Below are 60,948 nucleotides of genomic sequence, written 5' to 3' on the forward strand. Positions count from 1 at the left end.
ATTAGTGTGACATATTATATAAATTGAGAATACTTCTGTTACAAAGATATGATAGATGTTTCAACTTATATAACATGTCACAAGATGAAATCCATTTGTTCTTTAACCCCCAGATCAATTCAGAAAATGATAATTATTGACAAACCTAACATTAAAGTCCAATAATTCATTTTATATGGACATTCCAAATTATGTTCAATTGAACCAAGAATTCAGTTTATTTTATTTTTAGTTTGTTTTTACATAAATAGTCTGGAGCAATTATAATGTATTATCTGTTCAGAATTTTTCTTAGTTTGTGATAACACAAAACCTATATACCGCAGCTGCTTGAATCTGGACCGTTTACAGAGAACATTCCCTTTTATTTGTGGGTCATTAAAACAAATAGATGTGATGGCTAAAAAATATTTTTATAGTTTTAAAAATATATTATGAATTTTCATATATTTTCTTAAAATAAATTTATTTTTTATTTTTTAATTTGAAACTATGGATTAGAAATACTTAAAACAATACTAAAATAAAAATGTTAGTTACAAATAAAAGGTGAAATGAGATATTTTTCATTAATTTAATATGTCACGTCAATTTTTTAATGACAATTACTTGCGATATGTAATAAAATATAAAGTTTATTGTCAATTATGTAATTTTTGAAAGTTTAGTGTTTAAAAATTTTATTTTAATATAATTTGATGATCATTTTGTGAATTTTATCCTATAAAATTGGTGGTACATGTTAATATACGACACTCATTTTATATTTTTTTAATATAGAAATATAAAATACTTTAACATGGATTATAACTAAATAAAATATATGAATACAATATTAATTCATGAATTATGAGAGTATCTAAATTTGATGTTCATACAATTAAGATACGGTGGGATTCTTTACTCCTTGGAGGGGGAAACAATATATAAACATGATGCTACACACTTGCGCTGATTTATTTAGTTATTTAATTAAAGGAATTAAAAATTTATTTAACTTGAGCAATATGATCATGCATGTCACATTAAGCACACAATCTACTCATAACAATGTCAACATTTGATAATGATGATGTTACATTTTGAACATCATACGCTTGTTTTGCCTTATCCCATTTCCCTAACGAAAGTCATAGATTCTTTGTCTAGATAGCCTTCGGGGTTTCTTGATTTTTAAATCCTTCGAGCCATCAGTAAGTCTTTCGAGCATGATGCTTAAACCCTTCGAGTCATCTGTAAGCCTTTTGAGCAAGATGATAAGTCCTTCGGGCCATTTTAAGCCTCTCTGAAGGGAATAGGGAGCAAACCCGCTGATCGATGATTGATCGAGTCCTATACTCTCAAAAAGAATAGGGAGCAGACATGTTTTCCGAAGGTTTTTCAAGTCTCACTTACCCCGGAGGAGGAGTGGAGCAGATCTTTTATCAAATTTTAAAGCAAGAAGATAGAACTGGACAGAAACACTCAAGTATGATAAGTCATCCAGACCATTTTAAACCTTCTCAGAAGAGTGTTAGAGCAAACTTTCAGATCATCAGATGTGGAGGGAAATCGAAGATTCTTGGGGTACGAAGAAGCAAAGCAATCGATTAAAAGGGTTTTGTGCACGTAAGATGGAGGCGAAAGTCAAGAAGAAGACAGAAGAAGGGAAAAAGACGCTGCGGTCAAACAAAATTAGGTTATTTTTTGTCTTTGCTACATTCTTGTGATCACAACAACGAGCAAAGAGGGGCAGCTGTAATACCCTAATTTTGTCCGGATGATTTAATTTCATATGGAGATCGGGAATTAATTTGAAGAAATTGGTGCTTGATGAAGACTTAATTCGAATGACATAAGGGTGTTGATGAAAAATGAATGGAAGTTTGCATTTGGGTTAATATGAAATCGAGAAGCTTTAGGTTTTGAATTGGATTGTAATCATATTTATTTCAGTTTGGAATTCAAGAGATAAATTGGAACAAAAGCAATCGATAAAACAAAGCGATAGAAATACGAAGACTCTTGAGGTACACTCAAAGCAGTCCAGTGGACAGTATTTCCAACGCACTTTGAATTGCATCAATCCGGTATCGGTAGCTCGAGATATGCTCAGATAAATGAAGACTGTACAAACTGGAAAATTAATACGGGATTTACGAATTTTCAACAGACCTTTGTTCACTTGCACAATAGACGTTGGAACAACACTTGGGAGTGTCTAAACCAGCTGAAATTGGACATAAAACAACTCATACTTGTTGACCAGCCACCACTCACCCTCAAAATGCTGCCAACAAGTATAACCACGTATAAGCATGGGTTTGTGCAAACCACTCATGCTCCACTCACCCTCAAATGCTGCCCATGCGTGTAGTTTGCACAAACCCATGCTTATGCCATCTATTTTTTATTTCCACGTGAAGAGAATATTACTCCACTACCTATATTTAATAAGCCCATAATGAACAAACAACAAGATATCACGACGTTGGAGAAAGCATTATGAAGATATAAAACAGCTCCTTGGGTCATCAAACACGTTGAAGACATGAACAAATAAGTGGAGCACAATGTAGCATTTTCAGATTCCATAGGATACTCATAATTCTGCACATGGACAGCACTCACCATTTGGAACAAAGATGCACTACACGGTTATCTACCCCACCATTATTCGTGCAAAAAAAAAAAAAAAACAAGTCATGTGTAAGACTTGTGTGTTTCCACTCAAGCATCAGATTAAAGAAACACAAGTGCTAATCCAACCATGTTTCATGATCAAGACGTGCACTAACTTGAAAGGAAACAAAAACAGATCATCATCAACTAAAACGATGAGGGGCATATATTAACCATCTGGAATCAAGGAGGAGGGGAGGATTGGAGTCTCGACAGTGAGAGGAGGACGAGCCCTTGTTTCGTGAAGGATCTACCTATTCACTCGAGCTGGAATGAGGAGGGTACACGCCTAGTTGCTGCAGCAGATCCTACACAGAATTGGAACTGGAAGCTCTTGGTTTTCAACAGAAAAAAACAGTGTGCAAAAGGATTTTCATCTCCCATTTTTTATCATTCGAAAGAAGTAATTTCCGGGTGTCCATTCCCGATTTTGTTGAGTATTCATGAGCGATGTAATCAAGTGTAATTCGGGAATGAAAGAAAGTAATAGAAAAGGCAAATGATAATTTCATGAGGTATATATTATTATTTGTTTTCGATTTCCATGCTATGCTATTAGTGATTGATAATTCCAGCTTTTGAATGATGCTGCCGTTTTTATGCTAATATAAGACAAGGGTAGAATTCTTTTAATTACTTGGCTTATTCAATAAGGGCCCCGTTGGTTTTACTTTCAATACAAAATTAGTCTTTGATTTGAGACTTTTACAGTAGTTGGTAGTTCCTTTATTTTTTTTTATGATCTAGTTCATTCTATTTTTGAGTATACATTTATGTTCTTCTTGTTAATGCGCATAGGGTTGTAATTACATTAAAATATGTATTTAGTGTGTTACGTGATATGTTTGTATATTAAATTTAATATTAGATTTTTATATCTTATATGTAGTATGATGTTGATTGTCTGATTATTCAAGTTGTTTAATATATATATACATAAGTTATTTCATGTCATGGTCGCTTCATTTTACTTGTTTTGTAATGACTGCTACTTAGGTATCTAATGTTATTTATGAATGTTAATCGTATGTGAGATTGCTTCATCATGTTTTGATATTTATTTACTTATAATCTACGTGCATATATAATCCTTAAAAGTTGGTGCAATGTTTACACTTCATAAATTGTGCATGTTCTTTTATATATATATATATATATAATTTAAATTTACTTGATTTTGTTATAAGCATGAAAAGTAATTTCAATTATATTCATGTTATTATGTGGATTGATTGATTTATTTTAAAAACAATCTTATATATTCATACATATATATTTTACTATTCAAATTTTTAGCAAACACTATTTTATTAGTTTTAATGTTATTTATTTAAATATATTTCAAATCAAGAACACTTTTAAATAATCAACTCGAAGCAAATTAATTAAATTTCAATAAATAGATCATAGTTTAACTTTATATTTGATTCTTAATTTCCACATTTACGACAACGTGTAAACGACACAGTACTAATTTTGGGCACTGTGGGGGTGCTAATCCTTTCCCACGTGTAACCGACTCCCGAACCCATTTTAATCGAATCTTTGGTAAACGCAGACTAGTCTTTTGTCTCTTTAAAAATGATTTTTCTTAAAATTATTTTTAAAAGACATTTTTAAGTATTCGACATACCTAACCCAAAGGTTGATGGCAACTCTATCCAAATTAATCCAATATCATTGAATTTTCCGAAATTAAAAATCGTAACTGTTTTTAAAACAATTAAACGATTGTCCCCTCCGAAAATCGGTTACGACACCTTTGAAGACATAAAATCATGTCTGCATCAAGAAGAGCTCGTGCAGACGTTTGAAAAGATTGTGTCTTCTAAAAAATAAATGGTCTGCGAAGCCTAATATTTGTGTGTAGTTTATGCAGCATAGACATAAAAAGTTTAAAGAGGTTAAACGGTAAAAACAAACTAAACCTAAAAGTAAAAAGTTGGAACAGAGGCATGGCAACGCATGATTGGGTGGGACAGTTCACAGAGCAGAACAACAACTCACTCATGTACAGTAAAGCAAACTTTGACTGTACGGCAAAGTAAGGGTAAACAAAACTCGACCCGTCTTATAAATTTTGAAGGACTTCAATTACATCTATTAGAGATGACTGGTTACTGACTTTTTACATTTTTTAAATAAACATTTTGATAGAGTTATAATTAGAGATAGAGTCAGAATTAAATATTAATAGATATCAGAATATTAAATTATTTAAGAAAAATAAAATAATTTATTATGTATTCATATTTAAAATTCAGTACGAACCAAGTAACCTTAATTATATTAAGGGATATTCTTATCCTTGAGGTTTTGAGTTTGAGTATTGCGTATGTAAGAGTATGAGGGCAAAAGGGCGAGTATAATCCATTTGATCCTATATAAATAGAAAGTAGGGAATATGATTTTGTAATGTAACAAATTTTGTACTGTTTGACATAGTAAAATTTCATATTCCTCTTATTGTAGTTTTTTTCTTTTGAGTTTTCCGTGTATATCTTAATTTTTTATTTGATCATATTTATTTACCGTTAATTGTTCCAATAATTATAACACATTTAACCAAAACAATATGATCAGAACATGAAAGCTCGTGCTCCACCTACAAATTGCAATGTCTTCAAACATTTGATCATGCTAACCATATGTAATGAAAACTGAATGACAAGAGACCAATATCGTAATACTGTTATATGCTGCTTTGGATGATTTGGGGGTATTGGCAAGGGAAATATTGTCATGGAATACCCCAAAACTGGCCACAACAATATTCAATGAAAAAAATCATATCTTATATTCATAATCAAACATATGATAAACACGTATTGAATACGAATGTCTAGTGGGCACCTAACTTACCAATAATACATTGGAAGAAATGGTGGGGCTTTCCTACCGTTTTAACCAATATTTGTGCGCATGCTACAGTGTTACTAAAAAATAGTTATCAAGTTTTAGGTAGCATTTGAAGTGCATTGCCGTATGTGCGAGAATTGGTGCGCTTGCAAGCAATATATGGCGGCTAAAGGCAACTCGTTGCATGCCAAGAAAAATGCAAATGTCGACCAAACCAAGGGACCATGTGGAGACTGTTTATCTAAGCAAATAAAATTTTCTCAAGGGTATATCAAAGGTGGACCACTATTTGCCTAGATGTTGAGGCACGCATTATATGATGTGTAGTTGCAATGGGGCCAAGCAACGGTGGTTTTGGGGGCCACATTGAACTGACGATTGGACCTGACATGGGGCATTGGGGCTTAGCTTAGACTTCATTATTTTGGTTGAAGAGAGATTAAAAAAAGTTCAAAAGCTACTCTAATTAATATTAATTAGGGGTATTTAATGAGTTGAGCAGTTCACCAATTGTTTGTACTTGATTCGGTCAAAATTTGGTCAACATTCGATTTGGGTTGACCCAATTCGTACTTGAGCTAAACTCGAGTCCTTAATGAGTTAAGTCGAACAAAGTTCAATTCGGCCTAATAAGTTCGCGAGAAGTTTATTAATTGCACAAACCAAGCAATCTCAGTGGTTAAAATGATGCTTGTTATCCTTAGAGGACCCTGGTTCGAGCACAACGACTGTTGATGTAACCCCCTAGACCCGGCCTATGCGTTTTGACTAAGTCTAGTGGATCACATTATGATTCTTTAAGACATTTTTCCGAAACCGTTATTCAAACAATGTAAAATCACATTATAAATGACATGAAATTATAATAAATCATACTATCAAAACCTAACTTGTAAATATAATACCAATAAGTAATAAATTAATTTAAAACATATCTTAAAAATCAAATCACGATAAACCGAATAGTAATAGTAAAAATGTCATCATATTAAAATCCCATACTTTAAAATAAGGTCCATGTCAACAAAATAAAGTCAACTTGCAAGGTAAAAACGTTATAATCAGATATACTTCAAGAGATATGTTGATCCTCCAAGTGCTCAATCCAGGGTATCTAACCAACAGTATCTGAAAGGGGAAAAACATTTCGAAAAGTGAGCTAGGCTCAGTGTGTCCCAATATTACCATAAAATCACTATAGGTACACTAAACATATCATAGTCCAAAAAGTCTCATAAATTATACTGCAGTAATCTCTTTAAAAAGCGTTACCCTAAGGGAACATCTTAGGGCCTGAGAGCCTACCCAAGATAGATTCGGGGCCGTGAGGCCTACCTAAGAACACATCTTAGGGCCGCAAGGCCTACCCGAGAATGATCTCAGGGCCGCAGAGCCTACCTAAGAGTCACATTAGGTCCGTAAAATTTTCCAGCTTGATCAGAGCTGTACTTTATAAATTCATATTCCAAAAATTCAATTGCACCGTGTTATAAATTCCATAAAACCATAAACATGGTAATTCTATACCATTTCAAAACAAATATCAGATAACAGTCATAATCCATAAATCATCACATTAAATCGGTGCATCAACAATACGGTAACCAAAGAATTCAGTGTACCACATATTAAAACAATTAAAACAGTTCAATAATAAATAGGGAACACACCTCGATAATAGGTTCAAATCGTGGATCTACTGATTGCTGGTTTCACCACGCTCTGCTACAGTTTTCGAACCTAATTTATAATATCACTATATTACTAATGGGTAACATAAATAAATCTATAAAATCATAAAATTTACGAGTCTTACGAGTGAATACTGGTATACGTGGTTTAACTGATCTAGAAGAGCTGGGTCGAGCTATCGAACGATCCGGTGAGTCTCGTGCACCTTCAAATAACAATAATTTATCAGCCCCAAATCTTACTTAATTGTTCAAAGCTAAAATTCTTAAGTATCTAAGCATTTTCCGAGTTTGACTATCAATTTGGGGTATTTCGAGTCTGAATTTGGCCAAACGGATTGCGGAATCGGAATCAGGACGTCGAAAAATATAAAGTATGACTTTTCGAAAATCCAAATTCTTGGTCAAAGTCAAAGTCAACCACTTTGACCGTCGATTTGGAGACCTTCGGGCTTGAATTTGGTGAAACGGACTGCGGAAATGGATTTGGCACGTCGAAAACTATCAGGATAGGTATACTCGGAAAATATTTACGGTCGTTTAAGGGTCGGTCAAAGCCATCTTAAGTTTTAGTCAAAGAAAGTCAACGGTCACAGTCAACGGTCGGGTCGGGTCAACGGTCGGGTCGGGTCAACAGTCGGGTCGGGTCAACCCGGTTCAGACCGGTCAAACCGGTTCAGACCGGTCAAACCGGTTCGAACCGGTCAAACCGGTTCAAAACTGGTCAAACCGGTTTTCCAGCAGCTCACTCTCCCTGCGGCGGCGCGTGCGGCGCGTGAACAGTGCCACGGTGTCGGAAAATTCCCGGAAAAATTTCTAAAAATTATTTTGAGCGATTTCGAGATACTTACAACGATCGGTTCAAATTTTTGAACGGCGGAGAGCTCGTATTTCAACTCGGCCGAATCTTTGACTGCTCCACCTCCTCACGCGCCGCCGTCGACGGCGAACAAGGTTAACACCGGCGGACTCGCAACGACACAAGGAACACGATGATGTAGGAGGTGTCGTAAACGGAACAACGATCGGCGGTGAATTTAAGTTTTTCCCGGTGATAGAGCTAAAAAAAACGACGATGCTTTGACTGAAAATTCCCGACGTTTGGCAGCGTTTCACTTCAATTAATTTGAAGGGTTTGTTCCTCGCTTGATGATGAACACAAAGGTGGTTTCAATTTTACGATTGGAAGTCGAACGGCGTCGGAATCGGGCTTGGAAGTAAGGGTACGTGAGGAGAAAAACTTAAGCAATTTAACATTTGTGGTTTCTGATTTGAAACCAGAAACACGCTTAAATGACCAAAGCTGCCGACACTTTTAGGATAAATTTAGGGCTTGGTCCCTGAATTTCCTTTAACTCTAAAACAAGCTCCAAGTTTTAAAATATTTCAATTTAGTCCCAAAAATTTTACCAATTTTCACAATTAACCTCCAATTTCAATTTAATATTATTCTAAATTTTTCCGGGTTGTTACAATTCTCCCCCTCTACAAGAAATTTCGTCCTCGAAATTTACCTTATGAAAATAGATGAGGAAATTGAGTCTCCATTGACTCCAATGTCTCCCAAGTAGCTTCTGAGGGGCTACGATTACTCCACTGAACTTTGACCATTGGAATACGCCTATTCCGAAGAACTCGCTCATCTCTTTCTAAGATCTGAATGGGCTCCTCTTCATATGACAAATCAGGTCTCAGCTCTACTTCTTCAACCTGAATAATGTGACTTGGATCTGGATAGTATCTCCTCAACATTGATACATGAAAGACATCATGAATACGACTTAGCTCAGAAGGCAACTCAAGCTGATATGCAACAGGTCCTACCCTCTTCAAGATACGAAATGGTCCAATAAATCTTGGACTCAATTTACCCTTACGCCCAAATCTCAATACTTTCTTCCAGGGTGAAACTTTCAAAAAGACCTGATCTCCAACCTCAAATTGTATATCTTTCCTTCTCTGATCTGCATAAGACTTCTGCCTATCAAATGCCTCTTTCAAACGGTCACGTATCAATCTGATTGTGTCCTCCGTCTCTCGCACTAACTCAGGTCCCAACGTTTTCCTATCACGCAACTCAGTCCAACAGATCGGAGTGCGACATTTACGCCCATAGAGTGCTTCATAAGGTGCCATACGAATGCTGGTCTGATAACTGTTGTTGTAAGCAAATTCAGCCAAAGGCAAAAAGTTCTCCCAGCTACCATGAAAATCAAGTACGCAACCCCGCAGCATATCCTCCAGAATCTGAATCACTCTCTCAGATTGACCATCAGTTTGTGGATGAAAGGATGTGCTATAATCCAATCTTGTTCCCAAAGCCGTATGTAGCGCCTTCCAAAATCTCGAAGTAAATCTCGGATCTCGATCAGAAATAATAGACAATGGAACACCATGCAATCGGACAATCTCTGAAATATACAATCTCGCCAGCTTGTCCAAAGTATAATTTACCCGCACAGGAATGAAGTGAGCTGACTTTGTAAGTCTGTCAACAATTACCCAAACTGAATCTTTTTTCGAAGGAGTCATAGGTAAACCGGTAACAAAATCCATAGTAATACGCTCCCATTTCCATTCAGGAATCTTGATAAGCTGTAACAAACCTGATGGATGTTGATGTTCTGCCTTAACTTACTGACAAGTCAAACACCTAGCCACAAAATTAGATATGTCTTTCTTCATCCCAATCCAATGATACCTCTCTCTCAAATTCCGGTACATCTTATCTCCTCCGGGGTGCATAGCATATGGACTACTATGAGCCTCAATAAGGATAGTCTGCCTCAACTCAGCATCATCAGGCACACAATATCTACTTTTAAAACATAAAACTTCATCCTGATCAATTGCGTAATCCAAGTTTGTCCCCTGCTCTACTTGCTCAAAGATGGAAAGCAAGGAGCTATCAAGGGGCTGTTTAGCCTTGATCTCATCAACCAAGGTCGGCTTAACTTGCAATTCTGCTAATAAAGTGCCATCGTCATATAAATTCATCCTGGCCATTAAAGATCTCAACTCCGATACTGCCTTTCGACTCAAAGCATCCGCTACAATGTTAGCTTTACCAGGGTGATAATCAATCACACAATCATAATCCTTCAGAAGCTCTAGCCAGCGCCGTTGTCTCAAATTAAGCTCCTTCTGGGTCAGGAGATACTTTAAGCTCTTATGATCCGTGAAAATATAACACTTTTCTCCATAAAGATAGTGTCTCCAAATCTTCAAGGCAAAAATCACTGCTGCTAACTCCAAATCGTGAGTAGGATAATTACACTCATGCGGTCGCAGCTGACGGGATGCATAAGCCACCACCTTACTTTCCTGCATTAAAACACAACCAAGTCCTGAATGTGAAGCATCACTATACACTGTAAAATCCTTCCCGGACTGTGGTTGAATCAACACCGGTGCTTGAGTCAAAACCACCTTTAATTTCTCAAAGCTCTCCTGTTGTGCCTCGCCCCAATCAAATGGCACATTCTTCCTTAACAACTTTGTCAAAGGAGAAGCAATGATCGAGAAGCCCTCAACAAAACGTCGATAATAACCAGCCAAGCCCAAGAAACTGCGGATCTCAGAGATGTTCTTGGGTCGTTTCCAATTTATAATAGCCTCTATCTTGCTGGGATCGACCTGAACACCTCGCGCAGAAATAATATGCCCCAAAAACGACACTTCTTGAAGCCAAAACTCACACTTGCTTAGTTTGGCATATAGACGATGCTCTCTCAAAGTCCGTAGAATGATTTTCAAATGCTCGTCATGCTCTGCCTCAGTACGAGAATAGATCAGAATATCGTCAATGAAGACCACCACAAATTGATCCAAATATGGTCGGAACACCCGATTCATCAAATCCATGAAAGCTGCAGGAGCGTTCGTCAAACCAAAAGGCATCACTAAAAATTCATAATGACCATATCTAGTGCGAATGGCCGTTTTTTGCAACATCAGATCCTTTAACTTTCAATTAATAATACCCCGAACGAAGATCAATCTTAGAGAATACAATAGCTCCTTGCAGTTGATCAAATAAGTCATCAATCCTAGGTAGTGGGTATTTATTCTTGACCGTCATCTTGTTCAACTTCCGATAATCAATGCATAGCCTTAAAGACCCATCCTTCTTTTTCACGAACAAAACTGGAGCTCCCCATGGTGAAGTACTATGTCGGATAAATCCTCGATCGAATAATTCTTGCAATTGGACCTTCAACTCCTTAAGTTCCTTTGGAGCCATGCGATAAGGTGCCATAGAAATAGGTGAAGATCCCGGATAAGTCTCAATCTCGAACTCTACCTCTCTATCAGGAGGTAACCCAGGCAACTCCTCAGGAAAAACATCAGGAAACTCGCTAACTGTACGAATCTCCTCGATTGTGGACAATGCACCTTTAGTGTTCAAAATACAGGCAATGAACGTCTCATATCCCTTTCGGATCATACGATCAATTTCCATCGCTGAAACTATATTGGAGAGATAGCCACGCCGTTCACCAATTAACACAACAGTCCGACCATCTGAAGTCTTCAGGGTAGCTCGCTTGTACTCGCAATCCAGATTTACCTTGTGTTTATTCAACCAATCCATCCCAAGAATTAGATCAAACTCCTCTAGAGGAAGCTCCATAAGATCAGCGAGAAAAATTTCTCCCTGCACCTCCAAAGGACAACGCCGAAATACCTTATTCACTAATACCACTTGTCCTACTGGACTTGTAACTGTAACAGTATTTTTAGTGTTCTCGATCGGAATCTGAAGGTTTCGAGATACTGAGCTCGATACATAGGAGTGGGTGGAGCCATTGTCCAATAGTGCAAAGTATGGAATGGAATAAATAGTAAATGTACCTGCAATAACCTCAGGCTCATCTCTGTCATCACGTCGTCTAGTGGCATAAACCAAAGCTGGCTGTCTAGCCTCAGAAACTGTTGGCCCTCTATTTTGCTGAGGTCGAGCTCTACTGTCTGTCCTGGACGTTGAACCACGAGCCTTTACTTGGCTACGATCTCTAATTGGAGTCTGTATTGTAGTCTGAGAACGCACAGGAGTCTGGGTAGCGATCCGCTCAGACGAAGCTAGCTGAGGACAATCCCTCCGAAAATGTCCACTAGATCCACAATAAAAACATGCTCCGGTCTTCCTATAACACTCTCCCGTGTGTCGTTTCCCACAAAAGTCACACTTAGGCACTAGAACCGGAACCGAAGAACCACCTCTACTAACAGTTGAAGGTGATGATACAATAGGCCTGAAGCGTGTATTGCTCCTCTGAGGGGCTGAAGTATGAGTCCTCTTACCAGACTGTGCGGACGATTCAGTAGGGCCAAAAGATTTCCTAGATCGCTCCTGATCAACACGCTCTCTACCAGAAGCTAACGCCTCCATCTCCTTAACATCCTTGGCTCTGCTTACCAGCACATCAAAAATCTCATCTTGAAGGGCTACCACCTGCCTACGTAGCTCGTATCTGAGTCCGAGGGCAAATTTACGGCATCGATCTCTCTCGGTAGGCACCAGACTGATTCCATACTTTAACAATTTCAAGAACTCTATCTCATACTCTGAAACAGTCATGTCACCCTGAACCAAGTCCTGAAACTGCTGTCGTCTCTGGACTAAGTAGCGCTCACCCAAGAATCGGCTCTGAAAACGCTCCTTGAAGAAATCCCATGTCAAACGATCGGTAGGAACACTACCGGTCACTGACTCCCACCATGTGTGGGCATTGCCATCTAACATCGCTACTGCCCCCAAATATCTCTTAGTTGAGTCCAAACCCAACTGATCCATGCGTCTTTCTGTATCCTGTAGCCAATCTTCTGCTTCAGTAGGAATTCCTCCAAGCTGTCCTCCAAAAGTCCTGACCCCATTAGCAATTAGAGTTTGCGAAATAGGAACCTCAGATACAACACCAGCAGCTCTGACTGCTCCCTGTATCAACTGCAGAAACTGTCTACCAAAAGTCTCATCCAAAGCAACTCCGGTAGATTCTGGCTCAATATCGGTCGCTCCTATGATCGGTGTAGTCATGCCAATACCATCGGTAGGAGGCAGATTCGTTGGGGTCGAAGGAGCAGGATCACCTATCGGAGGTGGGGGATCTACTCGTATCTCATCGATCGGATCTGCAAATCTAGCCACTCGACCTCGTCCACGGCTAGTTCGACGACCATGTCTAGCACTCATTTTTGGTGGATCTCAAGTTTGCTATAGAAGATAAAACTTAGGGTTAGATAAGCACTTGGAGTCTCGAACACAGTTAAAAATTTAATAACTTTGTGACATGACCTTAGTAACTCGTTTTGTAAATATTTCAAAATCGTATTTTCAATTTGGACTCATACACAGTCCGAGGTTTAAAAACCAAAAGCTCTGATACCAATAAATATAACCCCCTAGACCCGGCCTATGCGTTTTGACTAAGTCTAGTGGATCACATTATGATTCTTTAAGACATTTTTCCGAAACCGTTATTCAAACAATGTAAAATCACATTATAAATGACATGAAATTATAATAAATCATACTATCAAAACCTAACTTGTAAATATAATACCAATAAGTAATAAATTAATTTAAAACATATCTTAAAAATCAAATCACGATAAACCGAATAGTAATAGTAAAAATGTCATCATATTAAAATCCCATACTTTAAAATAAGGTCCATGTCAACAAAATAAAGTCAACTTGCAAGGTAAAAACGTTACAATCAGATATACTTCAAGAGATATGTTGATCCTCCAAGTGCTCAATCCAGGGTATCTAACCAACAGTATCTGAAAGGGGAAAAAACATTTTCGAAAAGTGAGCTAGGCTCAGTGTGTCCCAATATTACCATAAAATCACTATAGGTACACTAAACATATCATAGTCCAAAAAGTCTCATAAAATTATACTGCAGTAAATCTCTTTAAAAAGCGTTACCCTAAGGGAACATCTTAGGGCCTGAGAGCCTACCCAAGATAGATTTCGGGGCCGTGAGGCCTACCTAAGAACACATCTTAGGGCCGCAAGGCCTACCCGAGAATGATCTCAGGGCCGCAGAGCCTACCTAAGAGTCACATTAGGTCCGTAAAATTTTCCAGCTTGATCAGAGCTGTACTTTATAAATTCATATTCCAAAAATTCAATTGCACCGTGTTATAAATTCCATAAAACCATAAACATGGTAATTCTATACCATTTCAAAACAAATATCAGATAACAGTCATAATCCATAAATCATCACATTAAATCGGTGCATCAACAATACGGTAACCAAAGAATTCAGTGTACCACATATTAAAACAATTAAAACAGTTCAATAATAAATAGGGAACACACCTCGATAATAGGTTCAAATCGTGGATCTACTGATTGCTGGTTTCACCACGCTCTGCTACAGTTTTCGAACCTAATTTATAATATCACTATATTACTAATGGGTAACATAAATAAATCTATAAAATCATAAAATTTACGAGTCTTACGAGTGAATACTGGTATACGTGGTTTAACTGATCTAGAAGAGCTGGGTCGAGCTATCGAACGATCCGGTGAGTCTCGTGCACCTTCAAATAACAATAATTTATCAGCCCCAAATCTTACTTAATTGTTCAAAGCTAAAATTCTTAAGTATCTAAGCATTTTCCGAGTTTGACTATCAATTTGGGGTATTTCGAGTCTGAATTTAGCCAAAAGGATTGCGGAATCGGAATCAGGACGTCGAAAAATATAAAGTATGACTTTTCGAAAATCCAAATTCTTGGTCAAAGTCAAAGTCAACCACTTTGACCGTCGATTTGGAGACCTTCGGGTTTGAATTTGGTGAAACAGACTGCGGAAATGGATTTTGCACGTCGAAAACTATCAGGATAGGTATACTCGGAAAAGATTTACGGTCGTTTAAGGGTCGGTCAAAGCCATCTTAAGTTTTAGTCAAAGAAAGTCAACGGTCACAGTCAACGGTCACGGTCAACGGTCGGGTCGGGTCAACGGTCGGGTCGGGTCAACCCGGTTCAGACCGGTCAAACCGGTTCAGACCGGTCAAACCGGTTCAAAACTGGTCAAACCGGTTTTCCAGCAGCTCACTCTCCCTGCGGCGGCGCGTGCGGCGCGTGAACAGTGCCACGGTGTCGGAAAATTCCTGGAAAAATTTCTAAAAATTATTTTGAGCGATTTCGAGATACTTACAACGATCGGTTCAAATTTTTGAACGGCGGAGAGCTCGTATTTCAACTCGGCCGAATCTTTGACTGCTCCACCTCCTCACGCGCCGCCGTCGACGGCGAACAAGGTTGACACCGGCGGACTCGCAACGACACAAGGAACACGATGATGTATGAGGTGTCGTAAACGGAACAACGATCGGCGGTGAATTTAAGTTTTTCCCGGCGATAGAGCTAAAAAAAACGACGATGCTTTGACTGAAAATTCCCGACGTTTGGCAGCGTTTCACTTCAATTAATTTGAAGGGTTTGTTCCTCGCTTGATGATGAACACAAAGGTGGTTTCAATTTTACGATTGGAAGTCGAACGGCGTCGGAATCGGGCTTGGAAGTAAGGGTACGGGAGGAGAAAAACTTAAGCAATTTAACATTTGTGGTTTCTGATTTGAAACCAGAAACACGCTTAAATCACCAAAGCTGCCGACACTTTTAGGATAAATTTAGGGCTTGGTCCCTGAATTTCCTTTAACTCTAAAACAAGCTCCAAGTTTTAAAATATTTCAATTTAGTCCCAAAAATTTTACCAATTTTCACAATTAACCTCCAATTTCAATTTAATATTATTCTAAATTTTTCTGGGTTGTTACAGTTGAGCGTTCATTATCAACTGATTAAGAGTCTTTCAGATAGATATATTTTTGTAATCACCTCATGCAAATAAAAAAAAGGATATGCCACACATTTGTGTTCTTTGTTAATCTTAACTCTTATTTACCGACAAGAAGTTGGTCTAGTGAGATAATGTATTAGATTCTTTAAACAATGTTAGAAGTTTGAACCCTAATATTTACGAATGGAATAAATTGGTTTGAGAGGGTCGCCCTCAGAATGAGTCTCTGCTAAACTTGATTTGAATTAGTCGGTCAACAGATCAGATATCGATAATTAATTCAGAAAATACAATTACTATTAACTTATTAATTTTGTAATAAACAACAAGAAATATATTGAACTAGTAATTAATAATTATTAATTTACTAAACTTTACCTATAGTTAAAAAAGATAAAGTAAAAATTCAAGTGATCTTAACGAGCAATTAATCAAATAAATTTTATCATGAAATGAATCGAGTAACAAATTTTTAATGAATACAAATCAAACACTACTCAATTTGCGGTCTACCTATTAGACAAACGACGTAGCAATAATACATATACCCGGTGTGCTTCCTTTTACACAGATGCTTTTCTTCGTACATTCAAATGACCCAAATTTTCAAAAGAAACAAAAAAGAGTAGATCCTAACAAGATTTTTCGTTTCATCTTTTGATGAAAAGGGGTGGGATTTTCGTCGAAGGTTTAATTGAAAAATTTTCCTAGTAAGATTCGATTTCAATATATGAATATTTTTTTGTTGGAAAATTTGACCATTTTTGTGTATAAAACCATATGAATATGAGTGTATATTTGAGAAGAGATAATGTGTAGGTTTGGTGGGTGAGCGTGCAGGGTAGAGAAGACGGATTGAGGTCATGATGGTGGCTGACTGCCATTGCCAGCCATCCATAAGATCATTAATGACACCCAATACAATTATCCTTTTCGTTTTAAGTTTTTTCTTATTACTTTGAAGTAATTTTAAGCTAATTTTCGTTTAGAATCTTTTTAATTAATTAACAATATATAGATACATATTTTATAGATATAATTATTTAAATTTAAAATTTTAAAAGAAAAATAATATTTTATTTACTATTAAAATCGCGTTATAATTTTTTTTTGAATTAAATACTCTTTTATTTGTTGGTTCATGTATCTCTCCATATATACTTCTAGAGGGGAAGCTATTTAGGAGTAGGGATGGCAACTCAACCCGAATCCGACGGGTTCTGACCCGACCCGATCGAGTCGGATTTTTTTAAAAAAAAAATCGGGTTCGGGTCGGGTCGGGTCGGATTTTTTTAAATGTACTGTTCGGGTCGGGTCGGGTTTAGGGTGAAAAAAATCCGACCCGACCCGACCCGAAAATATATATAATTTTATCCTATATATTTAGGGATAATTACAATAATGTCCCTCCATATATAATTTTTTTCAATTAAGTCACTATTTTCATTGAATAAATTTTTTTTTATTATTATTTCGGGTCGAGTCGGGTCGGGTTTCTAAGTCATATATTCGGGTCGGGTCGGGTCGGGTGAAACCTTAATTTCGTCGGATCAGGTCACGGGTAAAAAACTCTTTCTTCTCGGGTCGGGTCGGGTGGCCCAAAAACCCGACCAGACCCGACCCATTGCCATCCCTACTTTGGAGCTCATCATGTACTAGAGCTATTATTATTGTAATCTTTTGTGTAAAGTCTTAAATTAAGAAGCCAATGAGACTTAAAAATGTCACAAGGAAGGTAGTTTAAGTCAATCAGGAAACCACTTCCAAAAGGTAGCCGAACCACTAATTACCTTCATTGCACGTTCTTTTAATCCATTTTATTTGCTAGCCTTACGATCACTTCATTAAACCTACCAAAAAGAAAAAAAATGGTTCAACTTTCTATTCTTCAAGTTGATAAAAAAAATTGATATAATAATAAATAATACAACGTTTGACTAAATAGTAATTTTGGTTTATATCTATTTTAGTAATTTATCTTACAGTATTTTATTTTGAAACAAAAAGATTCATCTATGAATGAAAATCGTCTGTTAACAAAACGTTAACACACTAAAAATATATATCTTTTTACCCTGAAATAAAATATTGAGGGTTAAAGTACTCTAAAAAAAAGAATAATGATCAAAGTGATTATCCAATCAAACAATAGATGCATTTTTGCCCTAAAATAAAATTTGGTGGGCGGCCAAAATCTCCAAAAATAAAAAGAATAAGAGTTAAAATAATTATTTTGATAAATATTGGGGTTAATTTTTGTATTATACCAAAAATTATAATATGGGTCAATTATGGATATTTTTAATATCTTAAATTATGTGCAGTTGTAAAACATATTTTTATTTTCATATAACCTGTAGCAAACATCTATGCAACAGCAAATTAAGCATCACCGGTCATTTCCAATTTGCAAAACTGATTATTTGTTTGGTCTGCTTTGAGACATTTGGTCCATCCTATGATTATGTTGCTGTTGTTGCTCTTTTAAAACTCCATTCCAATCACTTAAAACTGTAGTAATTCTCCATAGGTTTTGACCTAATAATACTCCTCTTTCTTGTCTCAATGAACTTCATTTTTGCTACTTTTCAATGGGACTTCGACTTCAAACCCCTCCATTTTTGACAATATTTTAAACGGTAAATTACATGTCTAATACTTAAACTATCACTTTTGTTTTGATACTCAAATTTTATTTTTTTATTCAAAATCATATCTAACGTTTAGTTTAGATTACAATTTAGTAACCCGCTGTTAAAAAAATAACAAAACTGTTGTCGTGATATTTTTATTTTTAAATAATGATGTGACATTATCTTATGGTGATACGTCAAAATCACCGTTAATTTTTCAACTACGAGATAACAAAATGGAACAAAAATAATAGTTTAAGTATTAAACTATAAATTACCCTATTTTTAATTAACAAAACGACTTACCAAAAAGTTGTCAATAATTTGACAAGCCATGCCAAATCTCATAAGAAATAGTTACTCGGATTTTTTATTTTTAAATATTTATGTTCAATATATATATACATATATGGTGTATTTGAATATGTACATAAAAATCATTATTTATGTTAAATATTTTATTTAGATTAAGATAACGTAAATTATGAGTAAGCACATTTGATGGGTTGATTAAGCTACTCATCTTTATTTCCTTATATTTTCTTAGATTATGCATTTTAGACCATTAAAAATTTTTCTTTCTTTTTCTATAGTTTCATTCACAACTCACAAAAATTCGGCATTAATCATGTTATGTTTTCTGCTTACAAAATATGCCGACAGTAGTGAGTGTTTGAAAGAAGAAAAAAAAAATTAAAGGTAGAGCAAGTGAAGTATAAATCTGAGGAAAAATTCTTAAAAATCTTCACATAAAAACGAACAAGGATTATGACTATGATTATTGTGTCACGGCCCCTCCCTCAAATATACATAATCAGTTCCCCAGACAGCATCATCCTTTAATTACTACGTAGCACTTAGAAAAAGAAAAGGAGTTGAATAATATCCCATTAAAAATCAAATATCAATTAAATGAAAATTCAGTTAATTAGAATTTATCCGTTAAGATGATAATATATAGCTTTACTAACGAAATTATAAAAAGGAATTTGACTTTAAATTATGTTTTTTTAATATTAACTAAGAATTTAAAAAAATCAACCAAAATATGGTCTTAATAGTTAAAGGGAATGATGTTCTTATTTGAGGTCCTAAGTACTGATAGTTATGTCTGCAGGGTATGTGCATTACTAATGATTAAGAAATATTATAAATAAATATTATCTTATAATCACCCTATTCAACTAGAATCTTAAATTATTTAAACTTGAGTAATAAAATATTTAAATTGAATATGATAGCGATGGAGCCAAAGAGTGATGAGAGCAGACAGTAGTAGCTAGGAGAATGGATTGAAGGAAGTGTACAATCTGTCTTCTAAAAAATTTAAATTAATATATATTTAAAATATTTTTATTTTAAATTAATGATCTATTTTTATCCTTTAATATCTTATAAATTTGTCACATTCTAAAATCTTAAAAATTCAATCTCTTAGAATAAGAATATGCGTCTGTGTGAGCATGGGTATAATTATATAAAGCCCGTTTCCAATATATATACTGCAGAACATAACACAAATTTAACAAGGAGAATATTATTAGTATTGTCACTTGGTTTGTAAGTATAATTATTCCTTTCCTATATTAGGTTATTTTTGCTACTCAAGTCTATACTTGATTTTAATAAATACAAAACATTTTTGAGCAAGTAATTTAACAGTGAATACTCTTGTTTAATCATCTTCATTATGGCTGCAATCATGATTCTTGGTTGCCTGAATCGCATGCCGCCCCCTTTAACCCACCTATAAATTCCCATATTCCTTTCTCTTCTCCCTCCCACCTCTTCTTCTTCAATCCTGCTTGCTGTTTTGTTTTTGCATTTAAAAAAATGGCAGTTTCGGGGTTTGAAAAACGCCTAGAGCTCCACTTCTTGGGTGATTTTGAGAAAGACAACATGTTGGGGCTTAGGGTGCTTGATTTTGACTCACGTGAACAAGTCCTGTTTGCTGTGCAATGCAGTGTTGTATCAGCTGTTGGGAATCCTTTCTTTGATGCCTACGTTTTGTCTGAATCCAGCTTATTTGTTTACCCTACAAAGATCATTATCAAAACCTGTGGGACAACCCAACTCCTCAAATCAATCCCTCCATTGATTCACTATGCCAACAATCTTGGCCTCAATTTGCAGACCTGTAGGTACACCAGAGGCAACTTCATCTTCCCCAAAGCTCAACCATTCCCACACACCAGCTTCAAAGAAGAAGTCATTTACATTGAACAAAACATCCCCATCAATCTCTGCTATCGTAAAGCCTCCGTTATGCCTTCCAAACTCCCTGCTCATTCATGGCACGTTTTCACCGCTACCTTTTTGCCGCCATTGGAATCCCATTCCCACCACGAAGACATTACTTTCATCGTCGAAGTTTGCATGACGGGACTTAACCACCACCTTGCACGTCAGTTCTTCGTGAAATCCGGGGACGGGAAAACGGGGGACATAGGCGGTAAAGAAATGACGGAGCTGACGAGGATTGATACCATCAACCCCGGAGCTTTCATTTGCGACTTTGCTTTTGATCCTTGCGGTTACTCCATGAACGGCATTGATGGTGATCGTTATTCGACCATCCATGTTACACCAGAAGATGGGTTTAGCTACGCTAGCTTCGAGTGCGTCGGGTCAGTTTACTATGACCCGGATGACATCGTTGTGACGTTGAAGAAAGCCGTTCAGGTTTTTATGCCGGCGACGATTTCAGTCTCGACGACGGGATGTAGCCGTGAAGTTTGGACGAAGGTGGCGCATGCTTTTGAACCGCTTGGACTCAAGCCTCGGAGTTTTGCAATGGATGAATTACCGGCCACCGGTACCATTGTTTTCCAAACGTTTACTGCGGCTCGCCGGAAATAAGGCAGGGGAAACCACAAAGCAAAAAAACTTGGAGTGATTTTTCATTGGGGGTTAAAGAAATTTACGAGGATGATGATGTGGAGGGATTTGATTGGTTGGGAAAGGATGATGAATGTGGGGTTGACTTGGTTAGAAAGATGAGAAAATTGGATGGGATTTTAGGAGGGATGACGTGGTAAAGTCAGAGAATCAAAGATTGGGAAGAGATTTTTTGAAAGTTGAATTTTAGTGGGAAATAAAAAAAACATAAATAAAAGTGCTCATGTTTTTCAAGGTTTATATGAAAATTTTCATGGCCATCCAATTTGGGAAATTATAGTATTTTAATTATCACTTGTTTTTCGTTTACTTGATTATTTTCTGTTTCAAAATTATATCTAATATTATATTTTTTGTTTTATTTTGGCCACACATTGTTAAAAAGTTAATAGTATTATTGACGTGTCATCATAAGATAATGTCATTGTTGAAAAAATTAAAAAAATTATTAGGTCAATAATTTTGTTAATTTTTTAAGATGTTAGACCAAAATGAAATTAAAGTGTAACATTAGATATAATTTTAAAAAATATAATAGTTGAATGATCAAAATGAAACAAAAGTAACATAATCATGCAATTCACACTATTATTAATTTCCGAATCAATCTAATCAAATTTGATTTTTTTTTTACATTTTACATATTTTGGAGTATTTTTTTTCATTGCATTTCTCTCTTATCAATATATCTGGAAAAAAAAAATCAACCTACCTTTTTATCATTTTAATTGCTCTCTTCTCTTCGGTTGTTGATATTAGTTTTGCATTGTTTGTATGTTCCAATCTAATCAAATAATTATAACACTGATTTTAATACAGATAAGATTTAATTTAGGAACAAGCTGCTTGAATTTTAATGTCTTTTGATTTTTTTTATTTGAAGAAAATTGGAATTTCTAATTTCTAAAAAAATCATCGTCAAACACCACCCCATCGCCGAACAATGAAGAACCTACTAGTCTCCTCCTCTCTTCTCACTACAAGTCATTTGTCAATAAAAGAGTGATACAATAAATCATCACAGGTCGTTTATCGTTGGTTTTTATGGTGCCTTGTCCGTCGACTTCCGACGACGAAATAGCGGGATAATCAATAGCGCGAGTCCTAGAACGAAAAGGATGAGCGGTGGTGGTTGATTTAGTGGTGATAAGAGAATGGATTTAGGAAATTCATGATTTAAGATTTATGAATTTCAAGGTTTTTAGATTTTAAGGATTTAGAAAATTAAAGATTTTAAGTTAAAAAAATTAAAAATTAAGCCGTGTCATTCATACTTTGGATGATGGATTTTTTTAACGTAGGTCGATAATTCTACCCTAAAATGGAAACAAACTGAAATATGACATTTATTTTAGCAAAAGAACTTTAAACAGTTAAAAGTATATATATGATCCAATTACACAGTGTAAAACTCTTTACTTTTACATATGTTTAAATTGTTTGATGAGTAAAAATAAATAACTGAGATTAACAATAAAAAATGAGAATATATTCAATGAAAAAAAAATTAATCTCAGCCTAGGCCTATAAAAGGAACTGAACTCACACGAACGGAGATATGTTCATGTTCGTTCATTTAATAAATAAACGAACATAAACGAACAAATTTATTTTGTTCATGTTCATTTATTAAGGAATATAAATTGTTCATGTTCGTTCATTTAATAAATAAACTAACATAAACGAACACGAACATAAATGAACATAAACATTTGAAAAATAGTCGACAATGCAAATCAACCAAATCAATGTTATTCTAATAAATTTGCCGGCTAAAAGTTTTGTGACATCAATGTCAGACTTTAGTGAGGTTTGTTAATAATGGCCCTTTCCGTTGGCATAGTAGAAAATTTAACAGCATAAAGATTTCGAACGGTACAAATTGGACTACAAGGCAATAACATAGATCTGAAATCCCTTCGATGCTACATATCGTAACTGATATTATTGCTAAACCACCATTCAAAATTTTAACGTACCTAAAGTTTACTCCACAACTAAAGGTCAGACAAGAACTATGAAAACAAAAGTTCATTGTCAAAGTGTATTTTCTACTTATTAATGGGTTATTCCTGGAAAACCCATTATTTCCGCTATTATACTCTTTTTCAGAAATTGCATAGAAACCTTTGTTTTGTTTTCTGACAAATTCTATTATATTTTTCTCTTTACTGATGCTCATATACTTCTGATTGTTACCTTTATCTTCCCATCTATTTCTAGAAAGAAGTATGATGTTTTCTTGAGTTTTAGATGTGAAGATACCCGCAATAACTTTACATATCAACTATTAAGCCAAATAAAACAGAGAAAGAGATGAAAACAGACCTGTAAACTTCATATTGCACTATAATATAACTTGTTTTGAAGCTTTCAGCGATCGTCTTCACTCTACAGTTAATATTAGGGTTTGGGAAAAAAGGGGGAAAATGAATATAGGTGCGAGGTGCCTCACGCGTTAGCATATTGGATTTAATCTCCAAATAAAATTGGGTTAAATATGGAGTTGGTCATCAGAATATCAGATTAATTAATATTTTTAAGATACTTACAAATTGGTCACCAAAATTGATTTAAGAAGATTGGGTTAAACATAAATGAATGAACATAAACGAACATAACCGAACATAACCAAACGTTCACGAGCGTAAATGAACGAACGAGACCTATGTCCATGTTCGTTCATTTAATTAAACGAACACAAAATCTTGTTCATGTTCGTTCATTTAATAAATAAACGCACATAAACGAACTTCCCGCTGCGCGGTTCAAGAACAGTTCACTGAACGTTAAGTTTATTTACAGGCCTATATCAGCCGTTTATTTTCACACACCCATCATTCTTAAATGTGTAAAACTAAAAATATTTTAGGTAGATACTAACCCCCACCCAATATATATAAAAAGCTTTTTTCAAAAAATTAAATGGGTTGATTAAATTATGTATTCAAATCAATAATTGCTATTTTTAGGTCAATTTTGAGGTTACAAGTGAATGATATATCAACGAACTGAAACAAAAGAAGGATATGATATAATTTCAATGGGCGACGGGGTTAGTAGGAGAAGGAATAACGTCGACGATAGCAGCTGAAGAATCATAGAAAAAAAATTGGTGGAATGAAAAGGATGAAAACCATCTAAACAATAGTTAGGGGTGTTTGGTTCAAGGATTGTAGGATTCCCATGGGATGAGAATCCCACATTCCCATGTTTGGTTGGTCGGGAATATCATTTCCGATAATGTTTTATTACCAATAGTAAATTTTTTAGGTATATTACCGGGAATGTCATTACCTCCATTCCCTTAGGTATTGTAACATTACCGACGTTTTGGACTAAAATATCCTTAAATTTTTATTTTTTTTTCCAAAAATATCATTCTTCTGTCAATATTCTACGAAGGTTAAATTACAAATTTATCCTTAAATTATTTTAGATTTACAAAAAAAATATATAATTAAAATTTTACATGAAGTTTAGGGGTTAAATTTTTTTTTTACCCTTTCATTAAACATTTTTTATATTTTTAATTTTGTAAAAAATATTATATAAATATTATGAATTTAATTTTTTAAATAAAATATATAAATATTTAACAATTTGTAATATTATACAAATATATAATAAGGACAATTTGGTCAAATATACATTTCAATAATATTTTATTCCTTTAATCAAACACGGTAATCTTACATTCCTGCTAAACCAACCAAACACAAAATACAACATTCTCAGTATTCCTATTCCCTGGTAATCTTTTATTCCCACTGGTAATCTTATATTCCGTGAACCAAACGCACTTTATAGTAATAGAAATGAATGTTTCACGTTGCTCAACAATAACTTACATGAGAAACTTCATTGGACGGGGCTTTGGGATCATAAAACGTGATTGATGCCTTCATTCCAACCAGAAGAAGCATAGGAGGAACTCGCTTTGGCTACTCTTGAAGAAGCCAGAAGAGCACCTTCAAGGCCGAATGACTCTTACATTTATGGCAATAGAATTGGTGTATCTATGACTAAATCATATTGGAGAAAGACTCCAGTTCATACAAGTCAAAAGAAAAGATATTTACACAAGGAATTCGTTACAATCGGAAGCCTTGCTGGGAAACAGTAAGAAGAAAAGTCATACAAGTCGGTGGAAGGGGTAATTGGCAAAGCAAACCTTCAATTGTTTGGTGGGTTGGTGCAAGAATTTCATTACAGTCGGAAGCCAACCACATGGTAAAGGTCTATCTGGCTATTCGATTATGAGAGTTGTTGGAGATGTTGTCTTATTGGTATTTGATAACTCTAATTAGATGAAAAGAATGAAGATCAATAAAACATAAACCTTCAAAGAGTGGTTCTATAGAACTGAACCTTGGTCGAAAATTCTAATGATGGAGAGTAATTATGCATGGGTTATTTGTGAGGGGATTCCAATTCATTCATGGAATTAGGAAATTTTCAAGAACATTGGAGTCAGGTGGGGTAAGATTGTTGCAATAGATGAAAACTCTCAATATCCCTCGTCTTTTGATCAGGATAAGACTTGAATCATCTCAAAATAGAATAGACAATGTGATTAAATTGAAGGTCGATGTCATTATGCTGCATCACTGTCCTGAGAAGTTCATTTCTAAGATAAGAGGACTCAAAGATCACTTCAAATGACCAAGCCATGCCAGTCCCAAGTTTAAATGAACACCTAAGCCGGATAAATCAATTATTTAGCATACTAATCTTACACTGCTTCAACATTAAATTAACTCATTACAAGAAACAAAAGCAGCAGCGTCTGAATTGATACATAAAGTTCAGTCTTGGAACTCAATATAATTTCCATGAATTTAATTGCTACATCATAAATAAAGGTTCATAATTCATTAGCATTTTCAACTTCATAGACTTAGACGGTTAGACATCAATGATTTCGGAGAACAACTTGGTTACCAATTACATGACAAGCTGTGCATCAGATCTCCGAGCTTCCTGCGTCTAGATATGCTTGAAAAGTTTACTGTTCAGGTATCATTAAATAACAGACAAATGCATATTGAATGGGAGACTCGTATGTATAAACTCAAGAAAACAATAAAACTCACACGGTCATTCACAGCTCCATGGGAAACCCCAGAAAAAAGGAAAACTACAGCCAGAGGAACTCATCTTTACAGATCTTGTCATAGACTCCGGTGCTCCGCATCCTACATAAACTTTTTCAGTTTATTAATTAACAACAGCAATACATCATAAGAGAACTGTGTAATTTGTATATGGATTCAGAAAACAAGAGTTCATGTCTGTATCTAACAACTCAAGCATCAAGCAAGCATGTCATCCAATCATCTAAAAACTGCAGTTTATACTCTAGCCTTAAATGGCTAAAACCCTTATCTATCATTAAAATAGCATCAAAGACATTATCTTCAAGATGTATGTTCATGCTACACCTGCATCAACATTCCTACGCATTTATATTCATGAACTAATATAACTCTGTGCCTGTAGCACCACAGAACTTATCGAAACCTCAGACAAAGAAAAGATCTATTTCCAGTTTGCACTCACTTTATACAAAAGCAAATCCACAAGTATTCCATATCAGCGAAAAATGAAGAAAAGGGTTTGTTACTTTAAGTTTAAGGTTTCACGGCCTTGGCTGCAAATTTCTAAATTGACAAAGCATAAACTAAATTCAGGATTATGTTATAGTACCTGGAGACCTGCTCTCCTTTTGCAACATTGTAGAGAGAAACAAAGCATGGAGTATAAGCAATTGCATCCAACAGTGAGCGAATCTTGAAGAATTTAGTTCCTCCAATTTGTTTCCTCTTCTGGCTGTAACAAACTATAGTCTGAGTATTGAGCAACAAGAATATTTCTCCATTTCTTAAAACAACCATTGGTTCATAATAACCCGAGCCATATGGAAATATATCTCGAATAACAAACTGTTTGGTCCACGACTCCTTCACACCATATTCCTTCATAACCCAAATGTCAATTTGCCGGTAATTCGAAAAGTAAGTTATAAACAGCCAGTCTCCAAGCACACCACTCGTTGTACACTCCGCATCAAAATTATCTAATTCTAGAAAATGATCGGGCGGTGGAACTGTCCCAAACTGCTCAGTATCAAAGTGAAAAGAATGTATGAACTCACCAACTCTAGGAAGATAATTACGAAAGTGAAGAGCTCCATTCAAGAAGGCATTGAAAGGTAAAGCAATAGGATGATTAAGTGCATTTCCTATGCTTCTCCATGTACCAGTCCCAACCGTATATATTCGAGCCGTTTTTCCAGTCGATTCAACTGTCGGAAAATAGCTTTGCAAAAGTTTGTATTGATTAGTAACAGTTGAATAACCAAGCCCCCAACACCTATCTCTTAGACTATCTTTATAAGGTTGTTGAATAGTGAAAAATTCACCCAAAATTGGGTTACAGACGTAGAAGGGATCACCTTTTTTGGGTCCAACTAAACAAAGTAAACCATTGCAAGCACTTATATCAGAAATATCCCAAGTGGGTACATTAGATATGGGTGTAAAGTTGAGTTGCGAGACCTGGAAACCTTCACCCTTGGCATCAACATGTGATAACTGGAGTTTCTTTCGAGATTTTTGGAATGGCCTAGAGTTGATTAAAATGCAAAGGGGTGATCTTGAAAGGTGGAGCCATGCAAATTCAGCTTCAGAAATGAAACAAAGGAATCTCTTGCAAACGCACCTGCAATGGAGAATGTCAATGATGGGAAGCCTTGAGAGAATGTCCAAAATTATAGGGTGAGGGAGTTGAAAGAGTCTGCAAGTATTTGGTGTTGGTCCATGTTTGCTGATTGATGGTTCCATTGTAGCTTTCCTCTCGGCTCCTCGGTTAAAGACTGAATAAAGTTAAAACTTGGAAATGGTTTTAATGGTGAATGTTTCATTTTTTTTTTTAATTGGGAAACCCTAACACAGAGGATTTGCGTGGTTACTTTGGCTGGCAGGGAAAGGGAAAGTGAAACACCCAATCATCTTAATGGAGAAATTATTTTATGAATCCTACTCTTCTCGTAGTATACGAGTCCAACTAATAATATTAAAATATGTTAACAGTTTTTTTCTTAATCATCATTAAATTTAGACTTAAATTTTTAATTATTTATTTATTTTAATATCAATATTAAATCTCTGTATCTTCTTCAACCTCCAAACTTCCTCTCCTCTTTTCTTTGTTAACCACAGTCATCATTACTACTGTCACTGCAATTCTTTTTATTATTATAATATTGTAAGAGATTAATTACATCTACTAAGCCTCGAGTTTTTGCCATCCATAATAGTTTCTTCATTCTTCAAAAGTTTGGTTTTACCATAAACATCGCGCATCCGATTACAAATCTTAGAAAGCACATCAACAGGCACAAAACGTGCACAACAGTTAAAAATCTTGGAGTATTTGGCAAAAGATTACGGTTTTAGATACCAAGCATTGAAAAGAAGGAAGGGTAGTGACGGTGACTATGGTGATTGTAGTTAACAAAGAGAATGGGGATGGGAATTAAGAAGTTGAAGAAAAGATAAAAATTTAATGCTGCTATGGAAGTAAATAAATAATTAAAATTTTAAGTCTAAATTTAATGATGATTAATAAAGAATTGTTGATATGATTTAATATTATTGATTGGGTTTATATCTTATGAGGAGAGCTCATAAAATAATTTTTCATGTTAATGATTCTTTTTAACCCATAGATACCATTTTAACACTATCTACCAAAATAATCCCCTATTAAGTATTAACTAACTAAATGACCCGGTTTTTATCATTTATGTCTTGTATATATTTTTTTTTATAAATTCTAAATTTAATCATACTCTTATGTAGATGGAAAGGAAAGATAAACTTTAAAAAAAAAAAAAAAAGATGAATGTTTTTAGTGACTCTAAAACCCATAACAAAACATGAGGAATAAAGATAAACAATTTGGTTAACGGGCTAAATGAGTTTGCTCCATGCATAACTAAGATATGTTTGATCATTTTTATTTTAAGATAAAAATCATACTTAATATTTAGTTTAAGTTTTATTTTGGTACCTCGTTGTTTAAAACTTAACTAGGGGTGAGCAAAACTCAACTAGAGTTGATTTTTTTTTCAATTCGAGTTATTTGAGTCAACTCGAATTATAAACTCGATCTTCGAGTTCAAGTAGAGTTAAAATTTCAAATTTTGAGTAATTCTAAAAATTAAAAATTTGGATAAGTATTTTGACAAATTTGCAATTTGGTTCCTGATTTCCTATTCCTTCAATTCATCTTTCATTTTAAGTCATTTTTTTATCAAATTTGAATCACATGTTCTTAAACCATTATAGAATACATATGTACTTTTAATTCTACTTTTTGATAACAAATTTTCTTTTTTTTAATTTAGTCCTTCAATTTTGTATGATTTCCGCATTTCTTCAATTCCTCCTTCATTTTAAGTACGTTTTTTTACCAAATTTAAACTACATGCTCCCTTACTATTATAGAATACCTATGTAACTTCGATTCTTTTTTTTACTAAAGGTACTCTTTTTTTATTTAATCCTTTAACTTTATATTTTACTTAATTTAGTCTTTTGACTTCAATTGTTTACAAATTCTTTCTTTACATCAATTCTGACCCATCAATCTATTATCCTCAAAATACATTCTTTAAAATATAATATTGTAAATATATTTTATAATTTTAGATTGTTTGTGATATATTAAATAATATTATAATATGAAAAGAATATAAAGAAATATATATAAATCTTATATGGTTAGAGAAATTTGGAGAATTGGAATAAATTCGTACTATAATATTATAAACAATTACAATTAAATTTATATAGAAACTCGAACAACTCGACTCGGAAAAATTTCAAGTTAAGTTCGAGTCATAAAATATGACTCGTCAACTCGAATAACTCAAAAAAAAATTTACTCGACTCGATTGAATGCTCACCCCTAAACTTAACTGTGATATTGACGTATCACCATAAGCTAATGACATGTCATCATTAAAAATTCAAATAACTTTTTATATTATATTTATATTTTAATACTTATTAATTTATATACTATTTATACACACAAATACACTGAAAATTCAGATTACATTGTTGCCGTTATTTTTGTTGGATAAGATTAAGAGAGGCCATGAAAGAAACATGTACCTTTCACTATAGGTGTCAAGGGAAGGAAGCCATGTTGTAATCTTATTGTATGATTCCATTTGTATGATAAGCGAGAGAGTGCGAAAGATAATGTTACTTTTAATGTATTAATTCTATTGGTAACTATATATCAACTAAGCTTCATTGCTCGTAATATCTTCTTCAACTAACCTTAGCTTCTAATTCATTTGGCTCTAATATTAATATGCACAATACTTTCGTTTTTTATGCCATTAATATTTTTAATTCGGATTCTTCGCCCAAAGATTTATCTCAACTGAATATAGCAACGTCAATTTCTCTTAAAGCTCTCCATGATTCAACAATCCCTTTTTAATAAAGAATTAAATGCATGCCAATTTAATTAATTAATTAAGTGGGTTATTAACATTAATGTTTGAGTATAGGTTATTATGCATGTAACCCTATAAATACCTATCGTATTACATATTATATTTGTGGGAAATAAAAAGAAAATACTTCATATAAAGGTTATCTAAATAAATTTTCTCTTTTTTTTTTTTGAGAAAATTCATATATTTTTATTTTTCAACAAAGTGATATCAGATCTAGATTATGGAGAAACGTTCACTTCCATTTCATTATCCATTTCTTACAAAAGATAATTATGATAGTTGGTCTATTAAAGTGAATATTGTTTCTAGTGGGTATGAGATACTTGAAGATGAAACAACCTTGAATCAAGGGCAAAAGGATACTCTAGAAAAGAATTGAAAGATGGGTCAACATACTTTTTCGATTATGGAAGAAAAAGAGGAAGAGAAAACACAAAAAAAAATTTAATTGTCAACTCAAACTTCTAATAATGGATTAACTGGAGTTAACAATTGACGGACTAAAATTAAACTGACCAATAACGTAAGGGACCAAAATCATTTTTTTAACTAGTGACCAAATTTTGACAGGCCAAAAATATAAGGGACCACCCATGTAGTTTACCTTTTTCTTTTTTGAAAAAAAATAAGCTCCTTCCATAAAAATATCACCTACTTTAAAAATAAAAATCACGATCACAAAACACACAATAATCACAATAACATCCGGTATGTTCAGAACTACGATAAACTCAAATATGATCGGAAACCGAACTGCAACTGTAATTTAAATCCCTAATCTAAACTAAACATGAACATGAAAGTGAAAATAAATAAACAATTGCTGTGGATTTTCATTTGGAAGGTTTAAAAGTATGCTTTCATATAAAATATTTCAATTTATATAGAAACTACAAAATCTGATGGTGTCTTATTAAAATAAATTTATAGATAAAATAACAAATCATGAAATTAGAATGTATCAATTTAATACTTTCATCTGTAATATTTTTTTGTGGAAATATTAAACATGCTGAGTTTGAATATCTAATATACGCTGCAGGTGATTTGAGGGGTGAATTTCTTTTATGTTTAAGAAATATCTAATAGTAGCAGACAAAACATTGCGAAAGACCGATCACCACCTCTCCTGATCTCTCCATTCTTACTATCCAGCTGTCCGAAGCTCGAAGACTCCTCACTGTACATCCTGCGACTAAAATTACTTTCATCCTTCGAGAAGCAAATGATGTTGCTCACGCTCTAACTCATTCAGCGGTTAGTTTCTATTCTCTTATTTGGTTTATTTCTGATATCTCGAATTGTATCTTGAATCTTATTACTTTAGATGTAATTTATAAATAATTAAATAAATTTGATTATCAAATAATATTCAATCACTTGGCATGTTTGTTAAAAAGTTAAAATATATATCTTGTTCAAGTTAAAGGCAGAAGAAAAGAAGCTGAAATTGTTTAAATTGATTTGAACCCAGACTGTATTTGAGACCATACAAGCCTTAGCCATTAGCTAAATCTGATATTTACAATTTAATTACATCATTATATATATATATATATATATATATATATATATATATATCATATATTATAATTAACGATAGAAAAAATAGATTAGTATCGACTTAAATTTGGGCTAATTGAGAATATGATAACACTTAAATCATTAAAATGAATTTAATAAACTATTTATAATTGATTTAAGATTCTGTTTTTTTAAATTAAATTTATTTTTTAATGATTATATGTATAATTATATTTAAAATTAAATTAAAATTGTATTTAACATACTCACAAGCACAATTTAAAATCGAAAAATAAATGTATAGTTTGAATCTTAAATTATCCTTTCTTATGATTATAATTTGAATCTTAAATTATTTTTAATGGTTTCATATATATAATCATTAAAAAATAAATTTAATTTTAAAATTTTAAAATCTTAAATCAATTATAAATAATCTATTAGATTTTTTTTAATGAATTAAGAGTTATCATATTCTCAATTGGTCCAGATTTAAGTCCAAGCTAATCAATTTTTATTTATTTTTCTATCACTAATTATAATATTTGATATATATAAAATGTTGCAATTAATTTATAAATATTAGATTTAGCCTAGTAATTAAGACTTGTTTGGTCTCCATCATGGTATTGGGGTTTAAATATAATTTAAACATTTTTTTATTTTTTTTCCTTTAACTTTAACAAGATATATATAATAGATGTTTTAACTTTTTAACAAACATGCCAAGTTGTTTAGTGGTCGACTTAAAATAAAATTACACGATAGTGTTTCCCTTACGGTGCCTTGCCAGCCGAAGTAACCACCAAAATCCTATGTTTTAGGGTTTCAAAAATTGGGGAAAAATAATAAATTTATCATTAAAACCATTTTCGAATTTTTAACTTTATTCAGTCTTTAAACTTTTAAGAGTTCAAATCCATTCCTACACCAAACACTTACTAACCTGCAGACTTAAGCTTTTAGAGGAAAGCTACAATAGAACCAATACCAAACACTTGCAGACTCCTTCAACTCCCAAACCCTATAATTTTAGGCATTCTCTCAAGGCTTCACATCATTGACATTCTCCATTGCAGGTGCGTTTCCAAGAGATTCCTCTGTTTTATTTCTGATGCTGAATTTGCATGGCTCCACCTTTCAAGATCTCCCCTTTGCATTTTATTCCACACTAGTTCATTCAAAAAATCTCGAAAGAAACTTCAGTTATCGCATGTTGATACCAAGGTTGAACTTTTCCACGTCTCGAAACTCTACTTTACACGCACATCTAATGTACCCACTATGGATATTTCTGATATAAGTGCTTGCAATGGTTTGCTTTGTTTAGTTGGCTACGAACACGATGATCCCTTTTACATCTGTAACCCAATTTTGGGTGAATTTATCACTATTCAACGACCTTATAAAGATGGCGAAGGATGTAGGCTTTGGGGGCTTGGTAATTCAACTGTTACTAATCAATACAAATTTTGCAAAGCTATTATCCGACATTTGAATCGACTACTAGAAAGGCTAAAATATACACGGTTGGGACTGGTACATGGAGAAGCATAGGAAATGCACCTGATCACCCTATTGCTTTTCCTTTCAATGCCTTCTTGAATGGAGCTCTTCACTGGCGTAATGATCTTCCTAGACGTGGTGATTTCATACGTTCTTTTGACTTTAATACTGAGCAGTTTGGGACAGTTCCACCGCCCGATCATTTTCTAGAATTAGATAATTATGATGCGGACTGTACAACGAATGGAGTGCTTGGAGGTTGTCTGTTTATATTTCACTGTCCGGATTTCAAGCAAATTGACATTTGGGTTATGAAGGAATATGGTGTCAAGGAGTCATGGACCAAACAGTTTGTTATCGAAGTTACGTATCCAAAGAGATATGGCTCGGGTTATTATGAACCATTGCTTGTTTTAAGCAATGGAGAAATAATCATGTTGGAACATAAGGTGACTATAGTTTGTTACAATCAGAAGAGGAAACATATTCGAGGAACTAAATTCTTCAAGATTCGCTCATCATTCGATTCAATTGCTTATACTCCATGCTTTGTTTCTCTCTACAATGTTGCAAAAGGAGAGCAGATCTCCAGGTACTATAACATAATCCTGAATTTAGCTTATGCTTTGTTAATTTAGAAAATTGCAGCCAAGGCCGTGAAAGCTTAGACTTAAAGTAACGAACTCTTCTCTTCATTTTTCACTGATATGGAATACTTGTGCATTTGCTTTGGTATAAAATGAGTGCAAATTGGCAATTGATCTTTTCATTGTCTGAGGTTTTGTTTAGTTCCTTGCGCTACAGGCACAGAGTTCTATTAATTCATGAATATAATTGCATAGGAATGTCGATTCAGGTGTAGCATGAACATACATCAGAACTCAGCATTGCAATTCACCTTTACTAGGAGTAGAGTGTGATTTCGGATTTTTTACTTCAACCCCTACAGCTTGAAGATAATGTCTTTGATGCTATTTTAATGATAGAGTTTTAGCCATTTAACGCTAGTCTATAAACTGTGTTTAGATGATTGGATGACATGCTTGCTTGATTCTTGAGTTGTGAGATTGAGACATGAACTTTTGTTTTCTGATTCCATGAACAAATTACAAAGTTCTCTTTTGCTGTATCACAGTTGTTAATTAATAAACTGAAAAAAATCATGCAGGATGCGGAGCACCAGAATGTATGACAAGATCTCTAAAGACGAGTTCCTCGGGCTGTAGTTTTCCTTTTCATGGGGTTTCCCGTGGAGCTGTGAAAAAACGTGTGAGTTTTATTGTTTTCTTGAGTTTATAAGAGTCTCCAATACAATATGCATTTGTTTGTTATTTAATGATACATGAAAAGTAAGGGATTTTAGATTTTTTTTTTTTTATTTTCAGAGTTTTTTGAGATTTAGAAAACATGTTAAGTTAATATAAATTTGGTATTTATTTTTTTAAAAATAGAGATGAACAAATATTTATTAGACGAATGTTATCTCTTCATCAATCGTGACGACAAAGAAGATGATCAACAATGGGGGTGTGGGTTGCAAGTGGGGAACCTAGGGTTTGGGAAGAAAATATTAACAAAATGGTAAATTAAAATTTTGTTCTTACACTACTTTGGGTTTACAAAAGGCCTGAAATTTAATTTTTTTAAAGTTTGTGAACAACAATGTGCAAATATAAAAGATAAATGATTATTCTGATAATTTACCCTTTATTACCATTTCTTTTGCTTCTTTTTTTTTCCTAGCAAAAGTTGGGCTTTATGACTATTCTAGGTCACTGTGACCCATTTCTTCAAATCTTATTAGACCTTGTTTAATCAATCTTTTTTTCTAAATTTGATTAGGACTTAATTTGCCATCCACATCATTGAAGAATGGAAAATTCCTCAATTTATTTCAATCCTTTAATTTTTTTTTTATCCTTATGATACACCTAGAAGGCTCTTTGTTTTTTATTACTTCAATTTTTTATTTTAATCATCATTCGATAAATAAATTCTAGGTATTATTTTGGGGAAGTTCTATATATCTTTAATATACAACTAAGGAAAGACGCTATCAGTTTCGTTATTATTTTTTAACAAAAACAGTAAAATTTATATAAAATATTATTATTTATACCTAAAATATTAATTTTTTAACATTTCCGGTAAAGTGTCTAATAATAACAAAATCGGTAGAAAAATAATGTTTTAGATAACGCTCTACCGGATATATTAACAAAACCGGTAAAACATCCAATAATAATAAAATCAGTAAAAATAATAATTTTTTATATAATTTTTTACCAATTTTATTAAAAATAATAACAAAACTAATAATATTTTTCTTTAACTCTATATTAAAGCAGCCTCACGAATTTCCGTTATTTTGATAATAATATTACAGGTAAAAAAACCATAGGCGTGATAGGCTGTTTCACTTTCCCTTACCGTCCAGCCAAAGGTAACCACCCAATTCCTCTGTTTTAGGGTTTCAGTCTTTAACTGAGGAGCCGAGAGGAAAGCTACAATGGAACCATCAAGCAGCAAACATGAACAAACACCAAATACTTGCAGACTCTTTCAACTACCTCACCCTATAATTTTGGACGTTCTCTCAAGGCTTCCCATCATTGACATTCTCCATTGCAGGTGCATTTCCAAGAGGTTCCTTTGTTTCATTTCTGAAGCTGAATTTACATGGCTCCACCTTTCAAGATCACCCCTTTGCATTTTAATCAACACTAGGCCACTCCAAAATTCTCGAAAGAAGCTCCAGGTATCTCATGTTGATGCCAACGGTGAAGTATCCATGTCTCGAAACTCAACTTTACACCCATATCTAACGTACCCACTTGGGATATTTCTGATATAAGTTCTTGCAATGGTTTGCTTTGTTTAGTTGGCCCCAAAAAAGGTGACCCCTTCTACGTCTGTAACCCAATTTTGGGTGAATTTATCACTATTCAACCACCTTATAAAGATAGCCAAAGATGTGGGGTTTGGGGGCTTGGTTATTCAAGTGTTACTAATCAATACAAACTTTTGCAATGCTATTATCCGACAGTTGAATCGGCTAATACAAAGGCTGAAATATACACCGTTGGGTCTGGTACATGGAGAAGCATAGGATCCTGTGCATCTAATCACTGTATTGCTTTACCTTTCGATGCCTTCTTGAATGGAGCTCTTCACTTTCGTAATCATCTTCCTAAAGGTGGTGACTTCATACATTCTTTTGACTTTGATACTGAACAGTTTGGGACAGTTCCACCGCCCGATCATTTTCACTTTCCGAATTTCAAGCAATTTGACATTTGGGTTATGAAGGAATATGGTGTCAAGGAGTCGTGGACCAAACAGTTTGTTATTCAAGATATATTTCCAAAGGGATACGGCTCGGATTTTTATGAACCATTGGTTGTTTTAAGAAATGGAGAAATATTCATGTTGCTCAATAATGAGGCTATAGTTTGTTACAACCAGAAGAGGAAACATATTCGAGGATCTAAATTCTTCAAGATTCGCTCATCGTTCGATACAATTGCTTATACTCCATGCTTTGTTTCTCTCTACAATGTTGCAAAAGGAGAGCAGATCTCCAGGTACTATAACATAATCCTGAATTTAGCTTATGCTTTGTCAATTTAGAAAATTGCAGCCAAGGCCGTGAAAACTTTTAGATGATTGGATGACATGCTTGCTTGATGCTTGAGTTGTTAGATGGAGACATGATCTTTTGTTTTCTGATTCCATGTACAAATTACACAGTACTCTTTCTTTGTATCACGGTTATTAATTAATAAACTGAAAAAAAAATCATGTAGGATGCACAGCACTGGAGTCTATGACAGGATCTGTAAAGATGAGTTCCTCCGGCTGTAGTTTTCCTTTTTATGGGGTTTCCCATGGAGCTGTGAATGACCGTGTGAGTTTTCTTGTTTTCTTGAGTTTATACGAGTCTCCCATTCAATATGCGTTCGTTTGTTATTTAATGATAAATGAAAAGTAAACTTTTAAGGCATATCTATATGCAGGAAACTCGGAGATCTGATGCACAGCTTGTCATGTAATTTGTAACCAAGTTGTTCTCCGAAATCATTGATGTCTAACCCTCTGAGCCTATGAAGTTGAAAATGCTAATTGAATCGTGAACCTTTATTTATTATGTACCAGTTTGATTTATGTATTAACTTAGATGCTGTTGCTTTATTTAATGATTGATGTAGACTGCAAAATCTTATTTCTATGATAGAATTCTTATGAAGGGAAAAAAAAGAATCAGAATTAAACAAAAAGATAAGTTTGTATATAGAAAACTTGAGATAATGCAGTATATATGCATATGGTATTCTCATTTATACATGTCCAACAATTCCAATAATGATGGACATACAGAGATCATGTTCTGCATATATCATCTCTAGCATCTTTAAGTGTTGATTTTCATCGACGATTTTTAAGATTTTGTTCAAGAATTAAGCATTAAAATGGATCTTTTGTTCAAGATCAAGAGAACATCAAGTCTTATGAATGGTTGTTGCATTACATTACTCAGCCCAGTGGCGTATCTACCTTAATCCAGGGTGGGCACTTCTTCTGTTAGTTATTTATGGGCTAAATTTACATGTTTAGTACATATGCTATTATTGTTGTTCCGTTTTGGTATTCACACTTTATTTTTTTTAAATATATAAATATATATGAATTAATTATGTCAAAAATATATATATATATATATTAGTTTGATTTTATGGCAACGAAAATCAGATGTTACATATAAGAGTATGATAAGGTATATCTTTTTTCTTTGTGTATATGATTGAACCACGTGGTGCAAAGCCTATTCAAAATCTAGAACAAAAGCCATCAATTGAGTGTGCTGAATTTTTAAATTTAAATTTATTTTGAATATTTTTAATTAAAAAAAATCTAGAAAGAAAAATCCCACATGTACCTAACTCATTTTGGTTATGCTGCTTCGTTTATTCATCATCACCAGTTTCAAGTCATCGGTCCAATTCATTGCAAACCATTAAATTTCCCGGAATCACCAACTTTGTGCTTTAACCATTAAATTCGTTTTTAGTTTACATATATACATAATGTATTCCTTTAAAAAAAAATTAACACCTAAACAATTTTTTAAAATGCTTAATATAAAAATAAATATATAAACTATACCTCGAAAAATATTTTAGTGCTTAAATAAATTTTCATTAAAAATATATACTTAACGTTCTAACGTTACACTTTTAAGTTTCTTAACCATAACGACCGTTAAATTTAATCGTTATCTGACACGTATCATGCCAATATAGTTTTAAAAAAATTCTGAATTTTTTAAATAAATATATTATTTAAAAAACTTTTACTTTTTTTTTAAAAAAAAATCAACCAATCGTCCCTTCCCCCTTTCCCATTCTCGTCTCCCAAATGCCGGCCGACAACAACTCATCGCCAGCCAGACCTTGCCTGTTCGGATCTCGGTTCCATCGTCGCTTTCCCGCCTCTGTAAGTTCCTTTTTCAATCGGTCAGACCTCCCCCACTACCACCGATTTTTTAAATCGGTGGTATATCATTCCCCAATGTTTTATTCGGCTTAATCAACATTTGGGTTTAGTTTTAATCGATGTTTGGGTTATTTTAATCGGCATTAAATCTTTTCATTGTTCATAATTGATAAGTTTTTTTTAATAAAAATAATATTTTTATTATTAAAAAATAAAAAAAATAACGATAATCACGTAAAAATTCAATGTTAGACATATATTTTTAGCAAAAATTTATTTAGGAACTAAAATATTTTTCAATACATAATTTAGATACTTATTTTTGCATTAAGCATTTGTTAAAAGGTAAGAAACTTTCTCCTACTTCCATCGAACCGTAACTCAATCAAGATAACTGAAGGAGAAAAGAGTAGTCAAAACTTTATTAACATAACCAAAATTAGCAATATCTGATGCAAAATCAACCAAAAACCAATCCCAAACTTATACCTAGAAGGATCACCTAGAACAAAAGTCTGAAAATGTAACTTAAGAGGAACCGTAACCTACGTAGCAAAACAAAATAGTTCAAGAGCTACAAACATAATTCCAATTATGACCCACGAAACTGCAGCAAAATCCAAGGCAAAGTTTTGAAGAATGCTAACACTCAACTTAAGCTTCGTAAACCCTGCTACCAAATCCAGAAACAGCACTTTGAAACATCTCTTTATTTGCCAAAAAGGCCTTCTGGCCAACACTAACCGTTTAAATTATGTTTTTAGCTTTAATTAAAATTTAATTAAGTTTTTAGCTTTCAGGGTATTACTTATTAAAAATTTAATTAAATTTCTAATCTTTTTATCCAAAAAATCTTTAAGGTTTAAAAAATTAATCAATGTCACTGTTTGTTTGGTGAAAATCATTATTGACCACTCTAATGTTGGTATGTATATTAATGAGGTTGATATGTGAATGATAACGTGATAAAAAATACTAAATTATTTTTAAAAAAAATCAAGGATTTAATCTTTAATTTTTGTTGTACATTGACATTTAGAAAAAAAATATTTAAAATAAAAATATTGTTAAAACATTTAAAACTAAATAAACAAAAATTTTAAAAATGTCAAAAATTATAAAAGGATGAGATACTAAAATATTTTTTTGTAATTACTGTTTGTTTGGTGAAAATCATTATTGACCACTCTAATGTTGGTATGTATATTAATGAGGTTGATATGTGAATGATAACGTGATAAAAAATACTAAATTATTTTTAAAAAAAATCAAGGATTTATAATCTTTAATTTTTGTTGTACATTGACATTTAGAAAAAAAAATATTTAAAATAAAAATATTGTTAAAACATTTAAAACTAAATAAACAAAAATTTTAAAAATGTCAAAAATTATAAAAGGATGAGATACTAAAATATTTTTTTGTAATTTTAATAACATTTTATTTTTAATAATTTTTAATATATAGTTTTCTGAATTTTCATATTTTTATACTTTTTATTTTATATAATTTTAATTTTTTATTTAAAGGATAAATAAATTTGATAATTCTATGAAAATCAATTAAGTATTTAATTTTCTTCAAAAGTATATAAGCTCCTTACATCCTTAATTTTTTTAAATATTTTAAATGATATATGTACGCATCGTCACATTAAACAATTTGTCAAGTTAACATATATTTGTGATTAAAAATATCCATAAACTTTGTAACTAATATCAGTATTCTATTAAATATTAAAATTATGACGATTGAATTATTAAAATATTAATTATATTAAAAATTTATAAATTTATGTACTATTTTATTTTTACACTAAAATAAGTAAACATGTTCATGTGAAATACTAGGGTTATATATGGTATAAGCCTACTTCTCACTTGTTCAAATCCATTTTCAACTTGAAATATAGATTTTAATTTTTACTTAAATTTATCACATTTACAAAAAATTAATTTTAAGTATTAAAAGAATTTTAAAATTATTTGTAATTAAATATTTGATAATTATATATAATTATTAAAAAATTGGACGTATTGTTAGTAAAATTTTAAAAACCATCAGCTTAATACTTTTCTTAATGTTAACATTATTGTATTAATATATTAATAGAGATTTAATTGTTATGCGATATAAAATATTTAACATATAAAATAATATAATATGTTATAAATTTAGAAAATAGTTAGATTTGGACATTGAATGTTAATCTAAGCTTTATTCATATTTAGAATTGATTTAATTTTTTATCTAATTTTTTTATCCTAATATTTTTACTTAAATCCTTCCAAAGTTCAAACAAAACTTTAAACCTTAAATAAAAAAGTATTAATCACAAATGTGAATTCCCTTCCCACATCATCTAATATTGAAGTTAAGATAATTGGATGAATAAAACCGAGTTAAAATTATCTATTTATTTTTATCATAAAAATATTTTAATTTATTATTAAACTAAGGTGATTACAAAGTAATATCTGTTTTAAATGCTCTCTACCATTTGACAGCGAATGCTCAATCACCCTTGCACTTGCTGATGCTCGAACTCATGACCTCTAGGAACAACAACTATTCCTTTAACCATTGAGTTAAGTTGGTTCGTACAATTAAAAAAATTATACACTAAGCTAACATATCCTACCTTTATATATATATATATATATATATATATTCCTTTAAATATCATGGTGGTCCAAATAAAAACATAAAGAAGAGAAAGATCTAGAAAGATGGTCATAATATATAATTGATGCAATGCCACAAAATAGAGAGAATTGTAGTTCCTCACATTTGGGATTCCATGTTTTTTTTTCTTCAATTAATATGGTTGAAAATAACGACAAATGAAATTATATACATATATATATATATATAATGAATTATAACATTCACACAACTGGTATAGAAAATGACATTCAAGTTGATAATGATACTATTTTTATTATTTTTTGTTTTTGATTGGATGAGGATTTTATTAATTTGCGTGCCCTGAATACTGAAATTATTTTAAAAAATATCCATGCTTAACTATTGTTTTAGTCCATTTATTACGCTAAAATTTATGATTTAATCATTAAACTCTAATTTTACATAATTTGATCATCTACTTCTATAATGTTACTAGTGAGTCTAAATTGATAACATTATTAATTGCTGTGGTTAAAGTGGTGATCTTGATCTTTTTTTTCTAAAATTACTTTAAAACGTTTGACAGACCTATATATTTATTATTTATTCATACGTGATTAATTGACTTTATATATCGTCTTAATCGTGTGAGTGAAAAAAATTAAATAAAAATATTTAATACCATCATTTTAACAAAAACAACTATTATGATTATTTTATCAATTTAGATTTATTGTTAACTTTATAGAGTAGAGAATCAAATTATTAGAAACTAGAATAGAATGATCAAGTCCTAAATTTTAGGACAATAGAGGGACTATAACATAAATGTGAAAACAATGAGCTGTAAATTTATAATTGAGCAACAGGTCAACCAATAGTTATACGGCACGTCAATGACCACAAAGGAGGGAATTATGGTAATTCAAAACAACTCAAAGTTCCGTTAGCCCCCTCGCTAAGCGCCATAACAGTAATCTCATCCACTCATGTCACTAATCAAACCAATTTTTTTTTAAGAATTATTAATAATAATAATTCAAATTTTCTCATATAAAAATTAATAATAATTACAAAAAAAATTCCCATAAAACAGCAAGCGCCATTTTCTTTTTCTCCATCATCAGCTCACCCAAATTCTCTTCAAAGTTTGAAAAATATAATCAACAACTCCCTCTCTTCACAAGCTCAGGTACTTATATTATATATATGGATTAATATGTAATTTACTGTTGGTGTATAATTCTACGTACCGACAGTGAACTCGTGATGCTATCGGATAAAAAATTTAGATTTTTGTATGCAATTTTTAAGGTTTAACGAAGTATGAGGACATGATTGTATAGATTCATGAGAGCATCAAATACTTTCCCTATATATAATTGATTGATTTTTCTCAAGTATTCTTTTACTTGTTAATTAGTAGGTTGTCTTTAAAAAACAGAAGAAATCTCTCTAGCAGCAATGAAAGGAGTAGTTTTAAGGACGACACCAGATGTATATAAGCAGAGACTATGGAAAAGAAGCTATTTGGATCGAAATCACAAGGTTGATATTGTTAATGGTAAAAAAGGTTCATTTTTAGGCGTGATGAGGCCAAGTTTTGGTGGTGTCGGAGCTGTCATAACCATTTTTTTTCGTAAAACAATTAAATATTATTTTAAAAACAATTACGACTTTATTTTGGAAAAATTGGTGATTTGTAATTAATTTGAATTAAATTGAATAGAGTCGCCATCGACCTTTGGGTTAGGTAGCCGAATACCTAAAACGTCTTTTAAAACAATTTTAAGAAATCATTTTTAGACAAAAATAGTCTGCGTTTACCAAAGATTCAATTAAAATGGATTCGGGAGTCGGTTACATGTGGGGAAGGATAAACACCCCCACAACGCCCAAAATGGTACTGTCGCTTACACATCGTCGTAAATGGTGGAAATTACAATTTGAATATGAAGTAAAAAAAATGATCCATTTATTGAATATTAGTTATAAATAAAATAAAAAAAATCCTTTTCTCGATAAGAAATCCCGAGATTTGCAATCCTCCGCCGGGAAAGCTACCTCGTCTATTTCTTACTTGTAAAGAATATTTTCTCTTTAAAAAAAAATGACGAAAATTGACATAATGCATCACACTATACTTTTCCAAAGATACATCACTCATATTAAGATTCAATGAAGAAATAATAATAAGATTAAATTTAAATATTAAACAATATGAACATCAAATAAATTAACAACAAAAATAAAATAACAATAAAAATAATTTCTATAAGCTTGTAAAAGGAAGAATTTGCATTTTTTATTCTGTTCGAACGTCGTATCGGATTGTACCACTTCGATCAAGTGATACTTTCCACGCCCGTTCTATAAATATGTGTTCTTGAAATTATTCGAATAATATACAATAGAGAAATACAATGGGAATAAATATAAATAAAATATGCGACATAGAATCTTTACATTAAATAAAACAAACAACATTATTTACATAATACAAATAACCAAAAACAACCATCATATAAAACTGACTACAATAAAAATAAGTAAATATTACAAATTAAGATAAAATGATCAAAAAGCAAGTAAAAAGGACTAGAATAACAACACATAAACTCAAAGAGCCAAAATGGTAAAATCAGGAACTTAAAGGACTACAATGAAAGAAACAGAAAATAAAAATTAAAATAGCAATTTTCAGATAAATCAGAGTCCATACTAAAAAATACTAAATAGCATATGTACGAAGCTAAAAATAAACCCATAAATCATGTACAGGACTAAAATGAAAAAAAAAAACAGGAACATAAGGATTCAACAGCAGTTAAACCAATTTCCACATGATGATTAAATTACAACACTTATAAATGCCGTTCTTTCTAAAACACGGCCGTTTCACACGGGGCATTAAAGCCCTAAAACGAGATTGGCCCTCATTCCCTCATCTCTACTTCTTCCCTTCTTAAAACAGAGAGCCAAAGAATGCTCTCAAAGTTCTCCCTCTCCGCCTCTGTCTCCGCCGTGGAGAGAAAAAAAAAAAAAGGGCCACGGCCGCCGCAGCCAGCGGCGATGGCTTGAGAGATCAAACCACGACCAACCCTCCTCTCTTCCTTAGAACAAATAACCTTTCTCCTACCCCAAGCAAAAAAACCGAAAACCCCTATCCGAAACCCTAGATCCAAAATAAGGGACAGTTTACCTTCAATGCGGCCTTCTCTGTTCTGGCTAGGCTACAACGACGAGGTTTTCTACAAGGGTAAGATCTCCTTCACTTTGTTTTTTTTTTAGCCCTCCCTCTCTTTTCTGGTTATCACCCCTCTTTTCTCTTCTTTTGTCTTTTATCTTTTCTTGCATGTGGATTTCCCTTGAGATCATGATGATATCTAGGTAGATAGCCTTTGATTTCTCTGATTTAGGTGAATAAAATCCCGATTTTTCGGGATTTTCGGGTGTTATTTTAATGGGTTTTTAGATTTGGTAAGTTTAGGCCACTATTCTTTGATTTGGTTACTGTTTTTACAGGGACCGGTCACTGTTTGATGGATGGATTCTTCACAGCTCCGATGACAGCGGCGGTGAGGGAAGCAGCCAGCTTGACCGGCTGGGCAAATGAAGGTCCAACGGCTGTGGCGGCTGAGGCAGAGAAGGGTCACACGGCGGCTGGAAGGGGATTAGGGTTGAAACCCTAAATTGATTTAGGGTTTGAAACCCTAAACTGATTTAGGGTTTGAAACCCTAAACTGATTTAGGGTTTGAAACCCTAAATTGATTTAGGGTTTGAAACCCTAATCTGATGGGTTGTTGGGGACCGGGATTGGGCCAATGTAATCTGAATTGGGCTTAGGGTCTCTGGGCCAAATGGGCTTCGGGTTGTTGGGCCTCTGTAATCTGAATTGGGCTTAGGGATTAGGCCTGCAAAAATTGTAATAATAAATAATAATAAAATAATAATATAATGATAATAATAATAATAATAATAATAAAATAACGGAAAAAAAACCCGGACAAAAACGGGTGTTTACAGGAGCAATTACCAGTCGTGGTATGATGCAAGAATGCTCTTGTTGTTGTTCGTTCCATGGCAATGGAAAGAACATCTCGAGTTCAAGACAAAGGAGGCTTGAGACGCGGGCTGAAGCAATACTTTCACCTATCTCTGATCCTACACCAACTATGCAAAAGGCATAGTTTTCTTCTATTTACATACTTATGTTTTTTACTGTTACATTCTATTATAATTATTAATTTTATTTTCGTATCATATTGATACTGTGTGATTCTCTGCACAGAGAGTATTTACTTTTGGCAAAGGAAGGAGTGAAGGGCATAAGGGCATGAAGTCTCTGGTAAGGATTCTACATCTTAGTTTCATTAAAAACTGAAAATTTAAAGCATGGCTAATGTTCACTAAAATTCCACAGTAGATTTTTTTTAATGCATTATTATGAATTATTGCAAGTTTCAAGATAGGTTAATAATTATGCTTTTGTTGTTTATCTAGTTGGGCGGGAAAGGAGCAAACCTTGCAGAGATGTCCAGCATTGGGCTATCAGTTCCACCTGGACTTACCATATCAACAGAAGCATGCCAGGAGTATCAGCAGAATGGGAAAAAGCTACCAGAAGACATATGGGAGGAGATATTGGAAGGGTTAAAGATTGTGGAACAGGACATGGGTGCCACCCTTGGTGACCCTTCCAAGCCACTTCTCCTCTCGGCTCGTTCCGGTGCTGCGGTAAGGGATTTGAAAAGTTTAAGTCATGCAGTGATCCGATTGGTTCTGGTATCCTAACCAGGGTTTTAAATAGCATTTGCGGTCACGTTTTCGTTCGCGCATTTATCACGGTTACGGATATAACGGATGCTATTACGGTCATTAAGAATATCGCGATGGTGAATTTTTTTTTAGAATGAGCTGATTTTTTTAATAAAAAACATTTTTTTATTAAAAAAAATTAAAATAACGGAATAATAGCAGAATAGCGGTCCGTTGTTGCCGTGATTGGCCACGATATGCCGCTATTGGTGTGATCCCGCTTCACACCGTTACTTTTCGCGATAACGGTTTCGGACACCGCCGCGACTGCTATATAACGGCCGCGATACCGCTATTCGGCCGCTATTTGAAACCCTGATCCTAACAATAAGCAACTTTGGAAGGCTTACTTTTAATTATCAGCAATAAACATAAAACATATTGTCAACTGTCAAGATTGCTTGTCAACTGATATTTGTTACATATGTCAAGATTTCGATGCCTGGTATGATGGACACTGTCCTTAACCTTGGACTGAATGATGAAGTGGTTGCTGGTTTGGCGGCAAAAAGTGGCGATCGTTTCGCTTATGACTCTTATCGACGTTTCCTTGATATGTTTGGAGATGTTGTAAGTGATTCTTCTTCATGAGTTGATGATTAATATCATTACGTTAGCACATCTGAACAAGTGTATCTTCAGCAGAGTTTCTTGTTCAGTTTCTTTCACATGATTTTGGTTGTTGACCTGAACTCAATGAAATACTTGGGCCGAATAGACACAACTCCAGCGACTCATTCGACTTCCTTAAATATTTTCTTCAAGTTAATCGTTATGGTTTCCTGTCAGTGCAATATGGCATAATCTTGTCATATCTATTTCTCTCTATATTGTTCTAAGTTTTGTCAAAACTACTTTTATTGGTAATTTTAGGTGATGGGCATTCCACACTCATTGTTTGAGGAAAAGCTAGAGACAATGAAGGAAGCAAAAGGAGCTAAACTTGACACGGATCTAACTGCAAATGACCTCAAAGAACTCGTTGAACAATACAAGAATGTTTACTTAGAAGCCAAGGGTGAAAGGTTTCCTTCAGGTAGAGGAATGCAACACTGAATTATTTTTCTCACCGTTACTTAGACACTTGCTCTGATGCACATCTAGACTCTTCAACTTAGGAAAATTGAACATGCCTGTTTTCAAACTCACACCCAAGACTGAGTAACTAAGTACTCAAGTGTTGAGTTCATATAAGAGCTCTCCCAAGCTAAGCCCTCAATTATTTTTCATGTACATGGTAAACTAGAAACTTATGATACAACTTTATTTGTAGATCCGAAGCAGCAGTTGTTTTTGTCTGTTAAGGCAGTTTTTGATTCTTGGGACAGTCCAAGAGCCAATAAGTATAGAAGCATCAATCAGATAACTGGTTTAAAGGGAACTGCAGTGAACATTCAGACAATGGTGTTTGGTAACATGGGAAATACTTCAGGGACCGGGGTTTTATTCACTAGAAATCCTAGCACCGGTGAGAAAAAGCTATACGGGGAATTCCTCGTAAATGCTCAGGTAGTAAACATGTATCAAAATTCATATCTCCGCAGAGCTTCCTCATATTTTCCATATTGGTATGATGAGTGTAAGACTGATTTTGTGATAATTAATGAATGTCAATGATGTATCACTCTTGAAAAGGGAGAAGATGTTGTTGCTGGAATTAGAACACCATAAGACTTGGACACCATGAAAAGCTACATGCCTGAAGCTTACAAGGAGCTGGTTGAGAACTGTGAGATTCTTGAGCGGCATTACAAAGATATGATGGTATAATTTCTCTCTTCCGTACTAGATATGGTCTCATCATGTTTTTATATTAACAACTTCATTGGTTTTGAGTTGTTCCCATTTTGGTTATCACTCTTGAACCTACGCAGAAGAATCAGTTCTGGGCACTTACACTTTTTTCCGAAATGCAGGACATTGAATTCACAGTTCAAGAAAATAGATTATGGATGCTGCAATGTCGATCTGGAAAGCGTACCGGTAAAGGTGCAGTTAAGATTGCTGTAGACATGGTTAATGAAGGGCTAGTTGATAAACATGCTGCAATTAAGATGGTGGAACCACAGCATCTAGACCAAATTCTTCATCCACAGGTATGCACACTGTAACGTTAAATATCATGGAAAAGTACGCTTCTTAGTTTTATTTGTAAACTTGATTGAAGTATGGTTCCAAAGGCTTATAGAACTTTCTTTACTTTGGCATTCATAACAATCCATAGAAGACTATAGAATCATAAGGATGTAGCATACACATTCATCAAATGATTATCATATTCATTTTCAATATGTTTTAGTTATTTGATAGATACTGGGATGAAATGATTAACATTGTGCTTTTTTTTCATTTAGTTTGAGGATCCATCTGCTTACAAAGACAAAGTGGTTGCCATGGGCTTACCGGCTTCCCCTGGAGCAGCTGTTGGGCAGGTTGTGTTCACAGCAGATGACGCTGAAGAGTGGCGTGCACAAGGAAAAAGTGTTATCTTGGTATGTTTATGTTCATGTCCATTTATACATTTTCCTTCTCATTCTACTATATTCTGGACTAAAAGATGTATTAAAGTATAATTTTGAGAAAAATATATGACTTGTTTAGAGGGGCAATCCATTTAGATGTTTAAAATACCAAACTATTCTGTTCTAACGCATTTTGAGTAATAAAACCGTGTCATATGCAGCTAAAATTATCTTTTTCTATAATCTGACAGACTTGACACTCATGATTTTGCATTCTTATAGGTAAGGACTGAAACCAGTCCGGACGATGTTGGAGGTATGCATGCGGCAGCAGGGATTTTGACGGCTAGGGGTGGAATGACATCTCATGCAGCTGTTGTAGCACGTGGATGGGGAAAGTGCTGTGTTTCTGGCTGTTCCGATATTCGTGTGTACAATGCTGAGAAGGTAATTTTACTCTTCCATCTCCTCTAAATTGCCTTTCTTCATGAAATGGTGTCCACTATATGTGCTACTATGTCTACAGTGCAGGTTCTCTCAGTTGGAGGAGTAGAAATCCAAGAAGGAGAATGGCTTTCACTCAATGGCTCTACTGGTGAAGTGATTCTCGGAAAACAGTCGCTTTATCCTCCAGCATTAAGTGGTGATTTAGAAACCTTCATGTCTTGGGCTGACCAAGTTAGGCACATCAAGGTTCTATATGTATTTTTAGCTGGTCAAGGATTTGTATTATGTACTCGAGTATTCTGAAGGTCTCTTAACTGATTAAGCCTTATATTTTTCTGATAGGTAATGGCAAATGCTGACACACCAGAAGATGCATTGACAGCAAGAAATAATGGTGCTCAAGGGATTGGCCTTTGCAGGACAGAACACATGGTAACTTTTCTTTCATCATACTCCTTGACTTTGCAAGTTCTTTAATCATCCGCAACATAAATAGAAGTTCCATGCAAAATTGATGATTCATTATATAGTACAAAGGGACTCCATCAGTTCATTTTCTGTCCTAAAGACTCGTTGTTTTTTTGAATCCCTCAGTTCTTTGCTTCAGATGAGAGAATAAAGGCTGTGAGAAAGATGATAATGGCAGTAACCCCTGAACAAAGGAAAGCGGCCCTTGACATCTTACTTCCTTATCAAAGATCAGATTTCGAGGGAATTTTCCGTGCAATGGATGGTACTTTCCTCATCTTCTGTTCATTTTGTGACTAGGAGTCTGAAAAACTCACTGGCATTATACCAACCTGGTTGGAACTTTACTGGTGTGTTGAATTCGCATAGGATACCCTATTTCCTTCTTTCGGTTTGCCTCTATTGATGAATGTGAATTTCATTTGAACTTCAGGCCTTCCGGTAACAATCCGATTGTTAGACCCTCCACTTCATGAGTTTCTTCCAGAGGGAGACTTGGAAGAGATAGTGAGTGAATTAACTTCAGAGGCAGGCACAACTGAAGATGAAGTTTTCTCAAGAATTGAAAAGTTATCAGAAGTGAATCCCATGCTTGGTTTCCGAGGCTGCAGGTATTCCTTTTGATCATCTTTAATCCATTTAAGAATGTTATTAGAAAACTAATAATGGTAAAAATCTAGTTTTATTTACCAAGGAATCATAATAGATATACAAAAATACTAAGTCTAGATTAAAAAACATGAAGTAAATATTTAACTTGTAACCAAGAATAAATTACAATAATATAAAATATTTAATTTAATTTAATTTTAGCCTGTAACACTCCCCTGAAGCTATAACATAAATATTAATCATATTCAGTTTGTTACACAAATAAAAAACTCGATTTCTATTCAACGTCTTTATGAATAAATCAACAATATGCTCTTATGTCTTCACACAACCAGTAAATATTATGTTGCCTAGAATCTTTTCACGAATGAAGTGACAATCAATCTCCATATATTTGATTCTTTTGTGATAAACTGGATTTGGGGCAATATGGAAAGTTATTTGGTTGTCACACCAAAGATTGGTTGTGATTTAGGACTTTTAAATGTTTTGGGTGCGAACGTAAACCGATTAACTGTGCTTACTGCAAATGCAACGTTTGGATGCATTATGATAAAAAAAAATAATTTCCCAACTATCCTTCTATACCTCTCAGGATCTTCAAAATGAAAATCATCTTTCATAGGATATTCGTTAGAAATCATAGTACTACAAGGTTTTATTGTCATTTTTCTAGTTTCTGCAAGTAAATAAGGGACATACTTTCTTGGAAATAGATATATACCCTTCTTATTTCTCATTACTTCTACTCCCAAAAAGTATTTCAACTGGTCTAAATCTTTCATGTGAAACTGAGTTTGCAAGAAAGATTTAAGAGACGCAATTTTTGCTCCATTTCTTGAGTAAACAAACCTTTTCATTTTCCCCTGAGCAACAAACCCATGTGATATATACACTTCTTACTAAAGATCACTATGAAAGAAAAAAAAAACATTATGGATATCTAATTGATACTAGGGCCAATGATCAGTAACTACTACAGAGAAACAAATGAACATATGAAATTTTGGGCATGAAAAAGAAGATATTCAAATAATTCAACCCATAAGATTGAGCGTAGCCTTTCCCTACAAGTCAGGTTTTAAGTCGAACCACCAATCCATCTAGATTTGTTTTGACAATAACCATTTACATCCAACAACCTTCTTTCTTGGAGACAAATCGTCTAGATCCTTTGTATGATTCATCAAGAATCAATATTTCCTCAAGCATAACATCTTACCAGCCAAGATTGAATAAAGCTACTTTCACTGTCTTAGGAATGAAAATAGTCTGAAGAGACAAGAAAGGCCTGAGAGGAAGAAGATAATTGATCATAGTAAACAAAATTGGTAATAGAATAAAGATCAAATGTCGAAGGAGCTGACCTAGGACATTTATCATCAGTCTTACGTCGCCATTTGTTATCAGGACATGTAGTATCAGTCTCTCTTTGTAAGAACAATAATTGTTTTGTTCCGTATGAGATCCACCATTATTATCCTCAAGTTGATGTATAGAAGTACTATTTAACTGATAAATGAATCACTCGTCATCTTATCTTGAGTTAGAAGGTGCAAATAATGAAGGAAGCACATAAAAGTACCAAATGGAGCATAGGTTGAATTTGGATAATCGTAGAAGCATACATACATACATATAATCATCATTAACATGGATTCTGATTTTCTATCAACAGGCTGGGGGTATCATATCCTGAACTAACTGAGATGCAGGCCCGTGCCATCTTTCAGGCTGCCGTCTCAATGAGCAACCAAGGGGTTAAAGTTCTTCCTGAGATAATGGTTCCCCTTGTTGGAACTCCCCAGGCATGATCTTTCTTTTGATGTTTTCCATATCTTCTATACTTAGTATTGTTTTAATCATTTCGATCTAAAACATTGTTGCTGTTAGTAAAATGAGCTTATAATTCATCTGTCCCTGCTGATTTTAGTTTCTAGACATCCGAATTGATTAAATACTAAAAGCATCATTGATCTTTCAGAGAATTGACACTTAATAAGTTGCAGGAACTTGGTCATCAAGTCGGTTTAATACGGAGTATTGCAAAGAAAGTGTATTCTGAGATGGGTTCTATCTTAAGCTACAAGGTGGGGACAATGATTGAAATACCCAGAGCTGCCTTAGTTGCTGATGAGGTACGCTAAACAACCTATAGTTTTACCCCCTATGTTACCGAACTCTTTGTTTTTCCTAGAATGATCGTACCGGAAACTCTTCCGTATCCGAGTAACATAGCTTTGTGTAAACTCCGGGATAGTGGCGGTTTGTATATTTTCCTTGCCTTCAAAGTTCAAACTCTGGCATGGGATGAAAATTGATTTTATTTGTACTTTCTACTAGGAGAAGCATTTTCAGATACGCATTTCAGTAAAAGATTGATATATATATATGTAGTCATGAACTATGACAACTATGCCTAACATTTCAAACGTTTGATAATGGTAGATTGCAAAGGAAGCTGAATTATTCTCTTTCGGGACCAATGATCTTACACAAATGACATTCGGGTATAGTCGAGATGATGTTGGAAAATTTCTCCCCATATATCTATCCAAAGGCATTCTGCAAAGTGACCCCTTTGAGGTCAGTCAATAGTATTTGAATGTTCATAAGCTTTCTGAAGAAACAAACATGGCAATTACAAAATCAAAGAAGATTTCATAATAACAATTGGATCCTTTGCCAGGTTCTTGATCAGAAAGGTGTAGGCCAACTCATCAAATTCGCCACGGAAAAGGGTCGCCAAGCTAGGCCAAGTTTGAAGGCAAGTATACCTGATAATAATCCATTAACTTAAAAAAAAAAAAGGGCATTCATCCGTAAATTTAGATGTCAAGCAGATTGAATGTCAGCCTATGTGAATATATTTAGGAACTGGTTTCGAAACATTTTCTTCTGGGAATAATACAATGATGATGAACAGGTTGGAATTTGTGGAGAGCATGGAGGGGAGCCTTCTTCTGTTGCATTCTTTGCAGAAGCTGGATTGGACTATGTTTCATGTTCTCCATTCAGGTTAGATAGCTTCTTATAATACTTCTCTATTACAAATATAGAGGGACAAGGGATTTTATGTTAGGGGATGAACTTATAAAATTTTAGAGTGCCAAAACAGATTACAATAGAAAATATTTAAATTAGATAGAATTTAAAAATTTCAGGTGGCAATCGCCCCCTGTAGTCCTTCAGTCCATCCCTGATTGTACTGTGATATTTAGCTTTTTATAATAACTGGATCAAATTCCTTATGCAGGGTTCCAATTGCAAGGCTAGCAGCAGCTCAAGTTGCCATATGACAGGATCTGGAAATCACCCCAAGCAACTCCATTATCAGATGCTCCTGCAACTGTTGTGCTATTTGCAAAATGTAAATAAATTTCATACAAAATATTTTATAGAATAAGCAGATTGCTGTCATGTATAAGCCTACAAAAGAAATACTACAATGAACATTGACTATACAAAGTGTAAATATTGAATAAGACTCGCCTCCTCATATGTCATCGAGATAGAGTTGAAACCTTTGATTATTACAGGAAATTTTATGGGCATGCATGCAAGGCCTTTTCTTGTTGTTTTTATAGTTCTTGTTTACACCTTTTATTGTTTGAATTACTGTTCGTTAATATTGAATTATTATTTTTTATCATTAATGTATATAAATAAATGATTTATTTTTTAATTGTTAAGTAGTGATTCAGCGTGGATATGTGGTCTTCCCAGTTTCAATTTTTTTTTAATTAATGTCTACAAATTTCGTTGCATGAATTTTAAAATCACAAGGTTCTTATGGATAATATTTGGAAGAATTGTTGGGAAGATTGGTATGTCTGCCTTAGATTTAGAGATAACCATTCAAGAGTCAAGACCATAGTGTTAAATTGTGGCCACGAAGCAGTATAATGGCCGTATCGTAACATTTTTCGCGATACATATTTGTGTGTCATGGTCAAGACCATGAGCCATGCGCTGGTGAGGTCCAGATAAATAGTTGTTTACTGTTTCCTATTGAATTGGTTATCTAGCAACTGGTTTAAGTTGAGAGGCACATATTCGTGTGGACATTGTATGTGTCTAGCTATTGATCATGGTTCTTTTATTCTAAATAACTGGTCGATAGCACTGTTTATTCGCGGATTTCTACTTCCTATTATCCATTATACAAGTCAGTTAAAACTAGAGATTACCCCTACATAGTACTACTTGACTGGTGTCTAGGTTTTGTTGCTTCTGTGGAATCTTATGGTTCTTCAAGCAAGGAGTCGAAAAAGTCCAATGGGATGTTGAACACGTTTCACTTGACTTTTGAAGTGAATTCTAGCAGTTATGTTGTTTCCCTAGAGTTATTTACGCAACCAATCTTGTAGCCAGTCAATCTTCTTAAATCATGTTGTTCTGACATGGACATGGGATTATAGCCCTCCAAATATATCTTATACATACACGGTGTTCAAGTTACATAGGTTCATAATTCCCATCCTTGTGCAGTTTGGGCAGGTTTTCCCAGGAGAATCCACCATGGAAACAAGTTTGTCGTCTGCACCGTAACAGATGATCAGATCATCGAGGAGGGAAAGTGCTTCCAATGGATTCTTTGAGGAAGAAAAAAGGGTGTATCTTCTTCCAACCTCTTGGACTCCATTGTTTCCCGATGAGTGATTAAAGGAATCAAAGGACCATACAAACTTTCACCATAGAACCTTAACATTATTTTGGTTCAATGGTCCAAATAATTGAATACTGATGTAAACATGTGGCAAACAGCTTCTACCTAACCAGGGACCCCTTTTCGGGGTGACAAATTGAATTATTTATTAGCTTTTTTTTCTCTAATTAGCATCTTCTGTAATTGTAATGGTCATATTCACAATAATGATCGTCTCTTTTTTGCTAGGGATATTTTGTTTTACATACAAAGTCAACAAGTAGGGGCGGATGCACTAAGACCCTAGGGGTCAAGTGAATCCCATTATTTAAAAAAAAAGAAATTTAGAAAATTAAAATTTTAGACCCCTATTCATAAATTTTTAGATCCGTTACTGTCAACCAGATACATATAAAAGATGCCCCAAATCAAGGATTAAAAACTCATGGGGCCGTTCATTTTCAGAGGACAACTAACACATTAATACCAAATATGACCATGGGTAAGCCATGTATCTTCTGCCCTACTTTGTACATCCATTTTCTTTCGCGACTGTCTAGTTTCTTTGGCATTTATGTACGTATGCATATCCGATCGATACAAGTATATCCGATTATTCTATTCAGGTTCTCAGTACATAATATGTACCGATTAGAGACAATGACATAAATCTTGGTTTCATATAATTGGTAGCAGTTGATTTAGCTTTGTCGTGTTGTTGAAGGAGCTCAACAATCTTTGCGCCATTTTCAACTCCCGCCACATTACTTGACGGAGCAGTTGGGGATCTTTCGTCTCTTTAACTATTTTTTCAAGTCCTTTTTTGCAACCACATTTCGAGTTTTCTCCGATGCAGACCGGAAAGATTCGAGAGTTCTTTTGCAGTGATCAGGGGTCTTCCATGTTGAGGATTCTGAGAAGAAAACTACGGCATCTTTGCTCGAGAATACAGCGGCTGATGCGGAAGCGACCGAGGACGAAGGTCATCATCCGAAGGCTTGGGAGGTTGAACTCGAAAGTTCATCGAAAAGGAGATGTTGGAACCAAAATTTCCAACATTGATTTATATGGCAACTTGGGATTTTGCAATCCTAAAAGACCAATAAGAATTGCAACTTTTAATGTTGCTATGTTCTCTCTTGCACCAGCCATTTCAGAAGCTGACGAAGCTGGTTTATTTAGCTATGGAGATGATGATTATATCGGTTTCAAAGCTCCGCTTGAGTTCGGTATTCATAACAAGTCTCCGAATCATTATCCGAAGAGTATACTCAAGCAATCTCCCCTGCATAACTCCCACAAGCAAAACAAGCTCTCCAGATCAAACCTCAAGGTTTCAATCAACCTTCCTGATAATGAGATTTCATTGGCACGGAGTAAATTTCTAAGCTTCATCGAGGACGTAAACGAGGGCACATCAGACTCAATCACTAACAGAATCAATCGGGGGAATGTAATTATGAGATCGCCCGTTTGTTTGCCTGCGAATATGATCAAATTCTGGAATGAAGGGGGCTCAAAAAACGGCAGAAGCATTGCAGAAGTGCTTAGGGAGCTTAATGCTGATATCTTAGCTTTGCAAGATGTGAAAGCAAATGAAGAAGAAGGGATGAAGCCATTATCTGATTTAGCTTCAGCACTCAAAATGAAGTACGTTTTTGCCGAAAGTTGGGCTCCGGAATACGGAAATGCGATCCTCTCGAAATGGCCAATCAAACAATGGACCGTACAAAAGATAGCCGACGACAACGATTTCAGGAATGTGCTCAGGGCCACCATTGATGTACCATGGGCTGGAGATGTGAACTTCTATTGCACCCAACTTGATCATTTAGATGAAAACTGGAGAATGAAGCAAATCAAAGCAATAATTGAATCAAACAGCTCTCCTCACTTATTACTTGGAGGTTTAAACTCTCTTAATGCATCAGATTACTCGTCAGAAAGATGGACAGATATTATCAAGGTAATATTTCTCGGTTTTCGATGTTACTCAAACTCTTGATTTTATTTTAAAAACTTGTATCCGACACTAACCCGGATTTTGGGATGTCGATATTGCAGTACTACGAGGACATAGGCAAACCAAGACCAAGAACTGAAGTCATGAAGTTGCTGAGGGGAAAAGAGTATGTAGATTCCAAAGACTATGCTGGTGAATGTGAACCGGTGGTCATCATTGCCAAAGGCCAAAGTAATATGATCAGATCACAATTCATTTTTTTGCCATTTTTCTTTCGCTTTTCAGATTTTTTTAACAGTTTCGAGTTCGATTTACAGATGTTCAGGGAACCTGCAAATATGGGACACGAGTCGATTACATTTTAGCATCACCGAACTCTCCGTATACCTTTCTTCCCGGATCGTACTCTGTGATTTCATCAAAAGGTACTTCGGATCACCATATTGTTAAGGTCGATATTGTGAAAGAAAGTGAGAAATCTCAGAAAAATGTCATAAAAAAGCATATGAATGTTGCCCAAAAGCTAGTATGTTTAACGAACTGAAGATGCTTTAGAAGCATTTGGAACATAAATGCTTGATGTTTTATTTCTCTTTCTTATTAATTTTCTTACATTGTCATGTATGAGACAAATAAACTGCATGTATATCAGTATTTATGTCTGATTTCGACCATATTTCTCTGAAATTAATGTAAGATATAGATTAAGCTTGCATTTTTAACGAGCTTTCATTTTTTTTTCTTTTGGTTTCGTGCTAAAAAGTGAGTATTAAATATAAATATGTTTTTAATTTTAATAATATTATTTTATTAAGAAATAATTATAATTCCATCAATTAGGTGCTAACTCAGTACTATTGCCGTTGAATATTCTTAGCTAATTACTTAAGGGTTTGGAATTTAAGATTATTTTTTTAGAAATATAAAAAAATATAATCACGTGTCTATATTTTTAAATATATATCAAATATAAATATTAAATACAAATATTTATGGAGAACGAAAAAAAAAACAATTTCAGACACTTTACTATCTAATATATTTACTAAGTCATTTGGTTGGTAAACAACCAGAGGCTAAACGGCATGGGTCAACCATTGTACATAATAATAAAGCCAAGTGTTAGAAAGGTCTAATAAGCATTACGATTCATTTTCTACGATGACGATGTCAACGATGACTATGATAATGATTAAAATGACAAATATTAATTGCGATAAAATTAGGTATGGCATGAAAAAATATTAAAATATAATAGTAAAATAATATGAATATTTAAAATATATATAATATTAACACTCATTTATTAAATTTATATAAATATAAAATAATTTTAAAAACTTTAAACAGTTATTTACCTAACCGTGGGAAGAAATTGAGATTTTAAATTGAAGATGATAAGCAGGAAGTGATTGCAGAGTTTGCTAAGCTAGATGGATTTTAATTGATGTCGTTCATTGATGTTAGTTCATGTCTTGCCTAAATAGTTTTGATTGTAATGCTTTAGGTTTCGGATTGTGAGGTGTGTCGTAGAAAGAATTAGAATTTATTTAGGAAAAAAAGGGGAAAAAAGAGTTAAGTGCTTAATTTGGATTAGATATCACAATTATTTAACTTTTTTCTTCTTTTTTTACCAAATTGACATTCATTACCTTAATTATCTATTCTAAAGATTTTTCAAGCCCATTAAATTTACTTATATTTAAGGATAATGTGTAACCTTATAAATTCTTCAAAAGTATATATCCCAAAATCTTTACAACACACCCTCCTACAAAATAAATACAAATGAAGCACACTAAATAAAAGCACTACTAAGTAAATGTGTGTGCACAAAATTAAATTCTCATCCAATGAACATTTGAGCAATATTGACAATAAAGCTCAAAAGTTTCTAACAATGAAAATTGTAACAATTAAGCTATAGAACTCTTTGTCGTTAGGATTACGTGTATTAATATATGGATTGATATGTTAAATCTAGTTATATTTTTCAGACTAGATGTCGAAATTCGATACAAATTATGTATTTCTTTTCAAATATTTGAAATGATTATAAAGTAATATATATTCATAATTTCTTAATCATTGACAACATATACTTCTTTTAACATTTCTTGTTGAATTCGATACAAATTATGTATTCAAAAAAAAACCTCATTATAATTTGAAAACTAAAATACAACGGTAAATAAAAAGGTTGTTGACCATATGTAGAAATTACTCAATCTCAATCTACAAATTAACCAGGAAGAAGCAAATTGGTCTTATTTGAAGAATGTTCAATGGAAGGGTACCCTAGGCCATGGCGTTTGTTAGGGAAACACATGAAGGCCATTGAAACTATGAGTGTAACCAGAGGCAATACAGTTAGGCAGATTAAAGCATTGGAACTCGTCGACAAAGATGGATAAAAACACTTCACGGTACTGGGTTCTAAAAGGACTAAAACCGTGAAGACGATAGACGAAAAGAAAGCGTGAACGAAGTCGCTAAACCGGAGTTTATAGCTCGACGAGTTCACCGATTCCGACGGCAGCGGTGGCGGCCAAAGACCCTTGAATGTTGCTATCCCGTAACGAGTTTTACCGTGGCCGTCTCTGTAACTGTCGGTAAAGCAGCTGAAAACGCATGAGAAGCCGCAAAGGAAAATGAGAATGGTGGTTGAGTACTTGTTAAGTGGAGTTTTGCAGTTGCCATAGTCAGTGAAAATAGGGTTTAAGAAGTTGAAAATGAAGACAGTACCTGTCGGAAGGAACTTGACGAAGTTGCCCATTTTGGAACATAAAAAATGGATTGCCATGTTTGTTTTTCCTTCTTTTTTTCTCTTTTTCTTTCAGCATATGCAGTGTTACAAGATTTTCGTTTGTGTGTATTTATAGGGAGAATCTGAATAACTTGTTAAAAAATAATTAAATTTAAGAGTATATATGTATTTGAACCCAAATCTGTAAATCCATCTAGATTAAACATAGTTCAAATTTGATCTAATCCGATTTGATCATTAGAGCTTATCTATCTCAAACCTGAAAATGACTTGAACAAGACATGATATAATCCTAAAATAACCTAAACCCAAAATGAATCTAACTTAAAATAATCCAAATCTACACCCGAAACCAACTTTTGAACTTGAACAAGAACCATAAATGACCCAATAAGAAGAATAAGATTGATAAACTTAAATGACTCAAACCCAAAATGATATAAGTTCGAAAAATTCATACGCAAATGACCTAATTATGGATAAAGAGAGTGTTGTTCTCTA

At 33.8% G+C, this 60,948-nt stretch overlaps 5 protein-coding genes and 2 pseudogenes across 6 annotated transcripts; 5 read left to right on the forward strand and 2 right to left on the reverse strand.

Annotated features, from left to right (window-relative positions):
* The first annotated feature begins 20,504 nt into the window (after positions 1–20,504).
* Positions 20,505–21,696, forward strand: LOC120189561 (S-adenosylmethionine decarboxylase proenzyme 4-like). The gene has a single exon (XM_039192814.1). The coding sequence runs from the start codon at positions 20,505–20,507 to the stop codon at positions 21,528–21,530; it is 1,026 nt and encodes a 341-aa protein (XP_039048745.1). The 3' UTR covers positions 21,531–21,696.
* Positions 21,697–26,310: 4,614 nt separating this feature from the next.
* On the reverse strand, positions 26,311–28,554 carry LOC120189467 (F-box protein At3g07870-like). Of its 2 annotated transcripts, XM_039192747.1 has the most exons (3): positions 27,279–28,554; positions 26,666–26,767; positions 26,311–26,558 (listed from the first exon to the last, which is right to left on the reverse strand). In XM_039192747.1, exons 1-2 carry the CDS (start codon positions 28,412–28,414, stop codon positions 26,710–26,712), a joined length of 1,194 nt encoding a protein of 397 aa, XP_039048678.1. In that variant the 5' UTR covers positions 28,415–28,554; the 3' UTR covers positions 26,311–26,558; positions 26,666–26,709. The 2 variants fall into 2 exon arrangements, with proteins under 2 accessions (XP_039048678.1, XP_039048677.1); XM_039192746.1 differs by having other exon boundaries at positions 26,311–26,767.
* A 4,802-nt stretch (positions 28,555–33,356) lies between these two features.
* On the forward strand, positions 33,357–35,366 carry LOC120189602 (annotated as a pseudogene).
* Positions 35,367–36,565: 1,199 nt separating this feature from the next.
* On the forward strand, positions 36,566–38,311 carry LOC120189651 (annotated as a pseudogene).
* Positions 38,312–43,361: 5,050 nt separating this feature from the next.
* LOC120189650 (pyruvate, phosphate dikinase, chloroplastic-like) lies at positions 43,362–54,616 on the forward strand. The gene is given in 22 exon segments (XM_039192869.1): positions 43,362–43,453; positions 43,685–43,876; positions 46,289–46,446; positions 46,554–46,610; positions 46,766–46,999; positions 47,513–47,650; positions 47,954–48,116; positions 48,354–48,589; positions 48,716–48,844; positions 48,997–49,176; positions 49,435–49,572; positions 49,825–49,989; positions 50,074–50,235; positions 50,332–50,421; positions 50,584–50,722; positions 50,891–51,068; positions 52,748–52,877; positions 53,079–53,207; positions 53,518–53,655; positions 53,759–53,836; positions 53,996–54,087; positions 54,326–54,616. Coding segments are annotated over 21 exon segments (2,928 nt in total). The 5' UTR covers positions 43,362–43,453; positions 43,685–43,725; the 3' UTR covers positions 54,369–54,616.
* Positions 54,617–56,294: 1,678 nt separating this feature from the next.
* LOC120189454 lies at positions 56,295–58,271 on the forward strand. Its single transcript, XM_039192738.1, has 3 exons — positions 56,295–57,683; positions 57,782–57,911; positions 57,998–58,271. The coding sequence occupies exons 1-3, from the start codon at positions 56,568–56,570 to the stop codon at positions 58,222–58,224; spliced, it is 1,473 nt and encodes a 490-aa protein (XP_039048669.1). The 5' UTR covers positions 56,295–56,567; the 3' UTR covers positions 58,225–58,271.
* A 1,597-nt stretch (positions 58,272–59,868) lies between these two features.
* LOC120189604 (protein DMP2-like) lies at positions 59,869–60,523 on the reverse strand. Its single transcript, XM_039192838.1, has 2 exons — positions 60,426–60,523; positions 59,869–60,301 (listed from the first exon to the last, which is right to left on the reverse strand). The coding sequence occupies exons 1-2, from the start codon at positions 60,521–60,523 to the stop codon at positions 59,923–59,925; spliced, it is 477 nt and encodes a 158-aa protein (XP_039048769.1). The 3' UTR covers positions 59,869–59,922.
* Positions 60,524–60,948: the final 425 nt, after the last annotated feature.

This window comes from Hibiscus syriacus, unplaced genomic scaffold, assembly GCF_006381635.1.
Source record: "Hibiscus syriacus cultivar Baekdansim isolate YM2019G1 unplaced genomic scaffold, ASM638163v2 tig00116958_pilon, whole genome shotgun sequence".
NCBI lineage: Eukaryota > Viridiplantae > Streptophyta > Magnoliopsida > Malvales > Malvaceae > Hibiscus > Hibiscus syriacus.

What these genes read in the sequence shown, in the direction of transcription:
- LOC120189604 (XM_039192838.1), bottom strand. Translation starts at nt 60,523, where the DNA reads ATGCTGAAAGAAAAAGAGAAAAAAAGAAGGAAAAACAAACATGGCAAT. An exon ending in CGTCAAGTTCCTTCCGACAG is followed by an intron (nt 60,302 to 60,425) that starts GTACTGTCTTCA and finishes ATGCGTTTTCAG; the next exon opens with CTGCTTTACCGACAGTTACA.
- LOC120189454 (XM_039192738.1), top strand. Translation starts at nt 56,568, where the DNA reads ATGCAGACCGGAAAGATTCGAGAGTTCTTTTGCAGTGATCAGGGGTCT. An exon ending in GATGGACAGATATTATCAAG is followed by an intron (nt 57,684 to 57,781) that starts GTAATATTTCTC and finishes TCGATATTGCAG; the next exon opens with TACTACGAGGACATAGGCAA. An exon ending in CATCATTGCCAAAGGCCAAA is followed by an intron (nt 57,912 to 57,997) that starts GTAATATGATCA and finishes TTCGATTTACAG; the next exon opens with ATGTTCAGGGAACCTGCAAA.
- LOC120189467 (XM_039192747.1), bottom strand. Translation starts at nt 28,414, where the DNA reads ATGGAACCATCAATCAGCAAACATGGACCAACACCAAATACTTGCAGA. An exon ending in AAAGGAGAGCAGGTCTCCAG is followed by an intron (nt 26,768 to 27,278) that starts GTACTATAACAT and finishes AAGTTTATGTAG; the next exon opens with GATGCGGAGCACCGGAGTCT.
- LOC120189561 (XM_039192814.1), top strand. Translation starts at nt 20,505, where the DNA reads ATGGCAGTTTCGGGGTTTGAAAAACGCCTAGAGCTCCACTTCTTGGGT.